This window comes from Prionailurus bengalensis, chromosome C2, assembly GCF_016509475.1.
Source record: "Prionailurus bengalensis isolate Pbe53 chromosome C2, Fcat_Pben_1.1_paternal_pri, whole genome shotgun sequence".
NCBI classification, from domain to species: domain Eukaryota; kingdom Metazoa; phylum Chordata; class Mammalia; order Carnivora; family Felidae; genus Prionailurus; species Prionailurus bengalensis.
In genome coordinates, this window is record NC_057350.1 from 153,456,626 (window position 1) to 153,526,772 (window position 70,147).

Below are 70,147 nucleotides of genomic sequence, written 5' to 3' on the forward strand. Positions count from 1 at the left end.
GGACATTCTTTTCTGTCCTTCTCTCCGAAGCTCCAGGGAATTAGCTCCTCCCCGCAAGCTGGTGATCTTCCTTTTTTTCTTTTTTTAAAACTTTTTTTAACATTTGTTTATTCTGAGAGAAAGAGAGTGCGTGTGCATGCAGGAGAGACGCAGAGAGAGGGAGACCTAGAACCCCAAGCAGGCTCTGTGCTGAGGGCCCGCAGGCCCTCGATGCGGGATTCGAACCTATGAACCGTGAGATCGTGACCTGAGCCGAAACGGAGTCCGACGTCTCGTAGACTGAGTCACCCAGCCGTCCCTAGCTGATGATAATTACGGGGGCAGAGAAAGAGAAGAGCCAGGCCCTGCCCTCCCAGGGAGAAAGCATGTGCGGCCCATGGCCTGACCCAAAGGTTTCTGCGTCTGGCTAACGGATGAGGAGCTCTGGGCCTTCTCCAGTCTAGAGAAGCTCTCACACTGGCTGGGAAGGGCAGACTCCCCCTCAGGGTAGTTGGGACTGTAAGCTGGATGTGGGGGCTTATCCTCAGGGAGGCGGAGGTCAGAGGTCAGCCAGGCTGGAGTCATCAGGGAAGGAATACCCCAGGATGTGGTTTGGGTAGTCCCCGGGACCGTGCTTATCTGTGAGTGTCAGGGGGAAAACTGAGCGAGAAAGCGCCATGCAAATGGGAAAAGGAGTCATTATTCCCTGACACGTGCACACCTCCTTTCAGGCAGAGCTGAAATCTATCTCAGCCTGCCCCAGCTAGCAGACACCTGGGCTAGAGGACGCGGGTGGCTTGGGTGCACGGTCCTGGCCTTACCCACTCCCAGCCCTCTTAGACACAGCCCCTCGAGCCCCCCATCCAGAGAGCTCCTCACTCTCCCCAAGGGCTAGCTAAGGACATGAAGGACACTGAGAAGCCTGTCTGACCCAGCTTCCTCTGGGCCTGGGGCTCTGGGCTCTCCAGACACAGCCAATTGTGACCAAGCCACCTCAAGTCCAACCACGGCACATTTATTGCCATGAATCACACCCTAGCTCACCCTGGAGGGACCATTTTCGGGGCTCGAGGGCTGGCCTTGGAGCAGGACTGCCCTGCCCCCCGAGCTGGACTGGGCCCCTGGAGTTCGTGGCCTGGAGTCCACGGCCCCATACCCAGCCACTCGGCTCTGGTCGAGATCGTCCGGGGGCCTGGACCTCAGTCATTCCGTGGGTCTGTGTCCCCTGCTCTGCCCGGCACAGGTGTGTGGGAGAGAACGTCGGAGTCCAGTTTCAGCATCGTGGAATCGAGAACCGTGTTCCTCACCACGTCTCCAGTCCCACCTTCGGGTGCCACTTCCTTGGCGAGCAGTTCCTCAGCCATGTTCCTGAAGAAGCCATTGAAGAACAAGTCACGAGTTGCATCTTTAGGGGCTAAGAAAAGCAGTAGTAACTAGAGGCAGCAGTGGCCACGCCTGGCTCTGCGATCCCGAGAGGTGGGGCCTTCCCACACCTGCAAGTCCCCGGCCAACCTTTGTCATGCGCCCTCAGGGACCCTCACCTCCAGGACCAGGCCTGTTCCATCTCCCAACCCTGCCCAGACCCTTCACACTCCTGCATCTTTGGGGCTCATCTCTAGCATTTACTGTGCACCTGCCACGGGCCAGACTCTGCACCAAGTGCCTTATGTGGACTCTGTCTTACCAAGAGCCCTATGAGAGAGAAAGGCTGGGCCTCATGTCTTTCTTCACCTCTCTGTGCCTCAGTTTCCTCCTCTGTAAAATGGGGCACAGCGAGAGGACCTATCTTGCATGCGGCTGTTGTTAGGACCAAGTATGAAAAGGCACGTGTGGAACAGGACTTGACGCATGGTAAACGTTCAATAAAGGTTAGCTGTTTTTATTACTCTGGTATCATTCCATTTTGCAAATGAAAAAGCTGAGTCTCAGAGGTATTAGGTAACTCCCCTGGGCACATGCTAGGAAGCGGGAGCAGAGACAGAAATCCAGGCCCTCTGGCTCCAGAGGCTGTTTCTTAGTTCCTCTTGCTGCTTTGCATTTCCCCCTCTCTACAAGGGGACAAACTCCTATTCATCCTTCAAAGCCCTACCTAAATGTCACTTCTTCTGTGACGCCTGCCTCAACCCCCCAAGCTGAAGGTCCTCCCTCCTGGGCCGTCTATAGGTCCCGTGCATCCCTCCCTCAGAGCCCATTAAGTGAAGACTTTCTCCCCATAAAATATTGCTTGAGGCTGGGGACCTCTTACCTCTGACAACGCCTAGCACAGATGGTGCCAATAAAAGTTTGAGGAGGGAGGGAGACGGGGAAGAGGGCAGAGGATGGCCAGAGACAGCCACCCTGTGATATGAGCACAGGGCACTGGAGGACATCAGCCAGCCTCTGTCCCTCACTGGTGCTCAGGTCCCCTCAGGTCCAGGGAGAGAGCGATGGGTGTATCGGCCCAAACCCCAGGAGACATGGTCCTGCTAGTCATGAGACCAGACGAGACCAGAGGCCAGAAGTGCCCCTGGAGCAATCAGGAAGGAGCCCAATTCCCAAACGGGGCCCTGGGCTGCTGCAGCCTTGAAGTCAGAGTCACGAATCAAGACTGGGTCCTCCTTGAGAACCTGAGAGTTCAGACTGGAAATCAGAGGTACTCAGAGAGCTGGTGGCCAGCCAGTCCCTCTGCCATGGGAGGGAGGGGGCCCAGGGCATCTCCATGGACAGCACCCAGTCCGGACAGGCAGCCAGAGGGGAAGGGAAGACCTGGCCCGGGGTTGGTCAGGAGAGCCAAGAGGGTGGGAGCTGGCAGAGGCCAGGCTGCACGGAGGGCGTCGCGGCAGCATCCGGGAGAGCTGGGCAGACTTCTGTAGACACAGAGTGGCCCTTGTGTCACAGGCCCATCTGGCAAACAGGCAGGGATAGACGGTGCCAAGGGCCAGAGCCCAGGGGCCACACACACCTACCTTGTCTGTAGGGGGTAGTGCTCCAGGACATCAGGGAGAGGCTGGTCTTGCGTTTCTGGCAACATGGAGCAGAAGAACAAGGCCAGGATGGCTGAGACGCAGCAGAGGAGGATGGGGAGGAGGGTGAGTCTCTGGCTGATGATCATCAGGGACGAGATGGCTCCAGCTGCCCAGGCCAGGGACACCAGCCCCAGACCTGTCGCCCTGGAAGGGGAGGTGAGAGCCCGTCTGGGAGGCCTCCTGGGCCCAGAGGCTGGCTGGAGGTGGGGCGGAAACAGCAGCTCCCCAACACCTCACACTCTCCAGTCTCCAGCCCGTCCCGACTCCCCGGACACCCTTGCACAGCATTGGGCTCCCCCCTGATTCAGGGCAAGCGGTAATTTCTTCTGGGCCTACTTCTTGGAGCAGGAGACCCACCGGGCAGCGTGCGGGCCCGCGGGGAGAAGCCAGGGTGGTGGCGTTGGGTGGGGGGGCAGGACGCTGCCACCCTCACCATGGCTCCACGCTGCGGGGTGGAGCCTCAGGGCAGGGCTGTCACATCTCGGGCCAGCTGTGCAGGGCGGAGGCTGCAGTCTGCCCGCTGCTGCCATTTGCTGTCTGGCCTCCACCTGATGCTGTGGTCTGAGATCGGGCTAATGATGGAGTCTGGGGGATTTTCTGGAGGGTCAACGGGGTGACCCAGGGAAACCACTCATCACGTGCCTGTCACCGGGTGCACAGCCGTTCTCACCGAGGTCTCAGTCTCCATCCCGCGTGCCCTCACCATGCCCCCCAGGGGCCCTGCCCGCCAGGCCACCTACCTGAGGACCGTGGGCAGGAGCTCAGCCGTGTAGATGAAGAACACGGTGACCGAGGCCGCCAGGCTGAACTCTCCAAGCGCGACCATCAAGACCATTATGGATTTCAGCTCTATGGCCAGACAACGGGGCCACCTGAGTCTGGGGCCGTCTGCCCCTGGGGACGAGGGTTGGGGGCCGCCCATCTGCTCTCCCTCCATCCCTCTTCAAGGCATCTGAACAGTCCTCCCCCACCACCTGGTGGTCAGCTGGTCAGCAGACTCAGGCCGGGCCAGGCCAGTATATCTGCGGTGAGATTGCTCCTCCCCTCTGCCTCTCAGTCCCCACACCTCTGCCTCCCGGCTCACTCCCTTCTTCCGCATCCTCACCTGAGGCCGCTTCCCCTACTACTCGACCTGCTCAGGGCCCTCCCGCCTCCCCGGCCGTCCTCTGCAAGGTAGACCAAGCAGGGAGGGGTGCACAGGGGCCGGGAAGGGTTCGGGCCCTGGAGCCCCAACTCTTAAGACATTCCAGGATTCCCGACTCTGGGCAGCCAGATGTGCGCGTTGAGGAACGAAGGGAAGATCCCAGAAAGGCCCTTCCTCAGCCTTGGGGAGGTCCGGGGGCAGGAGGGAGCTGGAAGCTTCCAGCTCTCCCTCTACCAGCTTCTGCTGGGCCCTGCCCGCACCCCGCTCCCCACTCTGGCCCCAGCTTTGCTTGGCTTTGGGATGAAACCAGAGATACGGTTCATCTATTGGGGATTCTCAGTTTCCCTCACACATGTGAGCGTCTTAAACGTTTCTGTTTGACTCAGCGTAGGCCCACTTTTTACAAAAACCACCAAGCCATAGGAATTTAAGAATGCCTTGGTTTCCCCATTTTGTTTTAGCCAGTCAACGCTGCCAGCATCCGAAAGAGGAAGGGTCTCAGGCAAGATGTGCACAACGCTAACCCCCAGAGAGCAGGAGGGCTCCCCCCGGAGGCAGGTCTGGGACAAGCTCCCCCACCCTGACCCCTGCAGCTGAGGGGGCTCTTGCGGTTAGCAATTCTGATGGAGTGAACCCTGACATCTTAACACCCACATCCCCAGCCCTGCCACTCTCCAGCCCTGTGACCTGGGGCATATTCATCGTCTAAGGGCTCTCTGAATTTTTTTTTTTAAATAATTTATTGTCAAACTGGCTTCCATACAACACCCAACGCTCATCCCAACAGGTGCCCTCCTCAATGCCCATCACCCACTTTCCCCTCCCCCCACCCCCCATCCACCCTCAGTTTGTTCTCAGTATTTAAGAGTCTCTTGTGGTTTCCCTCCTTCCCTCTCTGTGACTTTTTCCCCCCTTCCCCTCCCCCACGATCTTCTAAGTTTCCCAGGATCCACAGATGAGTGAAAACATATGGTCTCTGTCTTTCTCTGCCTGACTTATTTCACTTAGCATAACACTCTCCAGTTCCATCCACGTTACTACAAATGGCTGGATTTCATTCTTTCTCATTGCCAAGTAGTATTCCATTGTGTATATAAACCACAACTTCTTTACCCATTCATCAGTTGGTGGACATTTAGGCTCTTTCCATCATTTGGCTATTGTTGAAAGTGCTGCTATAAACATTGGGGTACAAGTGCCCCCATGCATCGGCACTCCTGTATCCCTTGGGTAAATTCCTAGCGGTGCTGTTGCTGGGTCATAGGGTAGATCTATTTTTAATTTTTTTGAGGAGCCTCCACACTGTTTTCCAGAGGCTCTTTGAAATTTTGAAAATACTGCCACCCCTGCCCCCCGCCTCCATTTCCTTGTCTGGTTCTGAGCTGAAGGGTACTGCGCCTTCCTGGGAAGGAGAGGCCTCCATGCAAGAATGTTCCGGAGAGTTTAGCCCACTGTTACATGCAGTTTTCAGTGGGCAGGTCGTTTTTTTCCTGGTGGAGTCACAGATAAAAGGCGTTTCCCAATCAGAAGCTGCAGATGAGAGGCAGGGCCGGGGGTACCAGGTGAAGGCCTGTTTGTGTGCCTCCGTTCATATGCAACCATCAGATCTGACCGGAAGAAGGCCACCTACTCTCCCACACAAGGATGGGTCCTGGGACAGCACTCCCTCCTCTCCCAGGTTTCTGAGAGCTTCCAGCACCCGGTCTCGGAGTTCTCCTTCGGGGGAGGCAGTGCTCCAGTGACTGGCACCAGCTCAGGAGGGTAGGTGAGCTGTGGGAGCAGGAGGCTGGCTCCCCGGGGTGTCTTGTTGGCCGGGCAGGGCAGGAGGAAGGGGTCTGAGGAAGCAGGAAGGCTGGGGGCTGCCGAGGGGAGGGTGAGCCGTACCTGGGGGGAGGATAAGGATAAGCAGGCACATCAGGGTGCCTTGGAAGAGGCTCACAACCAGGCTCCACTTCCTCCCGATCTGCTCGAGGAGAAAGATGCAGCACAGCCGGGCGGGCACCTCCATGATGCCAGGAATCACTTGTCTGAAGTGGATGTTCATGGCAAAATCCTTCAACTTGAAGCACAGCGTAAAATAGCTGTAACTGACAGTAAACCTGAAATGAAGCCAGGAGAGAGACATTCAGAGAGAGGGGGGCGGATACAGACAGGCCAGGAATAAAGACAGAGGCAGAGGAGCGCCCGCGTGGCTCGGTCGGTTAAGTGTCTGGGGTGTTTGCGGCTCGGGTCACGACCTCACAGTTCGTGAGACCAAGCCCCGCGTAGGGCTCTGCGCTGACAGCGTGGAGCCTGCTTGGGATTCTCTACCCCCACCCCCTCCCTGCCCCTCCCCTGCTTGAGAGCTCTCTGTCTCACAAATAGGTCAGTGAACTTAACAACAACAAAGACAGAGGCAGGGTCGAGCCGGGCGGGACGGGCTGGGAGACAGAAACAGAGCACAGAGCTCTGGACCCGTAGGCCAGCTTCCCGCCTGCAGCCCGCTTATGCCCCCTTCCCTCTCCAGAGCCCCTGACACGCCCTGCTTGCAGTCCCTGCCAGCCGGTCCCAACTACTCACCACACACAGCCCATCACCAGGGTCACCTTTCGGAGGTGCCTATTGTTATAGAAGTCCAGGACAGACGCCTTAGTCACCTTCTTTCTGGGCAGCTGGAGCTACAGGACAAGCAGGACCACCAGGGGCAAGGCCGAGACCCCGGCTTGCTCCCCACCCCCACAGGACCTCAAGGCCCTCCTGCCCCCCACCCCCGTCCCCCACAGTCCCAGCTTGGCCTCCGGCCTTGCACTGGCAGGGTTCGATTTCGCTGTCTCCATTCTCCTCAAACAGTGGACCGGGGACACCCTGTGGGCAGAGGTCCCACCTGAAAGGATGAGGAAGGAAAAGGCCCTTCCTGCAGCCCCTGTCCTGGCCCCACTCCGGGCCCAAGGCCTCTTACCTTGTCCAGCAGACTTAGGGGAATGGTCTTCTTGTTCACGCCAGCCGCGTAGCACAGCATCTGCTTCGCTTCCTCCAACTTCCCGTTCATCAACAGCCACCGTGGGGACTCCGGCAGGATCCTGCACGTACCACCCGCTCTTACCCATCCTTGCGAGATGCCCCGAGACCTCCAACATGAGGCGACGTGGGTGTCGGAGGACTTGAAAGAGACCATCAACCTCGGGCGCCCCTGCCCCTTTCTGGAAGTCAGCCCTTCCCCTGCCCCGGCCACACACGGCCCCCCTACTGCCCAGTGTCACCCCAGACACAGGCTGCCTCTGCCCTCCAGCGTCTTCCCCCTCGCCTACCTCTACAAACTCCCTACCTTCCGATCTCAGGCGTCAGCCCTGCCTGCCCAGGCACACTGAGGGCACTGTCCCCCACGCCCACAGCCTCTATTAGAGCCCCGCTCTCCTGGGTGGCATTTCCCTGCTCCCTCTCTGTCTCCTAACAGCTTGCAGAATATGGAGGGCAGGACCCCAGGGCCCAGCCCCTGCTTGAGTGAGTAGAGGTCCTCCCTGTCCCACCTCCTCCCTCGCCACATTGCCCACTGCCTTTGACCTCTGCATAACTCTGGTCCCTCAGTTCTTCCCGATCCTCCCGGGCTGTCAGAATCTCCACGGACGAACATTTATTAGGTGCCCTGGATTGTGCCTGATGCCCTTACATATATATATATATATCATCCGGTTTAATCCCTGCCCAGCCCTGGACCTAGTTTGATTATCCCGTTTTTATTCCCAGCCTCGAGGGGTAAGGACTCGCCCAAGGTCACAGAGGCAGAGTTAGTATGGATGTCAGTGCCCTGATTGGGCATTCTTTACAAACTGTGCCATCACTCCCTGCAGATTCTCGCGTCACCCTCCTCTCGAGGCCCTAGCCTGAATTCCACGGCCAGCAGTGTATACATGTGCCCATGACACTGGAGGCAGCTGCATTCTTATTAAATTTTTTTAATGTCTATTCATTTCTGAGAGAGAGAGAGAGCACAAGCGGGAGAGGAGCAGAGACAGAGAGAGGGAGAGGGAGACACAGAACCCGAAGCGGGCTCCAGGCTCTGAGCTGTCAGCCCAGAACCCGACGCGGGGCTCGAACTCACAAACTGTGAGACGGTGACCTGAGCCGAAGCCGAAAGCTTAACCGACGGAGCCACCCAGGAGCCCCAAGGCAGCTGCATTCTCTCTGCCTGCCCCTGCTCCTGCCCTCCCCTGGGGCCAGCCAGCAGTGCCCCTGATATCCTTCTCCACTATAAGGCTGAGGAACTCTCCTAAAGAAAGTCACCCAACTGGGACTTCTTCAGAAAGATGGGAGATTGACCACATGCCCACTCTAAACAACAGGAATGAAAAAGGATAGCAATAGAGAGAGTGGGAGAGAAGACCGGTGGAAGAAAGACGTAAGAAATACACATAGCTCAGAAGCTGAGGGGCTGGAAACGTCCGGTTCCTGGTGGTAAGACTCTCTTCCCGTCCCCAGGCTGCTGTCGTCCCTTCAAACCTGGCGAAGGAGCCCGCTTTTGCGAAAGGGAGTCAGTCTGCCCTCCCACTCCTTGCCTGGAGCTTACTGATTCAGAAAAGCGGGAGCTGTCCTGTCCTCTGGACAGTCATTTCCAGGAGAGCTAATTCGTGTCCCCTCAAGTCGGAGGGCCTACACGAAACCAGAGATGGGGGAGCTCCCCCTCAGGAAGGAAGTCGGTGGGAGCCATCCACGATGGCAGGGCGGGGGCTGGGGGTGGTGAGAGTCTTTTTGACGAAGTGGACCCTGCTGTCTTGAAGTCACCCCACGTGCTAGGGTGAGGGGACCCCTGCAGAGAGAGCCCGGGGAGTGACCTGCCAGGGACAGGGTGCGGAGAGATCACGAAGACAGTGCCTAGAGCATGAGAAGACGCGCGTGAGCCCCTGAGGCACCTGCATTTGAACATCTGCCCTACAGAGGACAATGACCATGAATACAGCCCCTGTTGTGCACTTATCTCTTTCCTCGCATGGCCCCTCTCCTGCCTAGGATCTAGAAGATCACCGAGCTGCCTAGGATCTAGAAGATCACCGAGCGGGTAGACGGAGGAGAAAGGGCAAAGGTCAGAATACTAGCCTGAGCCGGCTAGCCACCGGGGAGAAGCTGCGAACTAGACGTGAGATCCGGTTTTAAACTGGCCTGGACTGGATTTTTTTCATGCCCGATGAAAGTGCGTCTGAATGATCAAAATGAGACTTTTTTTTCTTAGAACTAAGACTGACCGTAAAGAGATGGAACCTGCCCAAGATAATGTCACGAGTCAGCGAAGGAACAGCTGACAGGGCGGGTCTGAAGAAAAATGGACCCCATTCAATGAGCCATCTGTTCACAGAATGTAGAACTGAAGAAAGAGCTGAGAGTCCAGCGTCATGGCATCTGGGGAAGGACCTGGGGGGCCGAGGGGAGCTGAAATTGCCGACTTACTCTTCCCCACGGACCTTTTGGTTGTTACGTAGTCGTTAACCACACGCATCCATCGCAGTAGTGACATTTCGAAGAAATGTTTCAAGGTCAAGCCGTGAAGCACCATTTCCTAGTTACATGACAGAGTCACGCCATCTGGCATCAGCTGGGTCCCCACGGACACTTGGGCATGCCGGTGACTGCCAAAGACGGTCTCCAGCACCTGCCGAATTTGGAAGGTCTCCAAGCCACCTACCCGGCCTCACTCTTAACTGGTAACTGCTCTCACCATCCATGTTGGGTATGGCGCAGTGGGTAAAACGCAGAGGCTCCGGGGCCACACAGGCGGAGTCAAATCCCAAACCGCCACTTGGTAGCTATGTGGCCCAGGGCAAGTTACTTCCATTCTCGCAAGCCTCGGTTCTCCCCTCCCCGCCCCCCACCCCCCACGTCTTCAGCGCCCAAGAGACTCACACCCATCTTTCAGGGTCGTAAAGATTAAATGTGATGATTCCAAGGTGAGACCTGATCCTTCCTTCACAGTGAACTGCCTGGCCCTTAACCAGGTGATTTCAGTCTCTTCCTCTTCTATCTGCCTTCTCTTCCCTCCCTCCCCAATCACTTGTCCCTTCCTAGCTTCAGGCCCTCGGGTTCCTGTCTGTGACGCCCCACAAGTCAGCACATCACATACCCTCCCTGACTCTGTCTTTGCTGTCCAACCACGTTATCACTTTGCCCCTGCCCACCGCAGCCCAGCGCTGTGGAAGAGTCACCTCGTGGAAGGCTCCATTTTTCAGCCTCTCTTCAGTCCCTCAACCCCCTGCCACTTCACTGAGGCTACTCCAGGCCACCAAGGCCAGTAGACTCTTCCCCAGCATCACCTTTCTTGCCTTCAACCTTGACCATGCCCTTGTCCTGAGCTCCTGCCTCTCAACACTTTGCCTTCTGATTTCTCTGCTTCTCTGACATCTCTTTGAGGGTCTCCTCTGATGGGGGTTAAGGTTAGGGTTCCAGGCGCTCGGCCCTGGGCTCTTTCTCATTACATCCACATCCCATCCACTTTCTTCAAGGGAAAATCCCACCCACTCCACCCCTTCAAGGACCCCCCGAAACCCTCAACTTCCAGCCCGTCAGACCCGTCACTGCGCGTGCCCTGTTTGCTCACCAGATATAGAAGATGAGGGGGAACACAGGTGCGCCACCCACCAGAAACAGCAGCCGCCAGTGGGGAAGGCTGTTGGCAAGCCCTGTCAGGAACATGACTCCCACAGAGAAAAAGCAGTGTTCCAGGATGATGGCATGGGACCGGTGCTCAGCCACTAGCCACTCAGTGGCTGTGCGGAGGCCAAGAGGACAAAATCGTGGTCAGCTCAGTGTCCCCAGGGCTACCCCTGTACCCAGACTTCTGAGATGCCCCAGCCCTGCTCTGGACAGTTCAGCCTGGGTGAACGTTCTTCTGCCCTAGGTGGACGTACCAGATAGCCTCCGGTCCTTTCTCAGCCTGACTGCTCCCTCTGAACACATCCTGCCCGACCCCATGTGTCTCTCTCAGAGATGGCCCATTTCTGGGTACAAGTCCTCACACGTGGTCTGACACACAGTGAGGCGAGGAATCTGTGTCCTTGTGTTTGTTTTTAGTGCCTCGGGGCTTTGGCCACCCCGGCCTCGGGCCCTGGGGAGAATCTAGCTCCTTCTGATCCGCTCCAGTGAGAGGAGGTCTCTGGCCGGGAACCCCTGAGCTCACTGGGCCACAGCAGCTGTAAGCTCGATGAGCATATGGGCACTTAGGGCTTTCGCATTCCACAGGCCAGGGATGAAATTCCAGCTCCTTCCTGTAACTGCTGTGTGGCCCTGAGCAAGTTGGTTACCTTCCTGAGGCTCAAGTGTCCTTCTCAGTTAAAGGGATAATAGATGAGCACCTACTGAACAGGGTGCTGTCATGACACGCTGAGACAGTATGTAACGGGGTTAGCAGCTCGCCTGGTCCTTCCGAAGGGCTCAATAAATGTAAGCCATGTAGGGGGGATGCGAGAGAGTTAAGGGGGGTAATGCGTGCGGTACGAGGGGCCTAGGGTGGAGGATGAGTCTGGAAGGACGGTCTGCGGACATTGGCCCGCATCGCCACAGGCAGCTGGGAAGAACCTCTCCCCTCCACGGCCGGCCTGGATTGGGCCTCAACTCTACTCGTCCTGCAGGGTCCCTAAGTACCCGCCAGCCCCGCCCCGCCCCACGATCGCCCCGCCCTTCGGCCGGCCCCGCCCCTCCAGGCCCCGCCCTCTGCTCCCCACCCGCCCCGCCCCTCACAACACCTGCAGGGCCGGGGCTCACCTAAAGACACGCTGCTGATGGTGTAGCCCACCAAGGCCTGGGACACGCCGAAGCGGAAGAACAGGTACTGGTGAAAGGTGTTGACGAAGGCTGTCCCGAAGCCGAAGATGATCAGCCCCAGCAGCGACATCAGGATGGTGGGGTAGCGGCCCAGCCTGCGGGCGGTCGAAGGGAGGCTGCGCCTAGCCTAGCGCGAGGGCCTCCCTGGCTCGCCCAGCACGACACCCAGGGCCAGGTTTTGAGTGCCCCTACCCTCTCCTTGCCCAGCTTGAGACTCTAGCTCTGAATGCACTCACTTGTCACTCATGAGTCCGAAGATGAGGGACCCGGTCAGGACGCCCGCGGTGAACATGGTCTGCATGGTCTCCGAGTTCTGCTCCTTGCCACACACCAAGTCAAACTGGGGGGGTTATACAGGATTGGCTACAGGTCTCCACCCAGGGCCAGCCTTCTGGGTCTAGAGACTACACCCCTCCACCCCGCCCCCAACCCCCAGGTGGGCCTTTAGGCAGAAGAGGCCTGGGTCAGGGACAGGCAACCGGGCCTGCAGCAGCGTGCCTCAGGTGTCACCTCTGCATTCTACCCGGCACCTGGCAGACTCTGGGAGTGAGGCCTGGAGAGAGGGGACCAGAGGCCCAGACCAAAATGGGGAAGAGGCCGAGAGGGAACTGAGCAAAGACGGGAATCACTGAAGACCCTTTCCCAAGTACGGATATCAGGCCTCAGTCTAGAGATTCCGGTTGGGCAGGTCTGTGCGGTGAAGGGCCCAGCTTGCAGCTCGGGCTGAGAAACCCTGTAGGAGGCGCCCGATGAAAGCTGCTTCTTCCCCCGGGTTCTCTATCTTGTGTGAGTTCAGAGGGCAGGATCTCGACTACAGAAGCAGCTCCCTGGACAGATGGCAAGGCCTGCCGACTGACATTTGCCTCTGCACCCAAATCCGCTCCAGCTTCCCGGAGAAGACAGCTGAAGCCAGGGCTGGACAACAGAACCCTAAGGTTCTGCCCTCGCTCTTCCTCTGCAGGGTGACCTCGGGCCAATCACTTCCCCTCCCTGGGCCTCAGTTTCCCCACCTGCTCAATGAGGGTGAGGGCACATCTCTGGGCCTGTGGGGTAGCTATAGACAACTCAGGAGAAGGCACACCTCATTGACCAGCGATCGCTTCTTGGTGTCAGGGTAGATCCACCCATCTTGGCATGACTCTGTGTGGTTGAGGCCAAACTGGATGATAGAATCCAGGTCCCAGGCTACGGGCAAGTACATGAGGCACGTCTGGAAACTTCCATTGGGTTCTCGGGGCAGGGTCAGGTTCATCTGCTCAGCCTCTGTGAGGTTGGGGCCCACTGCTAGGATCCAGCTGGTATTACAATAGGGCTTCTGGGCTGTGAACACGAAGACATCGGCAGAGATAAAGAAGGCCAACAGGATGTTGGGGATGAAGGTAAGGACCACCAGTCTCCGCTGGAATGTGCCGAACTCCCCCACTGCATCCAGGACGTGGGCAAACTTGTCATCCTGGTTGGCTTCTGTGGCCCTCAGTCTTCGTAACAGCATCTCCAGAGACCAGGAATTGGAGTGTTCCTGTGCCTCGTGCTGGTTCAAGTTCTTGGAAGGGTGGTGGGATCTGTGTTTTACCTTGCAGTTGCTTTCTCCTGACATCTGTTCCAAGAAAGGATGCCACTCAGGGACTGCTGCTACCACTTCCCAGACTGGAATGGGAGCCACTGGTCAGAAATGGGCCTCTCTGTCTTGGAATAGTTTGGATTCAGCCTTGATGTTCTCTGTAGCTCCCTCCTTGGCTTATGAAGTTTCTCAGTCAACATCATTTGTCCCCATGAGCCCCACCCACCCCTGATTTTCAGGGGTTTTTCACTGAGGGTTTTTTAAACATTTTTAAACATTCACTGATTTCACTGAGGGTTTTTTAAACATTTGAGAAAGTGTCACTTCTGTTGTCATGAGTAAGTTGTGAGAAGCCTTGGTCTCCCACAGCTTTCCCAGAACTGAAACTTTGTTGACACACACAGGGAGGCACTGACAGTCTCGCAAAAGTAGGAGAGGTCTCCAGGGACAATTCCTTCAAAAACAAACAAACAACACCCCCTCCCCGCAACCCCCCCCCGCCCCCATATCTGGACCAAGAGTTTCCAGGAAACTGAGGCCAAGGTAGGTGGCTGGAAGCCCTGACCACAGAGACAGGGAGCCAAGCCTGGGCACCAGCAACATAGAGCCAAACTGGAAAGGCAGGTAAGGGGAAGGCAGTGCGGGGCAGGGGCGGGGGGGTGGGTAGCAATTCTGACTGTAAGGAGATTTATTACCTTGGAACAGCAGCGAGGTGGGAAACGATGCTTAAAACTGTGTTGAGCTGAAATCCTCAGTGGAGCTGAAAGAGCTCCTGGGTTGGGCACCAGCAGAAGCAGAAAGAAGCCTTCTCTGTTAAGCCTGCACAGATTACAATCAAGCAAAGAGTTCAAAAAGAAAGATTACGAAAGTCGTGAGAAGGCAATCCATTCTGAAACAACAGCTCCTGGCTGCAGGTGTCGGAACGGTCAGTTACACAGTATAGAGCCACTGTCGTACACAGTTTTCAAAGCAATGAAAGTCGTAATTACAGGGTGAACCCACGACAAGAATCGACAAAAAGCAGACATTTTCGGAGGGCAGACGCTGAGCTTCTAAATGAAACAGAAACACTAAACGGAAGACTGCTGAGTCAGATTTGATGCAAAGAATTAGGGAACTGGAACATATAGCCAAAACGTGAAACAGAGGCCCAAAGACTCCAGAGATACAAGGTTTCCCGTGCATGGAGACATAGAGAAGCAAAATCTCAAGAGAGAAAAGCAATGCATTTTCTAAAACTTGGAAAACATGAATCCATAGTCTCAGGAAATAGCACGTCCCAAGCAGGATCAATAAAAAAGAAACCCACGGCTATGCACATTGCAACGAAGCTATAGAAGGCATCAGTGACAAAGGTCTTCGAAAACATCTAGAGAGAAGACATATCACTGACGAACGACCGGCAGTGGTCGCCTTCTGTTAAACAAAAGTGGATAATCAAGAAGGAAACCAGAAGAGAGTGAAAGTCTTTAGGAAAAAAGAAAATAATAGCCAAGCGTAAAATCAAGACAGGTATAGCTGGTCAAAAATTGAGGGAGCTTTTGGGGCGCCTGGGTGGCGCAGTCGGTTAAGCGTCCGACTTCAGCCAGGTCACGATCTCGCGGTCCGTGAGTTCGAGCCCCGCGTCGGGCTCTGGGCTGATGGCTCAGAGCCTGGAGCCTGTTTCCGATTCTGTGTCTCCCTCTCTCTCTGCCCCTCCCCCGTTCATGCTCTGTCTCTCTCTGTCCCAAAAATAAATAAACGTTGAAAAAAAAATTAAAAAAAAAAAAAAAAGAGATGGTTGGATTGAGCCTTTTAAAAGTCAAATCATACGCTGTTTTTCCAGAGGGTGACGAGTATTTTCCAATTCTCCCAGAACACACCCAGTTCACGTCTGTTGTGCTGGTATAATGACTCATAGTGTCCCCTTAACCCCTCATAAAAGTTTTGATTTGTATGACAATTTGGTCACCCCGAGAGAAGGCACGCGTAAAGCATAAGCATGAAAGGTTGAGGGTAAGAGGATGGGAAAAGTTACATTAGGCAAACATTCATTTAAAAAAAGCTGATTTAGGGGCGCCTGGGTGGTTCAGTTTATTGAGCGACTGACTCTTGGTTTTGGCTCAGGTCATGATCTCATGATTTGTGAGTTTCAGCCGCGCATCAGGCTCTGTGCTGAGTGTGAAGGCTGCTTAGGATTCTTTCTCTCTCTCTCTCTCTCTCTCTCTCTCTCCCTCCCTCTGCCTCCGTCTCCCACGTGCACTCTCTCTCTCTCAAATAAAATGAAAGAAAGAAACAAAGAAAGCTGACTTAGCTGCATTACTATCGGACAACATAAAAAGATAACGCATCATTTGGAATAGAGGGATTCCTTATCTAAAGATAAAAGTTCAGTATACCACAAGCGTGAATTTTAAATATATATGAACCTAACAAATGTCTTCAAATATGGAAAGCAATAATCGGTATAACGGGAGAAATTGACAGCTCATCAATATCATGATGAGAAATTCCAATGCACCTTTTGTTTTATAAGTTTAGTTATTTATTTATTTGTTTATTTTGAGAGAGAGAGAGAGAGAGAGAGCACACGTGAGTGGGGGAGGGGGGCAGAAGGAGGAAGAAGACAGAATCCTAAGCTGTCAGTACAGAGCCCAACCCAGGGCTCGATCCCACAAAAGGTGAGATCATGACCCGAGCTGAAATCGAAAGTCGGATGCTAAGCCACTCAGGCACCCCTTCAAGGGGTCAAATATACAAAAACTTAGTAAAGATATAGATTGTTTAAATCACACAATTAATGAGATTTTTCTAATGGCCATTTGTAAAAGTCTGCATCTAGCCACTAGAGAATAGCCGTTTTTCTCATGCCTCCTGGGAGCATTTGCAAAACTTTATCATGTACTAGGCAATAAAGCACGCCTCAACAAATGTCGAAGAATAGTCAAAAATTGTCTTCTGACTACCACAGAATTAAATTAGAAGTCACTAACAAACAGCTTAATGGCTTAATTTAGAATTCTTGTATATTTTGGGGGGTGCACGGGTGGCTCAGTCATTTGAGCATCTGACTCTTTAATTTTTAAAAAAATTTTTAAATGTTTATTCATTTTTGAGAGAGAGACAGAGACAGAGTGTGAGCGGGGAAGGGCCAGAGAGAGAGGGAAACACAGAATCAGAAGCAGGCTCCAGGCTCTGAGCTGTCAGCACAGAGCCCGACTCGGGGCTCAAACTCACAAACCTTGAGACCATGACCTGAGCCGAAGTCGGACACTTAACTGACTAACCACCCACGCGCCCCAAGCATCTGACTGTTGATTTCAGCTCAGCTCATGATCCCAGGGTTGTGGGATTGAGCCCCACACCAGGCTCTGAACTGGGGTCATGAAGCCTGCTTAAGATTTTCTCTCACTCTCCCTCGGCTTCTCCCTCGCTCATGCATGTGCTGGGGCATGCTCACTCTCTCTCTCTCTCTCTCTCTCTCTCTCCCTCTCTCAAAAAATAAAAATAAAAAAATAAAAGAATTCTTGTATATTTTCCATACATTTGTAATACAGTTGTAGTTACTTGTCAGAATCTGCCTTCTATCCTGGGACTTCTTGGTCTCCTAAATGATTTTTTTTTAAATTTATGTATGTTAAGCTTCACTCTTTGCTCTTTAAAGTCCTATGGGTTTTGACAAATGCACAGGGTCATGTACCCACTATGACACCATAGAGTATCATGCCAAAATTTCACTGCCCTAAAAAAAATTCCCTCCTCTCACACCCCTGGCAACTACTGACCTTTTTACTGTATATCTTACCTTTCCAGAATGCCAGATAGCTGGAATCTTAGAGTATGTAGCTTTTCCAACTGGCTTCTGTCACTTAGCAATATGCACTTTAAGGGTAATCCATAAATTTTCATAGCTTGATAGCTCTTTTTTTTTTAATTTTTTAATGTTTATTTTTGAGAGAGAGACACAGAGCATGTGCGGGAGAAGGGCAGAGAAAGAGGGAGACACAGAATCTGGAGCAGGCTCCAGGCTCCCAGCTGTCAGCCCAGAGCCTGACGCAGGGCTGGGGCTCGAACTCACAAGCCGGGAGATCATGACCTGAAGCGAAGTCGGATGCTTAACCGACTGAGCCACCCAGGTGCCCCATAGCTCTTTTTTTTTTTTTTTTTTTTTTTTTTTTTAAATCACTGAGTTATATTCTGCTATATCTACTTACCACGGTTTGTTTCACCATTCACTTATTGAAGGACATCTTGGCGGTTCCAGTGTTTGGCAATTGTGAATAAAGCTGCTATAAATATTCGCATGCAGGTTTTTGCGTGAATACAGTTTTCAGATCGGTTGGGTAAATACCTAAGAACACGGGTCAGTGGCTGCACCAGTTTGCACTCCCACCGGCGAGGAACGAAAATGCTTGTTTGTCTCCATCCTTGCCAGAAATTGGTGTTGTCAGTGTTTTGGATTTTAGCCACTCTAATAGATGTGTAATGTTATCCCATTCTTTTCAACTGTGAGGGGCGCCTGGGTGGCTCAGTCGGTCTGACTTCAGCTCAGGTCACGATCTCATGGCTCCTGAATTCTAGCCCCACGTCCGGCTCTGTGCTGACAGCTCGGAGCCTGGATCCTGCTTCGGATTCTGTCTCCCCCTCTCTCTGCCCCTCTGCCTCTCAAAAGTAAATAAACATTAATTCTTTTAAACGGTGGTTCCCTAATGACAAATAATGTTGTGTATCTTTTCATGTTTATTTGCCCTCTGTATACCTTCTTTAGGGGATTATCACTTCAGATTTTTTGCTCATTTTTAAATTGGGGTATTTGTTTTCTTATTCTTGAGTTAGGAATTTTTTGTATATTTTGGATACAAGCCTTTTTATTAGATATGTGTTTTTGCAAATATCTTTTCCAGTCCGTGGCTTGCCTCTTAATTCTCTTAACAGCATCCTTTGTAGAGCCGAAGTTTTTAATTTTAATAAAGTCCAACTTACCAATTTTTTTCTTTCATAGATTCTGTTTTCAGTATTGTACCTAAAAATCAATTGCCTGGGGCGCCTGGGTGGTGCAGTTGGTTAAGTGTCCAACTCTTGATTTCAGCTCAGGTTATGATCTCAGGGTTTGTGAGTTCGAGCCCCATGTTGGGCTCTGTGCTGACAGTGTGGGGCCTGCTTGGGATTCTCTCTCTCTCCTCTCTCCTCTCTCTCTGCCCCTACCCTACTTGCTGTCTCTCTCTCAAAATAAATAAACTTAAAAACCTTTTTTAAAAATCATTGCCAAACCTAAGATCACCTAGATTTTCTTCTTCGTTTTCTTCTAGAAGATTTATAGTTTTGTGTTTTACATTTAGGCCTATGATCCACTGAGTTCATTTTTGTAAAGGGTATAAAATCTATATTTAAAGGTTTTTGTTCTGTTTTCGTTTTTTTCTTTCTTTCTTTCTTTTTTTTTTTTTTTTTTTTTTTGAGAGAGACAGAGACAGTGCGAGTGAGGGAGGGGCAGAGAAGGGGAGAGAGATTCCCAAGCAGGCTCTGCACTGTCAGCACAGAGCCTGATGTGGGGCTCAAACCTATGAAACTGTGAGATCGTGACCTGAGCCAAAATGGAGTTGTGGGGTGCCTGGGTGGCTCAGTTGGTTAAGCATCTGAATTCGGCTCAGGTCATGATCTCACGGATTGTGGGTTTGAGCCCCGCATCGGGCTCTGCACTGACAGCTCAGAGCCTGGAGCCTGCTTCGGATTCTGTGTCTCCCTCTCTCTCTGCCCTAATCCATTAGCATCCTGTCTCTGTCTCTCTCAAAAATAAATAAACATTAAAAAGATAATAATAATAAAAATAAATAAAAATTTAAAAAGATTTTATTTTTAAGTAATCTCTACACCCAATGCGGAGCTCGAACTTACAACCCCAAAGTCAAGAGTCACATGCTCCACTGACCATGCCTGCCAAGCACCCTTAACCTGCTGCATTTTTTGTTGTGATTTGTATTGAACCCTTAGGTCAAGTTGGGAAGAATCGACACCTTTTTTTTTTAATGTAATTTTTAAAAAAATGTTTATTTGTTTTTGAGACAGAGGGAGACAGAGCATGAGTAGGAGAGGGGCAGAGAGCAAAGGAGACACAGAATCTGAAACAGGTTCCAGGCTCTGAGCTGTCAGCACAGAGCTGGACCCGGGGCTCGAACCCACAAACCGTGAGATCGTGACCTGGGCCCAAGTCAGACGCTCAACCGACTGAGCCACCCAGGCACCCCAGAAAGTGACATCTTAATAACAATATTGGGTCTTCTAATCCATGAACATGGAATATCTAAATCTATATCTATATATATTTTTTTAAATGTTTATTTATTTTTGAGAGAGTGCAAGTCGGGGAGGGGTAGAGAGAAGGTGGACAGAGGATCTAAAGCAAGCTCGGTGCTGACAGGATGACAGCAGCGAGGCTGATGTGGGGCTCGAACTTACGAACCACGAGCTCATGACCTGAGATGAAGCTGGATGCTCAACCAACTGCGTCACCCAGGTGTGCTTATCTACATATTTTTTTAAGTCCTATAAATATATATATGATATATATGATTTAAAAAACATATATATATGATTTTAAAAACTTGCGAATACTTCAGAAATCAAAGAAGATGTCATAATGGAAATTTTAAAATATTTACAAATGAGTCATAATGAGTGATAACTTATTAAAACTTGTGGGTGGTATAAAAGACGGTCCTCTGTGGGATTTTCTTTTGAAAATCAGAAGACTGAAAATAAACAAAATGCCCATCATAAAGAGAACAATAGAATAAATCCAAATAAGCAAAGGAAGGAGATAATACAGTTAAGACAGAGATAAATAGAAATAAAGAATATAATAAGAAATGGGGCACGTGGGTGGCTCAGTCAGTTAAGTGTCTGACTCTTGGTTTTGGCCCAGGTCATGATCTCACGGTTTTGTGGGTTCGAGCCCTCCATCGGGCTCCGTGTTGGCCGCATGGAGCTTGCTTGGGATTCTCTCTCTCTCTCTCTCTCTCTCTCTCTCTCTCTGTTTCTATCTCTGTCCCTCCCCTACTCACACTGTCTCTGTCTCTCTCAAAGTAAATAAATAAACTTAAAAAATACACATATATATAATAAGAGAATCAATAAAGTCCAAAATTGGTTCTTTAAGTAGATGAGTAAGTTAGACAATTAAATAAAAATTAAAAAACAGAAAGTACAATAGAGCTTTTACATATGAAAGAAAAAGGAATATAAAGGTACAGCAAGATTAAAAATATTAGCCAAATGCTAATATCAACTTTATGTCAATGAATTTGAAACTTCGATGAATTAAATTCCTAAGACAAAAGGAATCCAATGGACTCCAGAATACATAGAAAGGCTTACAAGTTCTACAATGATGGAAGAAATGAAAGCAGAAGTTAAGAATCTTTTCACAAAGAAAACACTAGACCTAAAATGTTTTTCAGGAGGTCTACCAAACATTTATGAAACAGATCATTCCAGTTTTTGTTTTTTTTTTCTTTCAGGAGCTAAGTAGAGAGATCATTCTAACTTCAGTAACAAAACTAGAAAACTACAGTACAACAGTGGAAATTTTAGATCCATTTCATTCCTAAAAATAAATGTAAAAACTCTAAGTACAATGTGAGTAAATCAAATTCGATAGTGTATACATAGGGAAAATATACCATGATCAAGTGACTTTCAAACTAGGAATGCAAAGGGGCGCCTGGGTGGCTTAGTCAGTGAAGCGTCTGACTTTGGCTCAGGTCACGATCTTACGGTTTGTGGGTTTGAGCCCCACGTTGAGTTCTGTGCTGACAGTTCAGAGCCTGGAGCCTGCTTTGCATTCTGTGTCTCCTCTCTCTATCCCTCCCCTGCTTGTGTCTGTCTCTGTCTCTCAAAAATAAATAAATGTTAAAAAAAAAAAAAACTTAAACTGGGAATGCAAAGATGGTTTTATTATTAGAAAATACATAAATACTTATACTTAATAGATTAAAAGAGAAAAGCCATATGATCGTGTTTAGAGACACAGAAAATGCATTTGATAAAATTCAATGCTAATTCATGATTTTTTTAAAATCCTAGACAAAAATTGGATTTTTTAAAATCCAATAAAGAGAATCTACCCTCCTTCCCAAAAATATCCCAAAGGGGAAGCTTTAGAATTATTCCCTTTAAAAATTAAAGGGAAGACAAAAGTGTCCACAATCACCCGTTCAATATGGTGCTGACAGCCCTAGCCAGGGCAATCAGATAAAGAGAAATTGAAAGCATAAAGATTAGAAAGAAGAAAATAAAACCCCAAAGAATCTATAAATAATTTAAACAAAAGGAGAAATTAGCAAGCTAGCTGAGTATAATGTGAATACGCAAAAGTCAGTTACGGGCGGGCACCTGGTGTCTCAGTCAGTTAAGAGTCCAACTCTTGGTTTGGGCACAGGTCGTGATCTCACGGTTTGTGAGATGGAGTCCCGGGTTGGGCTCTGTGCCGATGGCATGGAGCCTGCCTGGGATTCTCTCTCTCGCTCTCTGCCTCTTTCCCTCTCTCAAAATAAATAACCATTTTTTAAAAAAAAGTCAATTAGGGGCGCCTGGGTGGCGCAGTCGGTTGGGCGTCTGACTTCAGCCAGGTCACGATCTCGCGGTCCGTGAGTTCGAGCCCCGCGTCGGGCTCTGGGCTGATGGCTCAGAGCCTGGAGCCTGTTTCCGATTCTGTGTCTCCCTCTCTCTCTGCCCCTCCCCCGTTCATGCTCTGTCTCTCTCTGTCCCAAAAATAAATAAACGTTGAAAAAAAAAAAAAAGTCAATTAATTACATGTCTGTAAACCCCAAACCATTAAATTTGTAAAAATCTACCATTTTAATGGGAAAATGTTCAAATTCACTTGACATTAGAGAAATGCAAATTACAATAATACTAAGATAACATTTTTTACCTATCAGATTGGCAAAAATTAAACATTATGACGACGCATTTTGTCAGTGAGGCCGTGAGGAAACAAATTCCCGTTGCTGATGGGAATGCAAACTGGGACAAGCCTTCTGCAGGATAATTTGGCAACTCCTACTATTGACCCAGCAACCCAGCTACGCTGAGTTGCTTAAATCTCGCATGTTCTTCTAGGACCTGCGTGTGTGACTGGTCCTCAGCTGGCTTCTGGGAGCTGAGTCCTGGGCTACAAACTGATAAGAGTATTTTACATGCTTGGAACTTTGAACCACCCTGTACCAGCCCGTCTACGTGTCTTGTGCCTTATGGGGAACATACCCTTCCTTCCTAAGGGCTGAAATTGAGTAATGAAGTTTCAGTAACTACAATCAATCATGAAGGTGCTGTGTGCCTGTGTGACCAACCCCCAGTAAAAACCTCAGTTCTCAAGCTCAAGGAAGTTTTTCTGGCAGAAAAGACTTATGTTGCCACTGTTCATTGCTGGGGGAGTAAGGGCATCGTGTGTAATTCTGCTGGAAGAGTACTGTGGGAAGCCGGTGCCTGGTTGCCCCAGCCTGCACCCAATGCATCTTTCCCCTTTACCGACCTTGCTTTGTATCTCTTTGCCGTAATCATTTTAGCTGTGAATATAACAATTTCTGAGGCCTATGAGTGCAGGAAATCACAGAACTGGGGGTGGTCTTAGAGACCACTGACACTTGACGGAACTATAGATGCACTTACTTTTTGACTCGGCAATCCCACTTCTAGGAATTTACTCTGCAGATACACTTCTGACGGTAAGAAAATACATGGGTGCGAGATTACTCACTGCAGCTTTGATGGTATTATGAAATATTGGGAACAACATCAATGTCCATACGTAGGAGAGTGGTTGAATAAATGATGGTGTATCTGCCCAGTGGAATATTACGCAGCTGTAAAAAAGAATGAGGAAACTTTCTATGAACTCATGGAATGATTTCCAGGCCATACTGGTCAGCAAAAAAAGCAATGTGCTCAAGAATATGTATTGTATGCTACCCTTTTATAATACACGGAGATATAAGGTGATATAAGGTGTATGCTCATTTGTGGGGGAAAAAAAATACAGGGCAGGTAAGTCGCAAGCTAATGAGATTGTGTATCTATGAGAGTGAACAGATGGAAACAGGTGAAGGGGCTGAAGGGAAGAGGGGGAGGGACACTTCTCTAAGTATAGCTTTTTTTTTTTAACAAAAGGAAAGTAGATACATTATTGTCGTTATTAATAACAGATTATAATTGTAGTTTTTATAGTTTACAAACATTCTCATGTTCATTACATCATTTCCCCCCATCTTCCTTTGCCCACTTATTTTTCTCCAGAGAGCTTGTTGCCGTCTGGTTTCCAGTTTGTCTATTTATATAGCTACGTATGTATTTATTTATTTTAAAGTTTTAAATGTTATTGAAATCCAAGTTAGCTAACATAGCGTACTGATGATTGCAGGAGTAGGATTTAGCGATTTATCACTTACATAGAACACCCCGTGCTCATCCCAACAAGTGCCCTCCTTAATGCCCATCCCCCAATTAGCCCATCCCCCACCCAACACCTCCCCAGCAACCCTCAGTTTGTTCTCTGTGTTTAAGAGTCTCTTATAGTTTGCCTTCTTCTCTGTTCTTATTTTTCCCTCCCTTCCCCTACGTTCATGTGTTTTGTTTCTTAAATTCCACATACGAGTGAAAATATATGGTACCTGTCTTTTTCTGACTGACTCATTTCACTTGGCATAATACCCTCCAGTTCCATCCATGTTGTTGCAAATGGCAAGATTTCATTCTTTTTCATTGCCGAGTAGTATTCCATCATATATATATACCACATCTTCTTTATCCATTCATCAGTCGATGGACATTTGGGCTCTTTATATAACTTGGCTATTGTTGACAGTGCTGCTATAAACATTGGGGTGCATGTGCCCCTTCGAATCAGCATTTTTGTATCCTTTGGATAAATACATAGGAGTGCAATTGCTGGGTTGTAGGGTAGTTCTGTTTTTAACTTTTTGAGAAACCTCCATACTGTTTTCCAGAGTGGCTGCACCAGTTTGCATTCCCACCAGCAGTGCAAAAGCATTCTCCTTTCTCTGTATCCTCACCAATCTAAGTATAGCTTTTAATATAATTCTGACCCTTAGAACCATAGCATGTTTCACATACAACCCCTCCTTAAATAAATAATTAATCAAAATCAATCAGGACATGGCAAAAATCCAAATGGCAAACCTAACTATTGTAAACATCATAACCACATTGAAGGGGTTGGGGAAGAAAAGAATTAATCTACATAACTTTATGTCGACGACATTATAAAGCTAAAGATAAGAATTGTACAAAAATGTATTCTAGTTAGGGCATTTGTTTGTCACAGGGATGTGAATTTGCAGTTCTGAAACTACTTTATGTATATACTGGAATTCAGCAAATAAGCAACTGTATTATAGACAAGAAGAGCTAGCTTTCTCTTAGAGAAAAGAGTTACAACCGAGGACAAAGGAAGACTAGAATGAAGACCGATGGTGTTGGACTAGACTCAGAGGCACCAGTATGAACCAGATACATATTGATACATAAGAGATACACTGGATATATGTTTTGTAGCCTTGCCCCTTGAGATGGCCTAGAGCAGTAACACCCTAGTAGCAATGATCACACTTAGTTCTTAGATCTTGGTTTCCAAGTAAAAGAATGAAGGTTCTTTGGAGAAGTGGTTGGTTCCAGGGCTGGAGCAGGGAAAGTGCAAGATGAGGGGGTATGCACTGTGCTACCAGAAAGTAAGGAAGTACCCCCGAAATGACAGGAGCACATCAGAAGGACACAGAAGCCAACCAGAAGAAGTCCCCAGTAGCCAAACCTCGGACAATGTTAGCAAAAAATAAATGACTGTAATAGATTATAACCCATAGACTAAATATACCTGAGTCCATGGTGATACAATAGTTGAATTAACAGGAGAAAAGGGACAGTTCTTTCTTACTGTAGGATTTTACATTAATAATATCGAAGGAATGATGGAAATAGAAAATCGCCACCGTTGTAATTGTTGCAAGCAAGAAGCATTGAGGGCTGTATAAAACTATAGGATGAAAATAGGAGAAATAGGTATGTGCAGAGTTTCAAAGTATCTCCCCACCTGACACTTACCAACTACAAAGGGAAAATAATGACTTTATAATGAAGAAACTTGGTGGACACCACTTCAAACAAGTGATCGAAGTTAAAATCCCAGTAACGGGGCACGTTGACATCAGGTACCCCCTGATATCATGCACTAAGAAGGATACATCAACACTTCTTGCCCAAAATGCATAGCGCTAATACAGTCATGAGGAAACACCAAACAAATTTAGGGACATTCTACAAAATAGCTAGTTACAACTTTCCAAAAGTGTCAAAGCATAAAAGATGAAGCCCTAATTTGTTTCCAGGTCGGAGGAGACTAGGAAGACAAATCAATGCAGTGTGGGATCAGCCCAACTCTAAGGGAAGGAGCCAGGAGCAGTCCAGTCACTTGCTGCCTTCCAGCCTGGAGGTTAGGGGGTGATGGATGCCAATGGCTCTCTCCATTATGGCCTTCGCAAGGCCTAGAATGAAGCCACCAACTTTTACTGGGTCAGGGTCCTTATCGGCTTTGGGCTCTTAATGCGGGTCAAGAGGAATAAAAGGAAATTACGAGAATATTCAGTGTGCCGCCTACAGCAGAAACTTGGTCAGAGCCCAACTTTTACAACACGATAAGCCAAATTCGTTTAAGATAGCAACTGGAAATGTATTCCATTTCCAGGCAGTCTGACTATGAGCAGCTACAAAACCAAGCTAACACTATGCGGCTCTCATTGGAATGATATCTCAGAAAAGGAGCAACATAAGCGATTATCATTAAACAACATCGTAGCAAACTCCGGATTCTACTAAACCATGAATAGCATTTTTAAAAAACTTCTGTCTTGATAAAATCATTTACTTGTGACTTCTCAATTTTTTTGTGTTTTGTTTTGTTTTCTAAAATTGCATCTTTGGGGGTGCCTGGGTGGCTCTGTCGGTCACGTGTCCGACTTCGGCTCAGGTCATGATCTCACAGTTCATGAGGTCAAGCCCCGTGTCAGGCTCTGTGCTGACAGCTCAGAGCCTGGAGCCTGCTTCAGATTCTGTCTCCCTCTCTCTCTGCCCCTCCCCCACTCACACTCTGTCCCTCTCTCAAAAATAAATAAACGTTAAAAAAAATAAAAAATAAATAAAATTGCATCTTTGGGGTGCCTGGCTGGCCGAGTAGGTAGAGCATGTAACTCTTGATCTTGAGGTCATGAGTTCAAGCCCCACCTTGGGCATAGAGCTTATTTTTAAAAAGTAATAAAAATAAATAAATAAAATTGTATCTCCAACTAATTTTTTGCACAAATTTTAAAAATGGTTTCAAAAAGCCTCAACACAAAGAGTCTGCACATACCTAGGAACATAGAATATAACCAGGGATGGGGATTTTACCTTTGACTTCTTCAGGATACAATCAATCAGGAATAAAAACACAGCTCTGGAGGAGAGTATCTGTAGTGATTGCCACTTTCACTTGAACATTTTTGCAGAATTAAAAAAACAAGCACCATCAGCATAACTTCCTCTTTGATTATATTCTGTGATAAAGGTACCATGGATAATGGATTAATCTGTGTTCTTACCTGTTATTACCACTCTTTAGAACTTACACAGTAGACTATCTTTTCTTTCCTTTTTTTTTTAATGTTTTTTAAATTTTATTTTTGAGAGAGGGAGAGAGAGAGAGAGTGCATGTGAGCTATGGAGGGGCAGAGGTGGGGGAGGGGGCAGGGGATCCAAAGTGGGCTCATGACCATGAGCTCAGACCATGATCATGACCTGAGCTGAAGTCGGACACTTAATAGATTGAGCCGCCCAGGTGCCCCTAGACTATCTTTTCTACATCGTGAAGTGTCCATCTGCTAATTGTGGAAGCTTTCTGTGGCTGGACAAATTTTCCTCCCTTAATTGTGTTCCCAAGAGTTTGTTCTCTTTCTTTCTTTCTTTTTTAAATCCCTCTTCCATGGGAAGGGTCTTCCTTAAGCCATACTGGGGGGCCATGCTGCTGAATCAGTGGGCACTTCTGAATTGATGTTGGCAACGTTTTTTTGTCATAGGACTACCAATGTTTACTGTAACTATCTGATTACTTATGCTTTTTTTAGTATAATAAGCTTCCCTGAAGATTCTCATATCCTGTACCATTTTGTACTGTATATTAAAATCTTTTAACCTCATTTTAAAAAGTATTTATTTAAATAAAAGCTGGTTGTAGACAGTGGCAAGGAAGTTTGTCCAGGTGACTGTTCAAGAATAAGTTTTTAAACCAAAGTTATTCTTTATTTAAAGAGTTAAGAGTTAATGTTTCAAGCATTATTGCCTTTTCCTTTTATAATTGTAAGGTAAAGAATATAAATTTTAAATGAAAAGTTTGGGCCAAATAAAATAATTCAGGGAGATTGTATTTACTTTTTTCTTTTTTATAAGAGAGTGCAAGTCAGGGAGGGGCAGAGAGCGAAAGTCTTAAGCAGGCTACGCGCTTGGTGTGGAGCCCAAGGTGGGCCTTGATCCCATGATGCTGGGATGGTGACCTGAGCCGAAATCAAGAGTTGATGTTCAACTGACTGAGCCACCCAGGTGCCACTGCATTTACTTTCAAAACTTAAGTATATCACTCAAAAATATGTCTGTGGTACAAGGTGGAATGTTGACCAAATGAAATAATTCTTTATTAACTCACAAATGAGTTTGATGTATCACCTATGCATAAAATGAGAAACTAACCAAAGGACTGAAACAGTTATAGTTATAGGCTGGGGGGAAGCAGAGCATCCAGGAGACAATCTTAAACTTTGCTCTGTTCTTAGGGGAACTACTGTGTACTTCCAGGAGCAGAGAATATAATCAGAAACAGGAATGGTTTACTTATTGTCACTGATGTGTGGCATACAAGCTACACTATGCTGAATGATAAACCTGACCACTTAAAAATGAAAATCTTAAGACTCTTAAATACAGAGAACAAATTGAGGGTCGATGGAGTGTGGGGTGGGGAGGAGGGGGAAAATGGATGATGGGCATTGAGGAGGGCACTCGCTGGGATGAGCACTGGGTGTTGTATGGAAGCGATGAACCATGGGAATCTACCCCCAAAACCAACAGTACACTTCACACACTGTATGTTAGCCAATTTGACAGTAAATTATATTTTAAAAATAAAAATAAAAAGCATTCTTTTCACCCAGAAACTGTATCAAAAGCTCCTGATATGTGTTCAAACCAGGGACTAGTACAATCCTTCATCCCTCGCAACCTTTTCTATCAGAACTGTCTTACTGTAAGTAACTCAAATGTGTCCAGTTAAACTTTAATGTATGACAAAGTTTTATGTATAGTCATTGCTTATTAATAATAGTCTAACTAAGGGGCGCCTGGGTGGCGCAGTCGGTTAAGCGTCCGACTTCAGCCAGGTCACGATCTCGCGGACCGTGAGTTCGAGCCCCGCGTCGGGCTCTGGGCTGATGGCTCAGAGCCTGGAGCCTGTTTCCGATTCTGTGTCTCCCTCTCTCTCTGCCCCTCCCCCGTTCATGCTCTGTCTCTCTCTGTCCCAAAAATAAATAAATGTTGAAAAAAAAATAATTAAAAAAAAAATAATAGTCTAACTAAGAAATGTCTAATCCAAAAGCACTAACTCAATACATAGAAGGTACTCCGAAAAAAAAAGAAAGGAAAGAAAATCTTAAAAAAGAAAAACAAAACAAAAAAACAAGGCACAACTGACAGAATGTACTTGAAAACACATATTGCTGGGGAAATAATTAGAATCAAAATCTATAAAGTACCTTACAAATCAATAATAAAAAGTCAAGAGAAAAATGGGCAAAAGACATGAATAGGCATTTCAAGAACAGATTAGTTCCGGTGGCCCACAAACGTATGAAGAAATGTTTAATCTCTTTAATAATGAGGGAAATGCAATTCAGGGCCATAATGAGATATTTACACTAGTTTGAGACTAGTGTAAGACTTAGGAAATCTGACAATACCAAGTGTTGGAGAGGGTCATCATTTCTGGCAGGATTATTCATTGTTCCGCTTTGAAAAACAATCTGGGATTGTCTTATACAGTTGAGTCTTTGCATACTTGACGACCCAGCAATTCTGCTTCCAGGTGTATACTCTGGGGAAACATTTTTATGTATGATCCAGGAAATAAATACCGAAATGTTCATGACAACATCAAATAGAAAAAATAAAAGAGCATAAATGCCCATCAACAGAAGAATGGGTAAATGGAAGCATATTTATACAATGGAATACAATACAGCAGTGAAAATGAATAAACTTTAGCTATATCCATTAAGACTTGACCATTTCTGGCTTCAAAGATGGAAGGGGATTGGGAGCCAAGCAATGCGGACAGCCTGGAAAAGCTGGAAAAGTTAGGAAAACGAATCCTCCCCTAGAGCCTCCAGAAAGGAATGGGGCCCTACTGACGGCTTGATTTTAGCCCAGTACGACCCATTTTGGACTTCTGACCTCCAGAACTATAAGGTAACAAGTTTGTGTTAAGCCACTAAGTCTGTGATAGCTTGTTATAGCAGCTATCTGGAACTAATACAGTGTGTTTGTGTGTCAGGTTGGAGGGAGTGGAGGTGGAGAGAGGCTTCCCAGAGAGAATTTTGCTCTCCTCACAGAGCCTGGGCTTTCAGGCATGGAGCCAGCTGTACTGGCCTTCCCCCATGGGGTCCCCTTCAGTGTCCCCCTCGCGGGGCTCTGCCAGTCTGCGGGGCTCTGGAGCACCTGCTCCCTCAACTGGTCCCACAGTTCCCTTGCCAGATGGACAGGCCCCAGGCAATTGGTTCTCAATATACAAAAGAGGAAACCGAGACCCGGAAAAAGGAGGTAAAGCCAGGAGCAGCACTGCATCTGAGGGCAGGAAATGACCAGTTGCCACACCTGGGAACTCACACTTCCTGTGAGGGCAGCCTGTTCCTTCCACAGACTCGTCACAGCTGAACAGGCCCTGCAGGCTCCTGTCCGCATCTGTGCTGAGAACGCAGCCCCACAATTGCCAGGTGTCATCATAATTGCCACCTTCCACCCCCCACCCCCACCCCCCCACCCCCCGTCCCTCCTCCCCGGAGACAGGACCACAGTCAAAGCCAGGACCCACCTGACCACAATCCAGGCCTGGCCAGACCCTTGGAAGCAGAATCCTTGGGTTCCATTGGCGGCCCGGGACGAGTGTCACAATGGGCCAGGCGGTCCGGGGGAGGGGGGGAGGAATGGTGGGGAGCAGTATTCGACCCCAGGGCACAGCTACCGCAGACCCCAGAGACAGAACGGGGCAAGGTGGGTGGAAAACCTCCACGTGCAGCAGCCCTAGGCCTCAGCGTCGACTGTTCTGGCCCCCGGAGCACCTGCCGTCTCCAGAAACCCTACCGAGGGCAATTCTCCCACCCTTTCAGACACCACTTGCCCCTCCCCTGTCCCCATGCCTAAGGCGGGGGGGTGGGAAGGAGAGTCCAAGGAGCTGCTCCCAGACCTGAGAACAGAGGTGTAAACAGAGCGGAGGCCTGGTCCTCAGTGGCTTCATTTGAGATTGGGGGTGGGGGAGGGGTGGAGAGAAGTTTAGGGAGCTGCCATAGGATGGTTTCTGCTTTCTCTGAAAGGAGGGAAGCCGTATGTTAGAAAGGAGGTAGGAGGGACGGGAGCGATACGGAGCGGAGCGTGGAAACGGCCACTGGTGAAGACTGGAAACTAAGCTGATGAGAAAAAGCTGGCAGGGAAAATCTGGGCGCTGTTAAACCTGAGGCTGGTGGCCAGGAATTCACAGAAGAGGCCTGCTGGGCGTGTGACTTCGGCAGTGACGGCAGCCCGGGGTTCAGGGAGAGAGAAGGCCAACAGTCGGGCTCGTTCGCTGCTGTGGTGTTGCTAGCTAGCTGGTCGCAACCAGAGCGGAAGGGGGAAAGAGGAGGCTTATTGGCAACAGGGAGGAGTGGTGTCTCTCCATAGACGTGAAAGTGGTGGCTTCCTTCCTCTAGTCCTAGAAGAGAGGACAGAGGCGGAGAGAAAGTACCAAAGTCAGCAGACCAGGGGGCCCAATGAGGCTAAGGAGGGTGTTATGGGATTGGATGTTTGTGTCCCCCAAATGTATATGTTGAAGCTAGCCCTCGGTGTGATGGTATTTGGAGAAGGGGCTTCTGGAGGTGATTTAGTTTAGATTAGCTCATGAGAGTGGGGCTAATGAGCTAATGAGACTAGTGGCATTAAAGAAGGCAGAGAGGGGCACCTGGGTGGCTCAGGTCATGGCCCCAGGGTTCGTGAGTTCCAGCCCTGTATCTGGCTGGCTAGCCATCTTGTGCCCCTGTCCCTTCCCCTCCTCTCTCTCCTCCTCCCCTCTCCCTTTCCCCTCCCCACCCTGCTCTTGTGTGCTTGTGCTCTCTCAAAAATAAATACTAAAAAAAATGTTTTTTACATTTATTTACTTTGGGAGACAGAGAGAGAGAGAAAGAGTGAGCAGGGGAGGGCCAGAGACAGAGGGAGACACAGAATCTGAAGCAGGCTCCAGGCTTCGAGCTGTCAGCATAGAGCCTGATGTGGGGCTCGAACTCATAAACCATGAGATCATGTCCTGAGCTGAAGTCAGACACTCAACTGACTGAGCCACCCAGGCACCCCTCAAAAATAGATATTAAAACAAAACAAGTAGGAGGAGAGAGAGAGAGACTGTTCCTTCCCACTCCACGTTCTTGCCCCGAGGAAAGGCCATGTGAAATCACAGCAAGGAGGTGGCCGGCTGTCTGCAGGCCAGGAAGAGCCCTCACCAGAACCCGACTCTGCTCACGCCCAGCCTCAGAAAGTGTGAGAAAACAAGTTTGTGTTTTTAAGCCACCAGCCTGCGGCACCTCGTTGCAGCCCGGGCAGTCCAAGGCAGACAGGAAGGAAGAATGGAGCAAACCAGCCGGAAGGATGGGGCGGCGGTCAGAGAAGGGGGTGTCTGAATTAGAGGCGCCTTCATTTACTGACTTCTACGCTAGGAATTGTGGAGATTTTGGTGGTGGGCGTGTAGTTTTGCAGGATGACAGCAGGAGCCTGGGGGGAAGGGACGGTGGTGAAGCAGGTGGTTTTCAGTGAGTGAGGTCGTGTTAGCTGGAAGTCAGGAAAAGGTTTCTGCAAGAGCAGAGCAGCAGCAGTGAGGAGAGAGGAGGAGGAGGAGGAGGAGGAGGAGGAGCGAGGGGGAGGGGCTTACCTTGGTCCCCCAGCTGTGAGAGCCCAGGTGCCCAGAGGCAGAGGTGGGACACAGGTGTCCTTCTAAGAAGGGCTGGGGACACGGGCAGTAGTTCTGGAGAGTGAGGTTGAGAGCACAGGGAGGGACCCAGGTCAGGTGGAACAGTGTGGGAGTAGAGGAGTTGGCTGGAGAAGAGTGGGGTGTCCTAGGCTTTGGACATTGATGTGGCGACACAAGAACAAAGTACAGAGGTCTCAGTCTCAGAAGTCTCTCTGAGGAGGGCAGGCCCGAGAGAAGCTGAGCTGTGCACCCACGGCGCGGGCCAATGGGGTGCCGATCAGCTGTTCGCCTCTTCCTGCCTCCAGTTCCACCGTTATCACCCCAATTTGATCATCAGGTCGGGTGAGGCAGTAATGTTTGCAATGGATTTCATTGTCGTAACGACGCCCTGCCTTGTTTCTCTGCTCCTGCTTTTGCCCTGTTCCAACCCATGCTTCAGATACAGCGTGAGTTTTATCATACCGATCTTGCGGGGCCACCCCCCTTGCTTGGAGAGAAAAGGACAACCAGTAGCTTTCATTGTTCTCAGAACAAAGTTCAAAATTAAACACGTGGCCCGATCTCTGCTGTCAGCACGGAGCCCACTTTGGATCCTCTGTCTCCCTCTCTCTGCCCCTTCCTGGCTCATTCTCTGTCTCTCAAAAACAAATAAAATATTTAAAAAAAAATGTGGCCCGAGTGCGGCTTCTCAAACTTCCAGAACTTGTTCCGTCTTCACCCCAAAGTGCTTCTGCACTCCCCTGGCTGCCTGTGCCTCCTCTGGCCTGCACTTGCTTCTCTCCATGGATGACCATCCTTAGGGGGCCTTCCACGTCCTGCCTGCTGGGTCAGCTACCCGGTTTAACCCCACAGGGACCTCCAGATTCATCCAGATTCATCCAGAGCATTCCCCTGAGGCGCTGGGGAGCGGTTTCATGGCTGCAGATGAATTGTGCACCTGTGGGTCCAGCATGCTCCCGAAGGCAGAGCAGTAGGTGAGCGGGTCAGTGAGTGAGGCGAGCCCGGGGTGCGCGAGTCAGGCCCAGGCTCCAGGACTCAGCCCTGAGACCTAGGGGTGTGGGGGAGGGGGGAGGCTAAGGGGGGTGGGGAAGGGGTTGGCACTCCTTTTCTATCTCCTTGGACTTGGGGGCCGACTGCCAGAGACCTTTGTCTTTCACACCCAAGATTAGAATCCTTGAGGATTCGAGTAAAGGGACCTATGAAACCATCCACTTGAAAATGGGGAGCCTAAGTACCAGGCTCCCGTCACCAAGGCCTGAGACCTGAGCCCTGTGCCCCAGCTGACCGTCAAGGCTGCACTGCTAGGGTGTCTCCCCAGTCTGGGCTTTTCTCTGATCAACACAGTCTATGGAGAACCACCAAGGTCCAGCCTGTGCTGGAAACTTCCTGGTATCATCAAGCCCCCTTTCTGTCAAGCTTCTCAGGGTAGAGTCAAGACTAGGTCCTCTGAGGTCCTAGGGGCTCAGCAGCTGAGCTCCTGTCAGCAACTGCTAAAAGACATTTCCCTTTTTTTTCTTAATTTTTATTTAATTTCTTTTTTAAATTTACATCCAGGTTAGTTAGCATATAGTGCAACAATGATTTCAGGGATAGATTCCGTAATGCCCCTGACCCATGTAGCCCATCCCCACAACCCCCACAACCCCTCTAGTAACCCTCTGTTTGTTCTCCATATTTAAGAGTCTCTTATGTTTTGTCCCCCTCCTTGTTTTTATATTATTTTTGCTTCCCTTCGCTTGTGTTCATCTGTTTTGTATCTTAAAGTCCTCATATGAGTGAAGTCATATGATATTAGGGGCGCCTGGGTGGCGCAGTCGGTTAAGCGTCTGACTTCAGCCAGGTCACGACCTCGCGGTCCGTGAGTTCGAGCCCCGCGTCGGGCTCTGGGCTGATGGCTCAGAGCCTGGAGCCTGTTTCCGATTCTGTGTCTCCCTCTCTCTCTGCCCCTCCCCCGTTCATGCTCTGTCTCTCTCTGTCCCCAAAATAAATAAACGTTGAAAAAAAAAATTAAAAAAAAAAAAAAGGATGCAATGTCCACATTGTAGAGGAGGTTGCTGTGAGAAGTAAATGAGATGAATCCTTTTCAGAGTTACCAAATAAAATCTGTGCTGTCTAGTTGACAACAGGTTTACAACCTATGGGAAATGCGTACGAACCAACCCTCCCTCCCCCAAACCTTAGACACTTCACTTCCTGGTTCTTCTGCCCCTCTCCATTCCCAGGGCTTATTTGTTGTGGGCTTTGCAATGAGCATGAGCCAAAGAACTGAAGTCTGTGTCACCTCAAGTCCAATCACTACTTTTTGGGCTTACATGGGCATAGGTGACTTCCTGGTAAGACTGTAACCTCTGTAGTACTCAGCCGAGGAATCGGGGTGGGGGGGTGACTTCACACTAGGAGATAAATTGCCTGCTGTAACCCCCCTCCCCCACCCCAGGGTGCCTGTCCATCAGACATCTGCTCTCACATGAACTTTAAAGCTTCGCTTCACAGCACTCCGAGTCTCCGCGTCCCTCCTTTGGTGGAGGAGTTGCCTCCGGCTTTGAACTGGCCTCTGCCCAGATCCCATGCAGGTTCTTTTCACAACCAGGCAGGTTTGGTCTGGGGGCCACACTGCGCCACAAAAGACTTTCAGGTGTACCCAACGGGTGACTTTAGCTTGGGATTCCATGACTGGGTGCATAGCGGGAAGCTAAATAGAACTTTTCCCCACCATCCCAAAGCTGACTCTGTAAGTAATAAATGATGTCATCTGGAGGTTGGGTCCGAGAGCAAACAGCCAAGAAAGAATTCTTGAGATGTTTTTGGTGCAAAAAAAGAGTGATTTTATTAAGGTCTGAGGACAGAACTCATGGGCAGAAAAATCTGCATTCTAAGTGTGAGGAGTGACTGATTGTGTAGGGCTTTTTATCCTATGAAGGGAGGAGGTGATGTTAGGGCTCCAAGAAATTGAGTCTATAGGTTTCTGGAGGTCTGACTGTTCCTAGGATTGTGCTTTTCTTGTAAATCACGAAGACAGTTACAAACTGATGGAGTCTTGTGTCCTTTATGACTGTGATCTTTATCAGGTGACCATTGGTTTTTTCCTTCCTTTGGTCATGAGTCTGAGAAATGTCCCATGTGTCCCACTCCCACCTTGGGGGAGGGGAACGTGGAGTGCCAACTTGCCTTTTGTTATGTCCTCAATAAAGATTCGCGTATTCAAAAGTGCTGGAGACCTTCGAGCCAGATTTACAAAGATGGGGAGCACTCCCTCCAGCCTCCATTAGGGAAGGTGAGTGGGAGAAAGGGAGGGAGGTCCAGAAGGAACCCCTCTTCAGGCCTGGGCCTCTGGGGAGAGGCGGAACCTCACTGTCTGCAGGGCAGTTAGCTGGGGAGGCCTTGGAGGAAGGGCACAGGAGGGGAAGAGGCCGGGCAAGCTCTTTTCCACTCTTTGCTGGTGCAAGGCTGTATGGTGCTCTTGTGGGCCAGGTGGCTACCGGGGAAGGCACTCTAGCTGGAGGTCCCTTGATGGGACGCAGCCAGGAGGCTGTCTCGTAAGATGAGGAATGCTGGCAGTAAGAGACATGATGGGGGCAGCAGTGCTGGGGCAAGAGCTGAAGAGAGGGCCCTGGAGGTCAGCTGTGAGTACGCTCCTCGCATGAAGGAACAAGGCAGGGGTCCTGGGAGCACCGCTGAGGAATCCACCGATGTGTCCCCATGGAGGAGCTGTTAGAAGCCTGCCAGAGAGCACTCGCTGATGACCAGCCAGTACACGCAGGGAAAGAACCACGGCCAGCAGCAGCAGAGCAGAAAGCCCTTTCCCCTGGCCCTGCAGGAGCCAGAAGCAGCAGAGGTGAAAGGGAAGAGGGAGGTGAGGACGGGAACAACCAGCCTCCTGCCTTTCCCCACTGCCGGTCCCTGGGCCACGAGGTCAGGTATGAGCTGGATGGAACGAGGGGCAGGGGTGGAGGCTCTTTGAAGAGAGGACAGCACTGAAGCTTTGGTTTCGAGCAGACAGAGTCCTCTCTCAGCAGGATGGCGGGTCCTGTGGGGCCTCCCCCTGAGCCAGCGGGGCCCGGCCCAGCCACCAGAAGGAACTACAACCTTCCCATCCCAGCCTTTTCTCCCACCGGCCTGGGTACCGGCCGCGGCTTCCAACTTCCTCTCCCCCTGCTGCTGCATTCTTGGAAAGGCCCTACCCATCTGCTCTGCTCTGGGCTTAAACGTTTTGAGGGCAGGGGGACCCCAGACTGAGGGAACTAGAGGAGCCGTAAGCCCACAAGTCTATTAGAGAACCAGGGAAGCCCAAGAAACGCTCAAGGCCCGACCCCAGAACAGGGGTGGGGGTGGGCTGGGTTAAGGAAGGTGGCGAGGGGCGACGAGAAGAGGGAGGCCCTCACAGACATTTCAGGACCGGGCAGCCAGCGGCCGGGACGGGGACCAGGTCAGGGGTGTGCTGCCTCCAACTGAGAGGGGGGCCCTGCCGGCAGCCCCCAGCCATTTCCAGGGGGTGTCCAGGCAGCTCCCTGCTGTGCTCCAGCTCCAGGGACACAATCAGAAGTACGTGCTGCTCGCGAAGGTCACCCCTGGGCTGGAAGTTCTTCCTGAAGCCTCTGTTTCCTTTTCTGAAGGTGCTGACTCCAGAGACCTGGTGGGAGCCGGAGGCCGTCACCGGCCGGCCACGAATGGGTCCCGTGGCAGCGTCCTTCACCGCCCCTCCCCCAGGGGAGGGGACCTGGCCCAGAGCCAGTCGGATGTGTGTGGCTCCCGAGGCCCCGTATTGGCCTCTAAGCAACAGAGGACACATAGTGAGGTGGGGGCCTAGGCTTCAGAGAAAACGAGCAGCTCACCGTGGGCGGGGCTCCTCCTCCAGCTCCTTGATGGTGTCCTTCAGGGACTGGCCCCGTGTCTCCGGCAACAGGGCACAGAGGAAGCCTGCCCCGATGGGGAGGCTGCCGTAGATGAGCATAGGGAGGGCTGCCTGGTACTCGCCCAGCAGGCTCACGAGAGGGGTGAGGATCCCCCCGATCCTCGAGGAGATGCCCATCAGCCCCATGCCTGTCTGCCTGTGGGAAGGCCCGTCCGACTGAGCACACCCAGCCGCGACCCCCGGGCCACAGCCCCACCCCCGCTGCGCCTTGGGGGGGGGGGCCCAGCCCCTCATTATGGCCCCGCAGGCCTGCCGCCTCCCCAGCCTCACCGGCCTTCTGCTCCCTGCTCCTGCATAGTAACTTCATGTGGTCCGGCCGCGTGCCATGCCTCTCTCACCTCCAGGCCTGTCTATCTGCTGCCCCCCTGCTCGCCTACCAAGTCTCAGGTCAGAGGCTGCACCTCACATCTCCCCAGCAACCCCTGAGTGTTCCTCCTTCTGAGCCATTCATTCTTAGACTTGCTCCATATCCCAGTCTCCACAAGGCCAGGGCGTGCCCTCCTTCTGTATCTGTCCTCCACTGCCTGGGATAAGACGGGGACTCGGGCTAGATTCCTAGCTGCCCGGACCCCATCCGCGCTGCTGCCCCGCGAGCCGGCCTCATAAGCCAGCTGCCTGCGGGACAGGGGTGAGGGCAGAGGGGCGGGAGGGGTGAGGGCAGAGGGCAGCAGCCCTTACCGGATGACGGTGGGGAAGAGCTCGGCACAGTACACGTAGGAGATGGTAAAGCTGGCGGCCATGGCGAACTTGCCCGCCACGGCCAGCACAGTGACCACCACCGGCAGATCTGGGGGAGGATGCCGGTCAGCCGCAGGCAGGTGGACGGCCCCATGCCCCGGGCCCCACCCCTGCCCTGTCCTCCCGAACTCCTGGCCCCCTCTGCTCTCAGGCCCCAGGGTTGCCCTCACTCCTGGAGGCGGGGGGGGGGGGGGGTGGCGGGGAGGGCAGGAATGTGGCAGAGCCAGCCCCGGCACCTGCTGGGACAAAGACGATGCCGATGCACACGAGGCCACCCAGAACCAGAGTCAGCATCTGGCTCCACTTGCGGCCCAACCACTGCATCATGAAGATGCTGAGGCAGCGGGCGGGAACCTCCACGGTTCCGAAGACGAGCTGCGTCAGGTAGATGTCCAGGCCAAAGTCGCCGACTTGGAAGCTCAGGCCAAAGTACCCCAGACTGTCCACAAACCTGCAAAGTGTCCAGGAATCCCTATCACTGCTGGGGGATGAGACACCAGCCCTCTCAGAGGGAGCCTGTCTCTGAGCAGGAGGCAGCAGCACAGCCAGGGGGAAACCCAGTGAGGCCACACAGCCCGTCCCTGACCGCCAGCCACCGTGTCCCAGCCACTGACGCGCACGCACCAGAGACGGGAGAGCCCTTTGGCGTGGACTTCAGGGCGGGGTGCGGGCCCTGGCGCGCTCACCAGACATAGAAGAAGATCAGGGTCACTTTCCGGAGCCAGGGGTGTCTGAACAGATCCAGGGGATTCCCTGAGGGGGCTGTCTTCTCTGGGACCAGCTGGGGGCACGATGCACAGTGAGGGGCCAGGCAGAAAGGTCTGGGCCCGCCAGAGTCAGGGGCAGGGCTGGGCTTGGCCTGTGAGAAGTACCTGGCTCAGGAGCTCTGGGGAGAGTTTCCGCCTGTTGACGGAGGCCGCCTTCCGGATCACTTGCTTGGCCTCCTCCACCCTCCCTCTTGTCAGAAGCCACCGTGCTGACTCTGGCAGAGCCCTGCAGGTCAGGAATGGCTCTGACCTCGGAGCCCCCCCCCCCACCCCCCACCCCCCCAGGGGCCTTCCCAGCTGTTCCAGGGCACACAGAACCTCACACCCATCGCACTGTGGAGCGTTCCCCGAGGTGAATGTGAGTGTTGCGCTCCAACCACACCCCCGCACAGCTAGCAGGGGCGGGTGGGGAGGGGGAAACGGCTTGCTCCTGGGAAGTACTCCTCACCAGATGTAAAAGAAGAGTAGCAAGACAGGTGCGGTGCCGGCCATTTGGAAATACCTCCAGTTTCGGACGCCATAGGCGAGTCCTGCTAATGCCATCTGACCCAGGGAGAAGGCGCACTGGACCAGGACCACGGCCTGAGTCCTCCTGGAGGGCCCCACCCACTCTGTAACTGTGCGAACAGAGAGATGAGACCCGGCCAGCCCCCCCACCCCCACCCGCGGGCCCCCGGCTCCTTCCCTGTCATTCCCTAGACGGTCTTCTGTCAGGGTGGGCCTCAGTCCCACTTGCGGTGTGGGTGCCTCACAAGGCTCCCCCGGAGGCGCTCCGGGAAAGTGGCCGGCCCAGACCCCAAGGCCTCACCCCATGCTTGAAGGCTTAGGGACCCAGATACTCACCTAGGGGACGTTTAGGGACCCAGATACTCACGTAGGGAGACGTTGCTGAAGGCGAACCCAGAGACAGCAGTAGCCACAGCAAAGCGCAGGACCATGTAGAGCTCAAAGCTGGGCACAAAGGCCGTGGTCGGGCCGAGGAGGGCGAAGAGTAGCAGCTGCACCAGGATACTGACCTTGCGGCCAATCCTGGAGTAACAGAGGGGCAGGAAGTATGGGAGACCCAGCCCTGCCCTGGGCTCTCTGTCTGGCAGAGGATACGTGACCCTGCCTTGCGAGCTCTATTTGAGGGAGAGGGGAACAGGGCCTTATCCCAGACACCAGTGAAGGGCACAGGGGCGGGGCGAGAGGGGGAACTGTACCGGGAACATAGGAGCATGCGAGGTCAGGGGCGAGCCGGTCAAGTTCCTACCGGTCACAGAGGGGCCCGAAGATGAGAGCCCCAGTGAGGAGCCCGGCCATGAACACCGACTGCGAGGTCTCCTTCAGGTGCTTCTGACCACAAACGAGGTTGAACTGAGGCAGACACAGGCGGATGTGAACCAGGGGCAGCCAACGGCAAGTCCTTTGTCGTCCAGCCCACCCGCTGCAAACCTCTCAGGGCAGATGCCCGTGGCTCCCGAAGTGTGTGCGAAGGCACCCCAGGGCACCAGAACAAATTCACGGGGCACAGCACGACATTCGGAATTTTAAAGGAAAATGCAGCAATCCTCAACATCTGTCTGGTATTACAAGAACTACCAACTAAGGACAGTTCTGGTTCAACATGAGATCACGCTACATTCCTTCCAGTGACATCATATCTATGTGAAGCTGTATTTTGGGGAGGTGTTTTGGAAAAAAAAAAAAAAAGCAAGCACCATGGGGAATGGAAAATGAGGGTGTCAGTGTTTAAGGACTGAGAAGTTGCACAGTTCCCAATGGGCACATACATCCTATTAGTAGGGGGTTGTATTTATTTAAAGATGAAAAATATGGGGGGCGCCTGGGTGGCTCAGTCGGTTGAGCATCTGACTTCAGCTCTGGTCATGATCTCATGGTTTCTGAGTTCGAGCCCCGCGTCGGGCTCTGTGCCGACAGCTCGGAGCCCGGAGCCTGCTTCGGATTCTGGGTCTCCCTCTCTCTCTGCCCTCTCCCACTTGCGCTGTCTCTCAAAACTAAATAAACATTAAAAAAAATTAAAAAAAAATTAAGATGAAAGATATTTCCTTTCAGTTTCTGTGTATTATTTTTTAAAACAGTTCCTAAGTCATTTGAACATAATTACCTGTTAGGTTGTTTGGCCCTAATTACTCAATACATGAAACTTAGGTTTTTATTTTGGCTTGGAGATGCCAGGTAGAATTGCTGAGACATTAAGGATACAAAGTTTGGAACCCTTGACACGCCACTAGTTACTGCTTCCTGACAAATGGGGCCTCTAGCCCACAGCCAGGGCACCCTTGTGACTTCCTTGGGCCTCATCAAATGTCCCCATCGGGCTGCAAAATCTCCGTGAAACTCTCACCATTCACTACCGGTGAGAATCCCAAGGAACCCTCACGCCCCACTTGCAGAAAGAGATCAAGACGGAGGAACACCACGCGTGGGCGTGCGTGTGGGCGCTCATGTGCCTGCACACACAGGGGAGGGGCGACCCACTTGGAGACTCAGAGAGACTGAGAAACTGAGTGGAAAAAATATGCACGTTCGCCTAACTCTGTAGGTATCTACCGCATGTGCACATACTGTAGGCACATGTGACTGACCCCGCCCCCCCTCGACTGGTCTGTGGGCCCTTCCGGGAGTTCTGTGCCCCCTGCACACAGCTCAGCTCCGGACGTGAACGTTGGTGGGGGGAAACATGACAGGTGAGTCGTCCTCTGCGGCTCAAGGTGATAGCTTCACAATCACTGATGCCGTTTGAGGGCTCACTCTGTGCTGGGCAGTCTGCTGCATGCTTCACATGTATTACTAATTCTGACACCAATCCTTGATTTATTATTCCATTCCCCTGAGGAAGGGGAGGTTAAGCGGCTTCTCCGAGGTCCCGCTGCTGGATGGCAATGGAGTTCAGGCATCCCTTTTGCCCCAGACAGGGACTGAAACTGCGTGAAAGCTCAGAGAACGTTTGCTGAATGAATCAACACATGAATACCTAGAGCTAGCCAACTAGCCACTCATCATCGGCCAAAATCACTAAAATCATTTTAGCAAGAAATGAATCAGTCCAGGAGATACCATTGTGCTCATACATCTGTTCTCAAGAACAACTGTTAATTTTCAGTATATGTCCAATGATTGCCTAACGGCCCCTGGGAGTGAAAGGGGGCAAGATAAGGGATCTGAACTTGTTCCACCCAGTTCTATTCTTTTTTTTTTTTTTTTTTTTAACATTTATTTATTTTTGAGACAGAGAGAGACAGAGCATGAACGGGGGAGGGTCATAGAGAGAGGGAGACACAGAATCTGAGACAGGCTCCGGGCTCTGAGCTATCAGCCCAGAGCCTGACGCGGGGCTTGAACTCACGGAGTGTGAGATCGTGACCTAAGCTGAAGTCGGACGCTCAACCGACTGAGCCACCCAGGCGCCCCCACCCAGTTCTATTCTGTTTGGTTTTTGTTTAGCAACCACAGAGTGCCTTTGTAGTTAGACGCTATTTAAAATAACTCATAAAGGCCTGCTGCTATCAGCCTCTGGAATCTGAACAGAGAGGCTTTGTGGGACTTTGTTAACCTATCTGTTGGTGTCTTGGTTTCTCATGTACAAAATGGGGATAAAATATACTGCATGGTGTCCCCCAGCAGGATTAAAGGAATTAATGCATGGAACATGCTTAGCACGGTGGCTGTCACACAGGAAGTCCTCAGTAAATGTCAGCTCAGCGGAGGGAGCACTGCCCCCCCCCCCCGTGCTCATGGAACTCACAGCTGGTGACCGACACCTCGGACACATGGGGCTATAGTGCTCTGAAGGCACGGATGCCGACCCCAGGGAGACTTCCGAGGCTGGTGCCCCTACTCGGTGGCCACCACTCGCTACCCCCTTATAGCTTGTGTACCCCTTATTTCATTCAGTCCTCATTCTAACCTCGTAAAGGATTATCATTCTCACTGTGCAACCACAGAGGCCAAAGCTTGGAGAGGTGCCAAGACGTGGTGTGCAGATGGAACAGAGGCGAAAGGGCTCCCCACCTTGGGACGCCAGCCATTACCCTCTCCGACCCTAATGCCCAGAGTGGAGGGTTCTGTCTGGGGCTTGCCACATGGGCACACAGAATCCCGCCCCCATTCTTGGAGCACACACATCACATCTTCCTCCCCTGTTCCAAAAGCTTCCATGGCTCCCTTTGGTCTCTAGGAGAGAGCCCAAATCTCTCAGCTCTGTATCTAAGACCGTGGAAGAGTCATCTCTTCCTGATTTCCCAGCATCTTTGTTGGTCAGCATTCCTCAGTCATGGCAAGCATTTTCATGCCTCCGGATCTAGAAACGGCTATTCTCTCTGCTTCCCCTTCCCTCCCATTCTTTCCCCTTTTCTGGGCCCAAGACAGATCACACTGTTGTTAGTCATTCAGAGTCTATTTCCCTCCCGATTCCAAGGTTCATGTGGACAAGGCTGGGAATTATTTTTTTCTTTTACCAAGGACGGGCACCCAGGAAATGTTGGGAGGTAGATTGAGAAGGAGAAATGCAGTCTGCTCTTCAAGAATACATAGCCTATAAGGCAATGTGCCCTTTTCTTCTCAAATTAGGACTATCCATATTTCAGTTTGAATATGAAGCTGCTGGTTATCAGAAGGAACGTTGGAAAGTCAGCTCAGAGAGACTCCCCTGAATCAGTGTGGTGGAGCCCCTCCTCACAGATGGGAAGCAGAGGGAAACGATCTCACGCAACAGAGCTCTGGAAGCAAAGTTGGACGCAGCACGCGGGTACAGGGTACAAAGTACCCAAAGTGTGCACTCTTTTGGGAATCCAAGTCCTTGAGAGTGTTGGAGCAGAAGCATGGTAGGGGAAAGGCAAGAGGTCCAAGGCCCAATGCCGGTGGTGGCACAGTCCAGGTTGGTGATTAAAGACCAAGAGGGCAGCCTCAAATCCTTAGAGAACTCGAACAAGGTGCCTCCATCCTCTGACTGTTCCCTGCACAGTTAATACTCAGCAAGCCTTAGCTGAATAAAATTGCATGAACAGTCCAGCACAGGGTGTAAACGGGGCTAAAGTTTGCCTGGGTTTTGAGGATGGTGTTTGGCCAGGTAGGCACCCACAGCATATGGGGACCAGTGGAGGCTGATCCTACCAAGAGGGTGATGCTGGGAACCTGGAAAGGCCACTGGGGACCAGACCAGGCTCTGCTGGGAGAGCTCCTAGGCCGCATGCGACTCTATGGGGCAGAATGGGGTGGGGGATCAGGAGGAAGACAGGCAGGACAGATCTTTAGGCTGCAAGGGTTCTGGGGGCAGGTTTATGGTCATATATTAAAAGTGAATGCCTGGGGGTGCCTGGCTAGTTCAGTCAGTAGAGTGTGCAACTCTTGAGCTTGGGGGTTGTGAGTTCAAGCCCCAAGTTGAGTATAGAGATTACTTAAAAATTGAAAATCTTAAAGAAGGTGACTTTGGTCAAAACATCATTCTCTGAAAGCCTCTAAAAAGTAAATACTTTTTTTTTTCTTTTTTTTTTTTTTTTAAATTTTTTTTCAACGTTTATTTATTTTTGGGACAGAGAGAGACAGAGCATGAACGGGGGAGGGGCAGAGAGAGAGGGAGACACAGAATGGAAACAGGCTCCAGGCTCCGAGCCATCAGCCCAGAGCCTGATGCGGGGCTCGAACTCACAGACCGCGAGATCGTGACCTGGCTGAAGTCGGACGCTCAACCGACTGCGCCACCCAGGCGCCCCAAAGTAAATACTTTTTTTACCTGCAGAGAAAAAAATAAATGCAGGCTTCTGGACTCCAGATTCCCCTCTCCACAAAGGCTCAGGATTCACCACCCTCAAGATGAGTCATCCAGACCTCCCAACAACACTCGCCCCTTGGATGCTGGACCATCTGTGCTCTTTCCCACTCCTGCAGGGACCTGAACGGGAGTCCCACGTCCACGATCAGCTCATTATGTTGCCCTGGACAAGTCGTCTCCCTACTCTGTGCCTCAGACCCAGCTTCTGGGAAGCAGCAGAGTGGGCCTGGATGCTTCCAGAGAGCCGTCCTTGCTCAGGTGGCTGGAGTGGGAATCTGTTTATCTGCCCAGATCCTCCCTAAGAAAATGAGTTAAGCAGAGCAAGTGCTGTTATCTGCCGGACAAATCCTAGAGTCACAGTGCGTCCGGTCCCCTGGAGGCAGGTGGGGAGAGCTTTAGAGAGGGCAGCTGAAGGGCAGGAAGCCCACATCAGGCAAGCAGGAGGTCAGACAAGTGGATGGGGATCCAGGAAGATAGGTAAGCAGGCAGATATGCAGGGGCAGACTGAAAGACAAGGGCAAGTGGACCGACAGATGGGAGCACTGGGGAGAAAGACATAAAGACAGGAAAGCAGGAAGGGATAGGAAAAAGGTCAGGCAACTGGGCACACAGGCGGATAGATGGACAAAAGGGTAGACAAAAATGGACAGAGGGGCAGACAAATCAGAGACAGAATATGGATTGGAAGGTAGATGGACCAGTAGTCAGAGGACAAAGAGAAAAGCAGGATGAATGGCAAAAAAAAAAAAAAAAAAAAAAAGCCATACCAAGTGGTCAGTCATTCGTGGATGGGTGCTCCAGGGCAGATACAGAAGCAGCAACACCGGCAGCTGAGGGCAGACGGTCAGGCAAAGGAGCTGACCGACCCCAAACGGGCAGACAGGCAAAAGGGCAGCCCTACCTCGTTCTTTAGGGACAGGGGCCTGTCTTCAGGATACTCCCAGCCTGCCTCACAAGGCTGCGTCTCGTTGAAGTGGTGGCTGAGGATGTCCTCCAGGCTGGCGTCGTCAGGGGGCGGCCGGAACATAAGGCAGGACTCAGGCTTGCCTGCAGCATCCAGGGGCACGCTCAGTGTCAGCTGTTCAGCCGCACTCAGGTTCAAGGTGTGGTTCTTGACCCAGGCTACTGAGCAGTGGTGGGCCTCGTGCTGGATCATGAAGACCTGGGCAAACATGTAGTAAGCGGACAGGAAGCTGGGAATACTCAGCAGCATCACCAGCTGTATCTGGAAGCGACCAAAGTCGTCTATTTCAGCCAGGACCTGGCCAAATTGAGCCATGTCGACTGGTCAGCCTGGGGCCATAGACAGCTCTGCAGCTCCGCTTTGGGGCGCTTACTCCTCTGAGCGGAGGTGACAGCTGTGTTAATGTTTAATCCAGCCTTTGACCTGTCACACTTCAACTCCCTGGCTGTAGCCCGGGCAGGATAGAATATGATAAAAAAAAAAAAAAGTAGTCTACTCTGGTTTGCAAAATGCAAGGATGCTTTATTGACCGTGCGATGGACACAAGCCCCACAGAAGGACTTTCTCAGGCCCCGCACAGGAACGAGCTTCAGCCAAATGTTCGACGGTGCACAAGCAGCATTCCTTCCCATGTCATCCCAAACAAATCACAGCCAGCTCAAACCCCTCCCATTATGATAGACCCCAAATTCTGAGGGTAGTTCTGACACTTAGAGGGACACAGAAGTCCCTTCTAGGGACCAGCTCAGAATAGACAATGGGGCTAAGTCAGGAGAGGAGCAAGGACCCAGCCTGCCTACTCACTTGGTCAGCTGCCCAGTCTGGCCTCTTGATCTGCTGATCTTATCTTTCTCTTATTTTTTTTTTATTTAAAAAAATTTTTAATGTTTTCTTATTTTATATTTGAGAGAGAGAGAGACAGAGCATGAGCAGGGGAGGGGCAGAGAGAGGAGGAGACAGAATCTGAAGCAGGCTCCAGGCTCTGAGCTGTCAGCACAGAGCCGGACTTGAGGCTCAAACTCACAAGCAGTGAGATCGTGACCCGAGCCGAAGTCAGACGCTTAACCAACTGAGCCACCCAGATGCCCCTTGTCTTTCTCTTAGCGGTGATTGGCATGTGGTAGGACACCATGAAGTCCAGGAGACCTACCAAGGGCATAAGCTTGCCAAAGGCAATCTGAGAGCACACAGCAATTACAGAAGAACCAAGAGTTGCATTTTGAGCTCTACTCTGATCCAGGAACCATTAACACATTCCCAAAATACACAGGCAAGCTGCTCCAGGGTAGCTCCAGTCCCAACACAGTGGTAACAGAGGAACACAGGACAAAGCCTTCCCACACCACAGCAGCAGCTGTGGATGCCCTTGCTGGCCTCAAGGCTGGACTGGGGCTCATGGTGGCTGATAGGTCAGGATTCTTACAGGACTGGAGGCTGACAGGATCTCTGACAGGAGGAATCTCCCAAAGATTAAACAGTCTCCATCCTTTCTACCCTGGAAGAGGTCTAGTGCGGGTAGACCCAGGGCTTGGAGAGCACCTCGTTCAGTCATAGGAGGTGGGGAATGATAGGACTAAAGACAGCATTTGGGAAAAGTACACACGCATGCGCACACACATACACACATTCACGTAGTTGTCTGTGTATGCATAGGAAAGACTTCTTATGTTTTGGATTTTGAACCATTTTATTTTTTTTTTCAACATTTTTTTTTTTTTTTTTGGGACAGAGAGAGACAGAGCATGAACGGGGGAGGGGCAGAGAGAGAGGGAGACACAGAATCGGAAACAGGCTCCAGGCTCCGAGCCATCAGCCCAGAGCCTGACGCGGGGCTCGAACTCACGGACCGCGAGGTCGTGACCTGGCTGAAGTCGGACGCTTAACCGACTGCGCCACCCAGGCGCCCCGAATTTTGAACCATTTTAAGAGAGGCTGAGCAGCACAGGTGAAGGGAGTGCACGGAAGGAAGGCTGCACGGGGCGGTTCTGGACACGGCATGCCTGCATCTGCCTGGCCACCTGGCTGGCACAAATGTTGGCTCCTTGTTAATCCGCCAGCATGCAGGGCAGGGCAGGGCAGGGCAGACTGTGAAGGGTAGAGGCATGGGCCCGAGACCCCGCGTAAGGAGAGGACCTCTCTCTCTGCCCCATCCCAAAGTCCCCACCAGGCTCACCGCTGTCCCCAGCTCGATCTTTTCTTCCTCACTTAGCTTTCTCGGATGTGCTTGTGCTCAGCGTCACCTTGATTGAATTGTCAAGAAAACAGACGTTGCAGGTTGTCACTGCCCCATGTGGTGTCCCCCTGGTCGGGGAGAACTGAGATGGAGACGTGAGCCTGTCCTCAGCCTTCGTCATCTTCTTACTCGAGTCGGGGAGATTTTTGCTTCTTTGGTTCCAAGCAGTGGGGGCCGTTGCAAGGAGGCAGGAAGCTCGGGCACTGTTATTGATTCCCTGTGATCCTGAGTTTGTCCCTGTTAAGAAAACAAAATTCCACCGGGCAGATTGAAAGATCTAATTGGCTCTCCTCAATGATTCATGAATTGGGCAGCATCCCATCTGGCAAGTAGAAAGGAGTTCCAAGGAGCCATACAAAACGGAAGAATTTAAAGGCAGAAAAGGACAGAAAAAAGAAAATTTCCAGCAAAGAGTGGATTGTTTCTGGCAGCGACCCTCCTTTGGGGCAATGAGGGGATCTATCAGGCGGATTACCTCACTGGTGCTGATCAATCAGGTAGTTCCAGATTGACTTATTTAAGGTCACATTCCTGGGAGAGACTAAAATTGCAATGAGGTCAGGGGTTGCACTTTGGTTTGCTGATGTGGGCTTAGCACAAGGGACTCTATTTGAGGCCAGTGGTTTCTTTTTTAACAAGTCCTCCTTTCGATCAGACTCGAAGCTTAACTAGGCGGTGGGATCAAAATGCAAGGCGTTAATGCCACCCTCAGCCACCACGCTGTAGTTCTCACAATTTTTGTTTGTTCTGTATGGTGCTCACAGATCAGGATGTATTTTGCTGAATCTCTGTGGTGTTCACAGACCGTGACTTTAGGCTCATAATTTTTTAGTTGGCTTTTCTCTTTGTTCCTTTTTTGACAGTCCAGTCTTAGGGAGATCATTTGCTCGGTGTTTCGTGGCAACAAACGTGCATTTAAAGCTTTTGAGAGAACACAGCGTGGCAAGGAGACTGCTACGATTACCATAAGCAACGTCTCACTTCAGAGCCATGGTCCCCAAGACCCCAACCAATCAAAATCAAATAAGTCAAAAAAGGATCCCATAAAAGAGTCATCTTTTTAAGCCAAGTGGTTTGCCCAGTGGTCTTATGTAATTGAGTTTTAACTTCCCCAGAAACACTAACCCAGGTACAGCCGGTGGTGTTGGCTGTAGCACAGATACTGAAAGGGCGGGCCTACACCGGCCGACTCCATCTTGTTCTGTGTCCTTCACCTTGAACACGCCTCCTCCTCTTGAGTAACCTCCTGCTCACCTGCCTAACAGGACTCCGACCCTTCCCCAGACAATCGGCTGAGGCCACAGCCATTACCTCACCAACTGCCCCTAGGCCCCAATAAAACCTTTGTCCTTTTGAAACTAGCTCTCTCTCCCTGGTTATCTCACCGCTGCGTTGGTGCAGGTAGGGGACTGAGCTCGAGCTAGCTCGAATAAAGGCTCTTTTGCTTTTACTTTGGACTCGGCTCCCTGGAGGTATTTGGGGATCACGAATTCTGGGCATAACAATACCTTCTTGCTTGGCTAAAAGATAATCAAAGGCCATCCTATTGGCAAGAACAACTTTGGCCGGTGAGTTTAAGGATCTTTGTTGGTAGCTCTTGCTATGGCAGCAGATTCCACAATACTTTCCAGAGTTAAGGAGAGTTTCCTGATGATAGCCTCATTTGTATTCAGTCCTAAGTAGAGAAACAAGGACCTCCAAAAGAAGCAAATCTTGAATGATGACAGCACCTCCTGGTAGGTGCTTTCTAACTTAACAATATAAATTCAGGGGAGTCAACCAATGAGGTGTCTGTGAACAGCTAGGGGCACTGCTCAGCTGTGTGCCAGCTATCTGCGCATCCAAAGGTCCAAGGAGGTGATAACCACCACAGACATAGAAGATCACGCACCTCTGGGGATTGATGACTCTGCTGTCTGGGCTCAAGCTGCCGTGCCTGAAGAACGGCCAATGTGGGATTTCACCACAGAAGAAGGACAAGCCCATATCCGACGATACCAGGAAGCCCTCCTTCGGGGAATCTGAGCTGGAGCCAAAAGGCCTATGAACATGACTAAAATATCATCAGTCACGCAGCACCCTGCGGAGTCTCCCAGAGACTACTATGAAAGATTATGTGAAGTATACTGTGTATATACCCCGTTTGGCCCCGAGGCACCAGAAAGTCAACAGATGGTAAATGCCTCTTTTGTGGCACAGGCTGCCCCAGATATCAGAAGAAAACTCCAGAAGTTGGAAGGCTTTGCTGGGATGACTATCACTCAGCTGATAGAGGTCGCCAACGAGGTTTTCATGAACAGAGAAGTCGCAGCTGAAAGAGAAGTGGAGAGAAGACTGAAAAAGAAGGCCACCCTTCTCGCAAGAGCACTAAAAGAAACAGACGCTGCGAAGACGGGAAGACCCCAACCACCTTAGCAAGGGACCAATGTGCATGCTGCAAAGAGAAAGGACACTGGAAGAATGAATGTCTGAATTGGGAGGGGCCCTCAAAACCCAGCCGATATTGGGAGGAACCTCGAGGCAAGAACCTCGTTGGTCTGGCCGGGCTAGAATCAGACTGAGGGGGACTGGGCTCCTTCTCTCTTGGCCCCCATGAGTCCATGGCCGAAATGAAGGTAGAGGGCCGAACAAGAACTTTCTTGGTTGACACTGGGGCTGAATACTCTATTGTTACTTCCCAGGTGGCGCCCTTCAGCCAAAAGACAGCAACCATACTTGGGGCTACTGGGACAAGGGCGATGCAGCAGCCCTTCTGTCAAGCTCGACAATGTGAACTTGGGGGTCATGAGGTCCAGCATGAGTCCCTCTACTTACCTGACTGCCCAGTTCCTCTCCTGGGCCGGGATCTGCTCTCCAAACTTGGGACCCAGATAACTTTTGAACCCACTGGACACACTAGTCTCCACTTAAACCCAGGGCAGGAGGAAACCCGGGTCTTGGTGATTACCCTGCCAAGGGAAGAAGAATGGAGACTATTCTGCACACAGGCCCTACCCTGTAGCCCCTCAGAATTCAGGCTTACATTCCCCTCTGTATGGGCTGAAGACAACCCACCTGGACTAGCTTGAAGTTGGGCCCCCATCATTGTTGGCCTAGCTTGGAGTTGGGCCCCCATCATTGTTGACCTGATCCCTGGAGCCCAACCTCAGAGACAAAGGCAGTACCCTTTTCCACTCGAGGCTAGAATGGATATACAAGAGCTCAGTGACCAAGCTCAGGGAAGCAGGTACTCTAATTGAGTGCCAGTTAGCTTGGAATACTCTGCTCTTGTCAGTCAAGAAGCCAGGAGAAGGATACCAACCAGTACAGGATTTGAGGGCCATTAACAAAGTGACTGTTTCCTTACACCCAGTGGTTCCAAACCCGTCTACTCTCCTCAGCCAAATTCCGGGGTCAGCCAGATGGTTTCCGTGCCTCGACCTAAAGGATGCTTTCTTCTGCCTCCGCCTGGCTCCTCAAAGTCAACCCTTGTTTGCCGTTGAATGGACTGAGCCCGTTACAGGGCGCCAGATGCAGCTGACCTGGACACGACTTCCCCAAGGTTTCAAGAACTCGCCCACTCTTTTTGGGGAAGCACTAGCTGCAGACCTCGCCGACTTTCCGAGGGAAACCACAGGATGTGACCTCCTCCAATACGTAGGTGACCTCCTCCTTGCCAGCGACACCCAAGAAGACTGTATGAAAGGTACCAAGGCCCTCCTGCAGCTCCTGTCCTACTCGGGGTACCAGGCCTCTTGGAAAAAAGGCACAGGTTTGTCAGCAGCAGGTCTGATACTTAGGCTTCCTCCTCACAAAAGGAAAAAGAGAACTAGGACTGGGAAGGAAAAAAGTTACCACCACACTGCCACAGCCCCAAACAAAATGAGGCTTGCGTGAATTTTTAGGGGCCGCGGGGTTCTGTCGCATTTGGATTCCTGGATTCTCAGCCATAGCGAGGCCCTTCTATGACCTGTTGGGAAGGCCAGATGGGGGGCCCCTGAGGAGGCAAGGGCTGCTTTCACAGAAATAAAGTGGCTCTGGGACGAGCCCCAGCCCTGGGTTTGCCTGACATAGAAAGGCCCTTTTAACCTCTTTGTACATGAAAAGGACAAAATAGCCCTTGGAGTGCTCACTCGGAGCATGGGGCCTTGGCAATGGCCAGTGGCCTACCTGTCAAAAAAAAACCTTGATCCTGTGGCAGCAGGATGGCCACCGTGCCTCAGAGCACTGGCAGCCACACTGCTGCTCATCAAGGATGAAGACAAAGTCACGCTGGGACAAACACGTGGGACCCACATGCGGTCATGTTCCTCATGAGCACCCAAGGCTATCATCTCCTCTCCAATTCTCGGCTGACACAATACCAAGGCCTTCTCTACAAAAACCCAAGGGTCACTCTCGAAGCAGTAAAAACACTAAACCTGGCCACCTTCCTTCCCATGGGGGAGGGAGAACCCGACCATGACTGTTCCGAAGTAGTGGATGAAGTCTACGCCAGCCGCCCGGACCTCCAAGACCAGGCTATAACAAGCCCGGAGATCACCCTGTTCAGCGATGGGAGCAGCTATTTACAAGAGGGCAGCTGAAGAGCAGGATATGTAGTAACCACAACCACCAAAGTTCTAGAAACCAAGGCCTTGCTGGAAGGATGGTCGGCACAATGGGCTGAACTGTACGCCTTAACCCGAGCCCTCATCCTTAGCAAAGGTAAATGAGTTAACATCTACACTGATTCCTAGTATATCTTTGCTACTGTGCGTGTACACAGGGCCATCTATAAAGAAAGAGGTCTCCTTACTGCTGCAGGGAAAACTATCGAAAGGAAGAAATACTAAAGCTTCTTGAGGCTGTATGGCTGCCAGACAAGGTAGCTATCCTACACGGTAAGGGACATCAGACAGGAGACGACCCCGTAACTCAACAAAATCGCCTGGCCGACAAAACAGCCAGAGCAGCCGCCTGTAGTGACCCAGGCGAAGCTCCTACCTAGACTATGACTCTTGCACCCCAGAGAAAAGCCTCCTCGCCCTGTACACAAATGAAGAAAGAAGTTGGGCCTCGACAGAAGGGGGCACGCTAAGCAAAGAGGGATGGTGGGTCATGCCAAACGGACACATCTTTGTCCTGTCATCTATGGGAAAACACCTAGTGAAGGAATATCACCAACCCACGCACCTAGGGAAAACTGCACTGGAGGCCCTCAAAAAGAACTATATCAGCCAGCTGCCGGCATTATGCCGAGCTGTCAGTGAACAATGTGTGACGTGTGCCAAAAACAATGCTTGGTCTGCCCCACGGCCCCCGCCTGGCACGCAAAGGATGGGGGCCGCCCCTTTTGAAGACTTAGAGGTGGACTTTACCGACATACAACCAAATAAAGGATTCAGGTGCCTTCTTGTAATAATCTGCACATATTCGGGATGGGTTGAAACATTCCCGACCAGAACGGAATGAAGTCACGAGGTGGCCAAAGCCCTTCTACGGGAGATTGTGCCTCAGTTTGGTCTAGCCTTAACCATACACAGTGATAATTGACCTGCATTTGTGGCAGACATTATACAAACCCTGACAAAGTCCCTCAACATTACCTGGAAACTGGACACTGCTTACCGACCCCAGATCTCAGGGAAAAGTAGAGCGGATGAATCGCACCCTCAAGGAAACCCTGCCCAAGTTCCACCAAGAGACTAATCTCCCACGGCCAGATTTACTCTAGTAAATCTGCCCTGATGCATGCCTGGGCCACTGGGATTCTCCCCTTTTGAGTTATTATGTGGGCAACCCCCACCCCCCATGTTTAGGAAAACTCCCAGGAGACCTACACCAGATTGGAGACAAGAGAATAAGAGAACAGCTCCGGACCTTGGGGGTAGTCCTAAATAAGTTACAGAGATATACCATAGAGAGGGCCCCAATTTCCTTAGGGACCCCCGTTCACCCCTTTCAGCCAGGAGACCCGGTGTGGGTCAAAGATTGGAAGAGGGAACCTCTTAGACAACAGTGGACTGGGCCTCATACTGTTATTCTAACAACTCTTACAGCCCTTAAAGTTTCAGGTATCACCCCATGGGTCCATCACTCCAGAGTTAAGAAGGCCAACTCAGAAGAACCCACAACCTGGCGAAGTGATCCAGATCCAGTCAACCCACTTGAACTGACCCTCAAATGGGAAACTGCCCCTGAGACCTCCAGCCCTGCTCCAGCCACACCCCGGAAGCTGGCTGGCCTGCGCACGGCAGAAGCTTGAGGAATCAACTCATGAACCTAGCCCAGGGGTCTGGATGCAACTCTGCCAGCCCTTGCCCCTTATTGGTGTCATAGCCCTGATCTTACTTCTTACTGTTGGGCTGATAGAGACTGCACCAACAAGCTGGACATGGGACAAAAGATGCATGCTGGGTCTCACACACCTCCTCTGGATGGGAGGGCCATTAAGTATTGCCTGTATATTATGATAACCTCTCTCACCCTCACAACTGCCGCTTACCCACTTTGCCTCCAGGATTGCTATATGACAATAAGGGGGTCAAGGGTGATCAGTGCCTTCACCTCCCTCCACGAAGATTGCTACAAGGGAAAAACACCCACTCTCTGTCAGTCACCTGGTGCCCCCAAGGACTAAGTATTGGACCGTAGAGATAACCCAAAATGTCAGGAACCCATGTCACAACAAGGGCCTCCAGAGAGGGAAGCCAGCTTGCTACACTTACCTTCCTCAATGGGGGATCTCAGATGGGGGAGGGGTGCAAGACAGGGCCCTTCAAAAAGTTATAAAGGATACCCAGGATAGGGTAATACAAGCCATAAAGGCGACCACTCCCCCGGCAGCCTACCAAGGTTTGGACCTTTCAGCCCTCAATCAGATGCTTACCAATTCCCCACTCCAACGCTACTCTCCAAGTCCTCCATAAAATAGATAATCACACCCAAACCTCCTGGATGTGCTTGCCCCTAGGCCAGAGGGCTTACCTAGCCACTCCCATCCCTTTGACCTGGGAAGCTCCTGAAAATCTCAAAACCAACACCTCTGTCTTAATTGGACCCCTGGCCACTGGGGTCCATCTCACAAATGCCGACAATCTAATCTGTACAGTCCCTGAAGGTATGAACAGTACCTCTCTATGCGGAAGAAATATAACCTTAGAGAGGAATGCAACCCTGTGTTCAACCCCTGGGGTGTTCTGTGTTCTAGTTCGGCCTACTGATGCTTAGAGGCCAACTGGACTCAGATATGTTATTCCGTCTTCCTAACCCCAGAGATATCCGTGTACACGGAAGATCAGCTCCTAACAGCCTTTAGCCCCAAGTCCCGGGCTAAATGGGCAATCCTGCTACCCGTTCTGATAGGAGCAGGGATCGCGACGAGAACAGGAGCCAGAATAGAGGACGTAGGTTCATCCGAAGGACTGTACCATAGACTATCTCAAGAGATAAATGAGGACATGGAACGGATGGCAGATTCTCTGGTAAACTTACAAAGCCAAATAAACTCTCTGGCGGCAGTGACCCTCCAAAATAGGCAAGCCCTCAACCTCCTCACTTCAGAAAAAGGAGGGACATGCATCTTTCTGGGGGAGGAATGTTGCTATTTCGTAAGCCGGTCAGGAATAGTTACAGCGAAGGTTAAGGAACTCAAAGAAAGAATTCAAGGTAGACAACAGGAAAGTATCAATCAATGGAAAGGATGGGATCTCACGGATTGGGCATCCTGGCTTCCCGCCCTGGCAGGGACCCTCCTCTCCATAATTTTACTTGTATCCATTGGCCCCTGTATACTGAATGCCATGGTACATTTTATTGAAAACACTGTTTCTCGCCAAACTACTGCACGTGGCTTAGGCTTCCAAGAGTACCAACCTATAAAACTGAAAGTTTTATACTACTAAAAGTTTTTTAAAAGGCATCAAAGGGGGGGAATGTTGGAGAAGTGAATAAAGTATTGCACCAAAGATGACCGATGGGGCTAAAACAGACTCTGGTCTCTAGCTTAGAGACCCCTCTTCCGGGTTCTTCTTCCTTTGTTTGCTGTGCACAGGAAAACCCCCACAGATATGGAAGCTGATGACTATACATTATCCTCCCCACTTATATTTGGCGCCTAGACCTTTGGAGAAAGTCTCCTCTGAGCCGGCCGGTGTTGAATAAATCTCCGATCCACCAAGGTCTCTGAGTGCCGCTTGGTTTTTCCACCAGTGTTCCAGCCTGGCTCCATAACAAGACCATGACCAGAGCTGAAATCAAGTTGGATGCCCAACCCAGCCACCCAGGCATCCCAGAACTTTGTCCTATTAACAGCCAATTCTAATTTTATACCAGTGTACTTTTGATATTAAAATTTATTAATCCCTTTTATGTGGAATTTGAAAAGCTTAACAGATTAACATAGGGGAAGGGAAGAAAAAATAAGATAAAAACAGAGAGGGAGGAAAACCATAAGAGGCTCTAAAAAACCGAGAACAAGCTGAGGGTCGTTTGGGGGGTGAGTGGGAGGGGAGATGGGTTAAATGGGTGATGGGCATTAAGGAGGGTGAAAAGAACAGCTTTAAATCCAAATGACAGCCCTGCCTTAGTTTAAAGCTAAAGTTCTCGTTTCTGCTTATTATGGATCTTTGATAAGAAATACAATTGCTGAGAAGTCTGTTTTGCTTGCTGTTTGCTACGAGCATTGTGAGGCCTTTCCTGAATGTAACCCGCTGTGTCGTAGAATGGGTTGTAAACCTTCCTAAATGTAGTCTGATATGTAATGGAATGAGTGATTGTACATAAACTAACCGGCATTTCTCGCTTCTGTAAACCTGCTTGCTTAACACATTCCTCCCCTACCCCCTTCCCCCTTCCCCCTTCCCCCTTTTTTCCTCCCGCCACAACCACAAGTAACAAACAAAGCCTTCCCGCCAAAGGACAGACAAAGGACGCCCAATCAGAGAACAACAAATGTCCTTACTTTAAAATCAACTAATCAGGCCCCTCATAATTTGAAACCTCCCCTGTGCTATTTGTCTCTGTCTATAAAAACGCTGTACCAACCCTGATGGTGGCCTCTTGCGTCACCGGCGACCAGTGCGCAGAGGACCAGGTTCGAACCTGTAATAAACGACCCTTGCCGCTTGGCTTTGACTTACGACTCTGGTGGACTTTTGTGGGAGGTTTCGGAACTTCGGGCATTACAAGGGCACTTTTGGGGATGAGCACTGGGTTGTCATATGTAAGAGATGAATCACTGGGTTCTTCTCCTGAACCCCAAACCACATTATATGTTAAGTAACTTGAGAAAAAAAGAAAAATTCATTAATCCCTTTTAAAAACTTAATTAGATCTTGGGAATGCAAGCTGGTGCAGCCACTCTGGAAAACAGTATGGAGGTTCCTCAAAAAACTAAAAATAGAACTACCCTACGACTCAACAATTGCACTAGTAGGCATTTATCCACGGGATCCAGGTGTGCTGTTTCGAAGGGACACATGCACCCCCATGTTTATAGCAGCACTATCAACAATAGCCAAAGTGTGGAAAGAGCCCAAATGGTCCATCAATGGATGAATGGATAAAGAAGATGTGGTCTGTATATACAATGGAGTATTACTTAGCGATCAGAATGAAATCTTGCCATTTGCAACTACGTGGGTGGAACTAGAGGGTATTATGCTAAGCGAAATTAGAGAAAGACCAATATCATATGACTTCACTCATATGAGGATTTTAAGAGACAAAACAGATGAACATAAGGGAAGGGAAGCAAAAATAACATAAAAACAGGGAGGGGGACAAAACAGAAGAGACTCATAAATATGGAGAACAAACTGAGGGTTGCTGGAGGGGTTGTGGGAAGGGGAATGGGCTCAATGGGTAAGAGGCACTAAGGAATCTACTCCTGAAATCATTGTTTCACTATATGCTAACTAATTTGGATGTAAAATTTTAAATGTTAAAAATAAGATTAAAAAAAATTGTAGTCAAATATTTAACTCTGTCTAATGACATTGATGAAGACATGTGTGCTCAGAAGCGTGATGTACTAACGTGTGCAATTTGCTTTGAAAACGACAACAACAACAACAAAAAGATGCTCAGAAATGAGATACACGGATGTTTGCAATTTGCTTGGAAACCAAAACAAAGATGGATTTATTGTTGGACAGGATACATGGATGGATAGATATATGATAAAACAAATGAAGCAAAATACATGCTGCAGAATCGAAATAATGGGTATGTGTGTGTTTACTATACAATTACTTCAACTTTCTTATATATTTTCATAATAGAAAAATAAAGTAATAAAGGGATTTCCAAAATACCAAAAACAAAAAACCAACAACAACAAAAACCCCTTAATTAGATCTATTCCAATCTCACCCAGCTTGACCACACATAAAATTCTTTTCCAAGATTGCTTTTCCACGAAGCCTCTACAATCTTTTTATTCTTCTCAAAAATTGTTCACATTCTGTCCTGTGCTGTTTCTCTTTCCCATTCCTGGGGTGGGAGTGGGGCCTAAATTTAAGGACAAAATTATTTGCTTTTCCTTCAACAAAAATTCATTTCCATTCCTCATAATTTCTCTTAGCAAAAACCTACATCCTATTTTCTTTGCATGCAGAGATTGTAAAGGCTGCTTTGAGGCAGCCGGCTTGAGCAATGGAACCTGATTAAGGGAGCAGGGCCCACAGTGCCCCCCAACCCCTTGGCTGAATACAAACAGGCTCATTACGTGACCCACCTCAAAATACCCATAATCCCTAGCTGACCAGTGGGCTACTCATAACCGGGCACAGGTACGAAAAAAGGAAAAATCCATATGTCCCCGTTCCTCTTCACCTACCCCCCTTAACTACAGCCCCCCAACACTGCCTCCTGGCAGACAGTCTCTCCTTTGCTGTCCTGCCTGACACTCCCTTTGCAGAGTGTTCAGTAAACTTGTATCTCCTTTGTTCTGCTTCTGGTGAATTCTTTCACCACCTGGCTGGCTCCACCTGATAAGGCTGCCCCACGGAGACGTTTCCCTTATTATTTCTAGTAGCTTTAAACAGTTGTGAATCGTCTGTTACTGGCAGATTTATAAATATTTTTTATAATGTCTGGAAACATTTGCCTTCTCACAGTAAATTTTTCAGTATGACAAAAAAACATGTTTACTAATAGATGCAAATCTTTAGTTCCTCTGCAAAAAGGAACCAAGAGTGGATAAACCTATTTTTAGTAATGTTTCAGTGTTTTTATTTGGAGATAATCTAAATATTCCACGAGATAATCTAAATATTGACTTAACTCATCATTTAACTTAGCAAAATTTAAAGATCTGAGAAAGCAAAATATTTTGGAAACTATTTGCTGCAAAGTTCTCCTAGAAACTCATTTCTTTTATCGCTTATTACATTGATTTAAATCATTTGTTCTTGGGGCTCCTGGGTGGCGCAGTCGGTTAAGCGTCCGACTTCAGCCAGGTCACGATCTCGCGGTCCGTGAGTTCGAGTCCCGCGTCGGGCTCTGTGCTGACAGCTCAGAGCCTGGAGCCTGTTTCAGATTCTGTGTCTCCCTCTCTCTGACCCTCCCCCGTTCATCTCTGTCTCTCTCTGTCTCAAAAATAAATAAACGTTAAAAAAAATAAATAAATAAATCATTTGTTCTTAACAATTACATTTAGATTACCTACCAGACCTTCATTAGACAGTAGACAAAATCAGTCATCATCATAAGTGATTTTTCTGGCTGATGAATTTTGTTAAGAAATAACACGAACTTAAATTTCTGATTAGCAAACCCAGGTAGAACAAAAGTATTGTATTTAATACTGATAACTGCAGAGATATGCCTGTTGTAATTAAACCAACAATCTTAAACTAGCTTTTATTTACTAATGGTTCATCATAGATCACAATGATGAGGTTCTGAGGTGATGGTGGGGAGTCTGGAGCCAACGGCCAAGAAAGAATTCTTGAAGACCTCTTTGGTGCAAAAAGGTGATTTTATTAAAGCACAGGAACAGGACCCGTGGGCAGGGGGTCCTGCCTTGGGCTTGTGAAGAGTGGCTGGTTATAAACTACGGAGTTGGGAAAAGGTAAAGGCAAAAGAGAGGCCTCCAGAAGGACTCTGATATGTGAAAGAGGACTCATAAAATGCCAGGGGCTTTGCTATTGTCAAACTAAGATGGTTTTCCCTCTAATAAGACATTAACATTAGGACAGTAGGGGGTTCCCGGAGAAATGTTCTACTCTGCATTTGCCTCAAGTATTTGTCAACAGGTTGCAGGTTACAGAGAAATTTAATTTTACCTGCCATTTCCTTCTTGCCTTTGTTCTCCACATCGCTAGGGAGGGGAAGTTGATATCAGGGTCTCCAGGAAACTAAGTCTAAAGGTTTCTGGAGATTAGGCTGTTGATAAGATTGCCTTTTTCTTGTAATTTACTAAGACATTTGTAAACTGATGGAGACTCCTGTCCTGCAGGACTGTGATCTCTATCAGTTAACCATTTGTTTTCTTTCTTTTTCTTTGTTTTTGGGCAGCCAGGACTGCCTGAGAAATATCACACACGTCCCAGGGTGGGGGTGGGGGGTAGGGAGATGGGGGGTGGGGGGGGGGTGTGCAGCTTGTACTTGGCCCTCAGCTCCCTCATCAACCGAACTTGAAAAACCTTTGGGTTATGTTTTTAAGTTTCAAATTTTAGAAATCCTTAATTTATATAAGAGCTTAGTTTTCTTCAAGTCAGTTAAGTAGTTTTTTGTTTTTTTTGTTTTTTTGTTTTTTTGTTTTTACAAATTAATTGTGGCAATATGATCCAGAGGTAGAAAATACCACACATCTACATAAACATATAGACAGACACAAACAGATGTCTTAAGACTTGCATTTTTAAAATTTAGCCATGACTGTACGTTAACTAACTAGAATTAAAATAAAAATTTTTTTAGCCATGAGATGGGTATAATGATGCAAAACCCACTAGCTTTTAAAAAGAAGAGCTGGAATGCTGGCCTGCTCAGCTTGTCAAAGCTCTTAAAGTTAGTATTTGTGGAAGAGACACTTAAGATTTGCATTTGTTCTTGACAAGTAATCCTACGAAGCTGTGGACTTTTTGGGCAAGGGATCAGTTTGCATTTAAAAAAAGCCTCTTCCCTATTTAAACTTTTTTCTTCTGTTAAGAATTACCTTAGTGAAGTGTGCATTTCAAGAAGATGGCCTAGATAAGAAGATAATAAGAGTTCCTGGGGAAGACAGGGTAGAAATCTTACATCTCAAAATGGAAAGAATACAAAAGCCTCCAAGGACTTTTGCTCCTGAAGGTCAGAATTTTACAATACAAACAAGCCTTAGGAGATGAATAGGTGAGGTTAATTGTTAAAAACGGTGAGTGAACCTTGAATTTTTCTAGAGCTGCTTTTCTGGTCTTGTAAAGATCTGTAGGTAAGCACAGCTGCTTCTTTTTATTTTTATTAAAAAAAAATTTTTTTTAGTGTTTATTTTTGAGAGACAGATGGAGCACGAGCGGGGGAGGGGCAGAGAGAGAGGGAGATAGAATCAGAAGCGGCTGAGCTGTCAGCACAGAGCCTGACCTGGAGCTCAAACCCCTGAACCATGAGATCATGACCCGAGCAGAAGTCCCGAAGCTTAACCAGAAGTCCCAAAGCTTAACTGACTGAGCCACCCAGGTGCCTGTTTTGTTGTTGTTGTTTTACAAATGGAAGGTTTGTGGCAAACCCGCATTGAGCGTCTATCAGCACCATTTTTCCAACAGCATTTGTTCATGTCTCTGTGTCTGTATTTTTTAATTAAGGTTATGTAGGTATTTTTAAAAAAGACATAATGCGGGGCGCCTGGGTGGCTTGGTCGGTTAAGCGTCCGACTTCGGCTCAGGTCATGATCTCGCGGTCCGTGAGTTCGAGCCCCGCGTCGGGCTCTGTGCTGACAGCTCAGAGCCTGGAACCTGTTTCAGATTCTGTGTCTCCCTCTCTCTCTGCCCCTCCCCTGTTCATGCTCTGTCTCTCTCTGTCTCAAAAATAAATAAATAAACGTTAAAAAAAATTAAAAAAAAAAAGACATAATGCTATTGCACAGTTAATAGACTGCAATGTAGTGTAAACACGACTTTTTTTGAGAGATAGTGTGCATGAGCGGGGAGTTGGGGAAGAGGGGCAGAGGAAGAGAGAGAGAATATCTTCAGCAGGCTCCACGCTCAGCATGGAGCCTGATGTGGGGCTCAATCCCATGACCCTGGGGTCATGACCTGAGCTGAAATCAAGAGTTGGACACTCAACCAATTGAGCCACCCAGGCACCCCTAAATATAACTTTTATTTCCACTGGGAAACTAAAAAATTCATTTGACTAGCAAAACTAAAAGGCAACCAATGGAATGGGAGAAGATATTTGCAAATGACATATCAGATAAAGGGTTAGTATCCAAAATCTAGAAAGAATTTATCAAATCCAACACCCCAAAAACAAATAATCCAGTGAAGAAAAGGGCAGAGAATATGAATAGACACTTCTCCAAAGAAGACATCCAGATGGCCGACCGACACATGAAAGAATGCTCAACATCACTCATTATCAGGTAAGTACAAATCAAAACCACCATGAGATATCACCTCACACTTGTCAGAATGGCTAACATTAACAACTCAGGCAACAACAGAACAGATGTTGGCGAGAAAGAGAAAGGATCTCTTTTGCATTGTTGATGGGAATGAAAGCTGGTGCAGCCACTCTGGAAAACAGTATGGAGGTTCCTCAAAAAATTAAAAATAGAACTACCCTACGACCCAGCAATTGCACTACTAGGTATGTATCCAAGGGATAGGTATGCTGTTTCGAAGGGACACATGCACCCCAATGTTTATAGCAGCGCTATAAACAAAGTTTGGAAAGAGCTCAAATGTCCATCAATGGATGAATGGAAAAAGAAGATGTGGTATATATATACAACGGAGTATTACTCGGCAATCAAAAAGAATAAAATCTTGCCATTTGCAACTATGTGGATGGAACTAGAGGGTATTATGCTAAACGAAATTAGCCAATCAGAGAAAGACAAATATCATATGACTTCACTCATATGAGGGCTTTGAGATACAAAACAGATGAACACAAGGGAAGGGAAGCAAAAATAATATAAAAACAGGGAGGAGACAAAACAGAAGAGACTCTTCAATATGGAGAACAAACAGGGTTGCTGGAGGGGTTGTGGAAGGGGGGATGAGTTAAATGGGTAAGGGGCATTAAGGAATCTACTCCTGAAATCATATGCTAACTAATTCGGATGCAAAAAAATTCATTTGACTCACTTTATTGTGATACTCACTTCAATTGCAGTAGTCTGGAACCAAACCTGCACATCCCCAAAGTATGCCTGTGGAAAGGAGTTCTGAGGAGCTGTACAAAATAGAAAGCTTTAACGGGCAGAAGAGGGCAGAAAAAAGGAAATTTCCAGCAAAGAGTGGATTGTTCCAGGCAAGATCACCTTCCTTTGGGAGCCGGTGGGGGTCTACCAGGCAGATTACCTTACTAGCGCTGATCAACTGTTTCCAGATTGACCGGTTAAGGGTCACATTCCTAGGAGAGGCTGAAACTTTAGCTAGGTATTACCTTTGTTTACTGATGTAGGGCTTAGCAGAAGTGACTCCATTTTGGGCCTGTTATTTGTTAACACCCCACTACCCCCCTGGACCTCAATTTCTTTATCTACGTAAAGGGAAAGATTGAACTAGATGGTCTCTAAAGATCCTTATATTTCTTGATGTGGGATACTAAAATAGAGAAGTGATGAGGAGACTCTTGACAGATGAGTGAGTCATAACCAAAGATCTTCCACAGTAGGAACTGATTCCCAAATCTTGATATTAAGGTGCGGGATGCCACAAATGTCATTCTCCTTTTATATTCCTCAAATTTCAAGTTTCTGGTTAACTTCTTTCTCATTGTAACCCTGCCCACAATCCTAACCAGAGGGCCAAAGGCTCCCCATGATGCTTCAAGGCCCAAAAAACGGCTCTCTTCTTAGAGGAAGCTCTTCTAGGATCACTGTCACCCCAGCTAACTTTTGCTACCCCATGTCTCACCGATGTGGGGGTATGAGCTCAGCACCAGCATGCACTGTTGTTCTCTGACTTCTCAATGCAGTCTGGTCACCCCTACCACCTTGTGGAAGACTACTGGATAGGACTGAGGTTGCCTCTGGCCCTTCAGGGAGAACCTATAGGCTGTCTCCCTCCTCTTCCTTTTCTCCTTATACCTGGCATCATTCAAGTGAACAACTAAGACCAAAGAGGGTGTAACAAGAGTTTGTTTTCAAGCCACCAGAGCAATTTAAGTAGAATGAATACACTCTCCTTATAGGAAGTATTCAGGAAAATCACTGGCAATCATCTCTCCATGGAATACAGTGTGGTAAGTTTCTTGGGGGTAGGGAGACGGGTGGGAATGGAAGGTGGTCCTCAAAAATTCCCTATAGGAATGCACTAGAAGTATCTCAAATCTCTTCCAAATTTGAGAATGAGGTTAGTAAATAAACACTGGGGGTAGGACTACCAGTTTCTGCTCTGGTTCTAAGCAAGTAAAAAGCTGAATGGAAAAATCAACAGCTCTTCTTAGGTTCATCAGGGAAGTATGGTCACAGGGCAAAATGCTGTCCCTAAAATTGGAAAGGCAGGTAAACACAGAGATTTATAATGTACTGGAAAAGAAATTCACAAATGGAAACTTCTACCAGAACTAGTGTCAGAGCAAGAAAACCTGAACTGCAACTGACAAATTGCTGGAGGCTCAGAGTGGATAAGTCTGAGAGTTAAAACCTCCAAAGGAAAGAGACCCCACACTTTTGTGAGTGTTACCTCCAGGAGCTCCACCAGGTTCTACCAGGCTCATGGAAAAGTTCCCTGGGAGAGGAAAAGTAACCATTTTGAAATGTGAGAGCATTCTGTACTTCTTAACAAGGGCTGGCTCTCAAGAGAAACTTCTGTACCAGGGCCTAAACGGTTGGGTTCTTACCAGACCCTAACTAATTTAGGGGTTACACAATTCTAGTGCCTACTAGCCTTCCACATAGTGGAAGGGAAATATCCAATTCCAGCCACCTCTAGACATCCTGTCCCACCTAAGGGAGCAGGGAAGAATGAGAAGCACTTCTGTAGTTCACAGCTGAGGCACAGGCTCATTAGACACTGAGACCTAATCACAGGACAATAGGATGATTCTCCTGTCTCCACAATTTGTCACCACATCACTAAATGCCTATGTACTGGAATTTCTTTTACCCAGTACATCATGTTTGGCTTTCAAAAAAAAAAAAAAAATTACAAGCCATACTAAAAGGCAAAAGCACAGTTCGAAGAGACCAAGCTAGCTGGCATCAGAACCAGACCCAGATCTGGCAGGGATATTGGAATGAACAGACTGATAATTTTTGAAAATATATAAACATGTAAGGATTCTAATGAAAAAGTAGACAACATGCAATAGCAGGTGGGTACTGTAAGGAGAGAAATGAAAATTCTATCAAAGAAAAATGTGAGCAATCAAAAATTGTGCAATAGAAATGAAGAATTCCTCCGATGGGCTCATTAGTAGATTGGACAAAGCTGATGAAAGAATCTTTAAGCTTGAGAATATGTCAACAGGAGTTTCCAAAACTCAAAAACAAAGGAGAAAAAAAAAAAGATGGGGAGGTTGGGACAGAACAGTATCCAGGAACCGTGGAATAAGAACAAAGGGTGTAACACAGGCTTACTGGGAACACCAGCAAGCAGAAGAAACATAATAAATATTGGAAACCATGACAGAATTTTCCCAAATTAGTGTCAGACACCAAACTACAGATCCAGAAAGATCAGAGAACACTAAGCAGGATAAATGCCAAAATGACACCTAGGCATTTCACATTCAAACAGCAGAAAATGAAAGATAGAGAAAAAATCTTGAAAGAAGACAGAGGGAGGGGAGAAAAATCCCACCTTACCTTTTAGGAGCAAACATAAGAATTACGTTGATTTCTCAGAAAGCATGCAATCAAGAAGAGAGTGGAATGAAATATTTGAAGTGTTGTGGGTGGGACGCCTGGGTGGCTCAGTCGGTTAAGCATCTGACTTGATCTCAGCTCAGGTCTTGATCTCAGGTTATGAGTCAAGTCCCATGTTAGGCTCCATTTTGGCTGTGGAGCCTACTTAAAAATAAATAAATACATTATTGAGAAAAAAGACCACTAACCCCAAATTCTGTATCCTGTGAAATTATCCCTTCAAAGTAAAGGATACAAACACAGAGGAAGAAATGTTAAACTAAGTTTTTCTTTTTCTTTTTTTTTTTTTTTAATTTTTTTTGACGTTTATTTATTTTTGGGACAGAGACAGAGCATGAACGGGGGAAGGGCAGAGAGAGAGGGAGACACAGAATCAGAAACAGGCTCCAGGCTCTGAGCCATCAGCCCAGAGCCCGACGCGGGGCTCGAACTCACCGCAAGATCGTGACCTGGCTGAAGTCGGACGCTTAACCGACTGCGCCACCCAGGCGCCCTAAACTAAGTTTTTCATAGAGAAGGAAAATGATAATGAGTCAGAAACTTGGAACTGCATGAAGAAGAGCGTCAGAGAAGGAATAAATGAAGGTAAAATAAAAGCTTTTATTTTTCCTTTTCTCTGTTCATCTAATAGTTAACGATTTGTTCAATAATAATAGCAGAAATGTACTAGATTATCTTTTCTTTAAAAAAATTTTTTTTAAACGTTTATTTATTATTGAGAGATGGAGAGACACAGAGCACGAGCAGGGGAGGGGTAGAGAGAGGGGGAGACACAGAATCTGAAGCAGGCTCCAGGCTCTGAGCTGTCAGCACAGAGCCTGATGTGGGACTCGAACTCACGAGTTGTGAGATCATGACCTGAGCCACAGTTGGTCACTTAACCAACTGAGCCACCTAGGCACCCCTAGATTATCTTTTCAAGTACGCATATATGAGTGTGTCTGTATACATACATACATTCATTACCCTTGGATTGCTCACATGTATATGATATGAATGATGATACAAATGATACAAAGAACCAGACGAAGGAAGTAGGATTATTTTGTTATTATTTGGTACTGACACTACCTGGGAGATGGTATAGTGTTCTTGGAAAATGGCCCTGAATTAATTTAAATAATATGTCAAAAACCCTAGGCAACCACTTAAAAAAATATATATAATTGATATCCTTCTAAGCAGGGAGAGAAAACGAGTCATATAAAATTCTCAGTTACAACCATAAAAAGCAGAAAAAGGGTAGAAGACAAAAATAGGAACAAAGAACAAGGGTAAGAGTAGAAAACAAATATGGTAGATATTAATCTAACTACATTAATGAGTTTAAACGTTAATAATGGTCTAAGTACATCTAGTAAAAGTGATTGTCAGAGTGTAAAAGAAACAGGACCCAACTATATGTTATCTACAAGAAAACTACTTTCAATGTAAGACACATATAGATTATGTGTCTTACACATAATGAACGGTTGGGCCCCTGGGTGGCTCAGGTGGTTAAGCGTCCAACTCTTGATTTTGGCTCAGGTCATGATCTCATGGTTGTGAGATAGAGCTGCATGGGGCTCCGTGCTGAGCGTGGAGCCTGCTTAAGATTTGCTCTATGCCTTTCCCTCTGCCTGTCCCCTGTTCTTGAGAGTGTGCTCTCTCTAAAAAAAAAAAAAGAAAGAAAAAGAAAGAAGGAAAGAAAGTGAATGGAAAAAGATATATCATGCTAGTATTAATCCCACCCCCCAAAGTATAGCTATATTAATTTCAGAAAGCAGGCTTCACAACAAGGAAAGCATTACATAATGATAAATACTCCAAGGGGAAATTTTTTAAAGTAGAATTCACATACAGTGTTATATGTTTCAGGTGTACAATAACAATATAGTGATTCAACCATTCTATATGTTACTCAGCGTTCATCAAGGTAAATGTACTCTTAATCCCCTTCACCTATTTCACCCTCTTTTCCTCCATCCACCTCCCCTCTGGCAGCCACCGCTTTGTTCTCTGTATTTAAGAGTGGGGTTTTTGTTTGTTTTAGTCTTTTTTGTTTTTTCACTTATTTTGGTGTCTTAAATTCCACGTATGAGTAAAATCATATTGCATTGGTCTTTCTCTGACTTACTTCACTCAGCATTATACCCTATAGGTCCATCGATGTTGCTGTCAATGGCAAGATCGCATGTTTTTTTATGGCTGAGTAACAGTCCATTGGGTGTGTGTGTGTGTGTATATATATTTATCTCACATCTTCTTTTTTTTTAAATTCTTTTTTCAACGTTTATTTATTTCTGGGACAGAGAGAGACAGAGCATGAACGGGGGAGGGGCAGAGAGAGAGGGAGACACAGAATCGGAAACAGGCTCCAGGCTCCGAGCCATCAGCCCAGAGCCCGACGCGGGGCTCGAACTCCCGGACCGCGAGATCGTGACCTGGCTGAAGTCGGACCCTTAACCGACTGCGCCACCCAGGCGCCCCTATCTCACATCTTCTTTATCCTTTCATCTATAGGGACATTTGGGTTGCTTCCATATCTTGTCTAGAAAATAATGCTGCAATACACATAGGGGTGCATGTATCTTCCCAAATTAGTGTTTTCATTTCTTTGGATAAATACCCAGTTAATAGAGTTACTGTATCATATGGCAATTCTACTCTGTTTTCCACAGTGGCTTCATCAGTTTGCATTCCGAGAAACAGCACATTAGGGTTCCTTTTTCTCCATATCCTTTTCAACACTTATTGTTTCTTGTCACTTTGATTTTAGCCATTCTGACATATGTAAAGGGATATCTCATGGTCACTCATGATGTGTGATGTTGGGCATATTTTCAAGTGTCTGTTGGCTATCTGTAGGTCTTCTTTGGAAAAATGTCTATTCAGGTCTTCTGTCCATTTTTAAATAGGATTTTTTTTTCAGTATTGAGTTGTATATGTTCTATATTTATTTTGGGTATTAATCCCCCATCAAATATATCACTTGCAAATATCTTCTCCCATTCAGTAGGTTGTCTTTTTGTTTTGGTTTACGGTTTGCCTCACTGTAGAAATTTTTTTTTTTTTAAGTTTATGTATTTTGAGAGAGAGCGCGAGTGAGCAGGGGAGGGGTAGAGAGAGAGGAGAGAGAGACTCCCAAGCGGGCTCCATGCTGTTAGTACAGAGCCTGATGCAGGGCTCAAACTCACAAACCATGAGATCATGACCTGAGCTGAAACCAAGAACCGGATGCTTAACCAACTGAGCCACCCAGGTGTCCCTAGGAAAGCTTTTTATTTTATTATAGTCCCAATAGTTTTTGTTTTTATTTCCCTTGCTTGAGGAAAAAGACCTAGAAAAATGTTTCCATGGCTGATGTCAAAGAAATTACTGCCTATGTTTTCTTCTAGAAGTTTTATGGTTTCAGGTCTCACTTTAGGTCTCTAATCCATTTTGAGTTCACTTTTCTGTACAGTGTAAGCAGTGATCTGGTTTCATTCTTTTGTGTGTAGCTGTCCAGTTTTCTCAGCACTATTTGTCAAAGAGACTGTCTCTTCTCCATTGTACATTGTTGTCTCCTTTGTCATGGATTAATTGACCATATATATGTGGGTTTATATCTGGGATCTCTATTCTGTTCCATTGATCTATGTGTCTGTTTTTCTGCCAGGATTACACTGTTTTGATTACTACAGCTTTGTAGTATATCTTGAGATCTGGGATTGTAATACCTCCAGCTTTGTTCTTTTTCAAGATCTATGTGCTTTGGCTATTGGGGGGGAGGGGTCTTTTGTGATTCCACACACATTTTAGGATTATTTGTCCTAGTTCTGTGAAAAATGTTGGTATTTTGATAGGGATTACATTAAATCTGTAGATTGCTTGAGTTTTATGGATGTTTTAGCAATTGTTTCTTCCAATCCATGAGCATGGGCTATCTTTTCATTTGTTTGTGTCATCTTCAGTTTCTTTCATCAGTGTTTTATAGTTTTCAGATTGTAAGTCTTTCACCTCCTTATTTAAATTTCTTTCTAGGTATTTTATTATGTTGGATGCA

The 70,147-nt window shown here is 48.7% G+C and overlaps 2 protein-coding genes and 1 pseudogene across 7 annotated transcripts; 1 reads left to right on the forward strand and 2 right to left on the reverse strand.

Moving 5' to 3' along the window:
- Positions 1–973: 973 nt before the first annotated feature.
- SLC22A14 (solute carrier family 22 member 14) lies at positions 974–30,543 on the reverse strand. Of its 4 annotated transcripts, none has more exons than XM_043595735.1 (13): positions 30,425–30,543; positions 23,120–23,313; positions 14,170–14,293; positions 12,995–13,510; positions 12,150–12,253; positions 11,854–12,008; positions 10,691–10,859; positions 7,067–7,187; positions 6,688–6,785; positions 6,013–6,227; positions 3,725–3,833; positions 2,925–3,128; positions 974–1,347 (listed from the first exon to the last, which is right to left on the reverse strand). In XM_043595735.1, the coding sequence occupies exons 4-13, from the start codon at positions 13,508–13,510 to the stop codon at positions 1,179–1,181; spliced, it is 1,860 nt and encodes a 619-aa protein (XP_043451670.1). In that variant the 5' UTR covers positions 14,170–14,293; positions 23,120–23,313; positions 30,425–30,543; the 3' UTR covers positions 974–1,178. The 4 variants fall into 4 exon arrangements, with proteins under 4 accessions (XP_043451670.1, XP_043451672.1, XP_043451669.1 ...); XM_043595737.1 differs by having other exon boundaries at positions 23,208–23,313; positions 30,413–30,543; XM_043595734.1 differs by having other exon boundaries at positions 30,413–30,543.
- Positions 25,165–26,320, forward strand: LOC122491051 (annotated as a pseudogene).
- Positions 30,544–35,548: 5,005 nt separating the features above from the next.
- Positions 35,549–46,284, reverse strand: SLC22A13 (solute carrier family 22 member 13). Of its 3 annotated transcripts, XR_006299555.1 has the most exons (11): positions 45,839–46,283; positions 40,417–40,520; positions 40,039–40,193; positions 39,613–39,781; positions 39,270–39,390; positions 39,084–39,178; positions 38,634–38,848; positions 38,338–38,446; positions 37,580–37,795; positions 37,130–37,377; positions 35,549–36,466 (listed from the first exon to the last, which is right to left on the reverse strand). XR_006299555.1 is itself a non-coding variant. In XM_043595738.1 (10 exons), exons 1-10 carry the CDS (start codon positions 46,214–46,216, stop codon positions 37,284–37,286), a joined length of 1,656 nt encoding a protein of 551 aa, XP_043451673.1. In that variant the 5' UTR covers positions 46,217–46,283; the 3' UTR covers positions 35,549–37,283. The 3 variants fall into 3 exon arrangements, 2 of the variants coding, with proteins under 2 accessions (XP_043451673.1, XP_043451674.1); XM_043595738.1 differs by having other exon boundaries at positions 35,549–37,377; XM_043595739.1 differs by lacking the exons at positions 35,549–36,466; positions 37,130–37,377; positions 37,580–37,795 and adding an exon at positions 37,869–38,183 and having other exon boundaries at positions 45,839–46,284.
- Between the last annotated feature and the right edge of the window lie 23,863 nt (positions 46,285–70,147).

Coding starts and splice junctions, on each gene's coding strand:
- SLC22A14 (XM_043595735.1), bottom strand. CDS start 13,510: ATGTCAGGAGAAAGCAACTGCAAGGTAAAACACAGATCCCACCACCCT. Junction 6,786..7,066: donor CCCTAAGTCTGCTGGACAAG/GTAAGAGGCCTT, acceptor CTTGTCCTGTAG/CTCCAGCTGCCCAGAAAGAA. Junction 3,834..6,012: donor TATCCTTATCCTCCCCCCAG/GTACGGCTCACC, acceptor GTCTGGCCATAG/AGCTGAAATCCATAATGGTC.
- SLC22A13 (XM_043595738.1), bottom strand. CDS start 46,216: ATGGCTCAATTTGGCCAGGTCCTGGCTGAAATAGACGACTTTGGTCGC. Junction 39,391..39,612: donor CTACTCTTCTTTTACATCTG/GTGAGGAGTACT, acceptor CCTGACCTGCAG/GGCTCTGCCAGAGTCAGCAC. Junction 38,447..38,633: donor CATCGTCTTTGTCCCAGCAG/GTGCCGGGGCTG, acceptor ATCCTCCCCCAG/ATCTGCCGGTGGTGGTCACT.